Source organism: Bufo bufo, chromosome 4 (genome assembly GCF_905171765.1).
Source record: "Bufo bufo chromosome 4, aBufBuf1.1, whole genome shotgun sequence".
Taxonomy (NCBI): Eukaryota; Metazoa; Chordata; class Amphibia; order Anura; family Bufonidae; genus Bufo; species Bufo bufo.
The window spans coordinates 342399365-342471453 of NC_053392.1; positions in this window are offsets into that span (position 1 = coordinate 342399365).

A 72089-nucleotide genomic window follows, 5' to 3' on the forward strand; every position below is an offset into this window, starting at 1 on the left:
GGGGAAGAAAGAGTTGCCGGCTCCCATTACAGAGATATTGTCACGGCAGGGAGCAGTAAGTCCTGATAACCACCCACACTACCGCCCCTGCCTACTTGCATGATTCGACCTAGATGGTGGCCCACAACTGGAAGGCAATCCAATTAACTTAGTACTAGGGCCTAAGAGGGAAAAAACAACAAAGAAGAAAATAATTAATTTGGTGACAGACAGGCACTAAGTAACCAAATTGACCAGGAAAACACCAGGACGGAGAAAAAAGACAAGCTGGTTCATACACTAAAGGTCACGTCCAGCAAAACCAGGTCAAGTTCAGGCCAAGGTAAAAGAAAAACACCAAAAGAGAGTAAACAGAAAAATACCAAGCTGAGGACAAAACCAGTAGGCCGAATCAGGATCCACAAACGAAGTCAAGCAACAGGCAAGATCAGGGTCAGAAATCCATAAGTAGAGGTAGATAGTGAGGGCCGCAAAAAACAATGACAGGCAACTGGTCAAGGCAGAAGCCTTTTCTAATATACTGCTACCTGTGCATGGGACTCCAGCGCAAAATGCAGTTGGTCTTGCATCCCACGTGACCCGGGGGAAATGTCAGTATGCCCATATCACCAGCATGGCTCTGATTGATCCACTGACCAGTGCCCAGCCATGCCATGGGAGTATGGACCAGTATGTGCAAAGTGTAAAAATGGTGATAGGACAGCAGCACATTTTGAATCCATACATAGTGCATTCCAAAGTGATAAAGCCTGCATCTGGGTTGCCTCATCCTCAGATCGGTCCAGTCACTAAACCGGATCAGCGAACCAGAGACTGAAGAGAGCAGCCAGCCAGTGTTAGAAGCAGCAAAGCTTCCAGAGACACTTGTCTGCAAAGGAGTTCAGCAAAAAGCAGGTGGCACCGGGTGTATCAGTGGAATAATTAAGAGTACAAGTCTAGTGTCTGCAACATTTCCCCCGACATGTCCCACCACATTACATCTTTACAGAAGGGCAACTCTGCACAGATTCACAGGAGGAAAGGAAAGATAAGACTGTCACCTATATGAGACTATTCTCTATGGGCCCCATAGTAGCCATAGGGGTTTCATCTATAACACATATGCATTCTGTAGTGCCAGAGCCTCAATGCCATTAAACCATATGACATCACACATGGTACTCAGTTTTCAGGTAACCTCTATTGTAAATAATAGGAAGTATGGACTTTCAACAAGTATTACGTTTGTAACAGAGTTTTTTTTAAAAGGCTAACGGCTGCATCCCCTTCATTGCTTACATGGCATAGCTCTGTACTTTTAGCAGCAGCCGTGCCTGTTATTGGACTTACAGGTAAATGGGGCCAAGCTATAATAAGGGTCCCTTCCCACATCCATGTGTGTTTTGCGGATCCGCAAAACACGGAAACCGGCAATGTGCGTTCCGCACTATAGAGACCGCAATTGAGGACAAGAATAGGGCATGTTCTATTTTTTTCGGGAACGGAAATGCTGACCCGGAAGTGTGGGTCCGCATTTCCGGATCCGGGCCGCACGTTGTGCGCAGAGTGCGGAATTAAATTGCAGACATGTGAATAGACCCTAATAATGTAGCACTAATACCAGACACAGTTGCTACTATAAGTACAGAGCTTTGCCTAATAGAAAAGTGGACAGGACCTTAATCCTGGAAGAAATTCCAGGACCTCCATCGATCAAAGAGCTGATCAGCAGAGGTGCCAGGAGTCAGATCCCGACCTTTTAAGCTGTTCTCTAGTACTTTTATTGTACAAATAATCAGCAGATGAGGTAGGAGTGTTCTACATACATGTACTATAATAGGACTATGAAATAACGGGCCTTTATTGTCTTTTTTGGAACTGTAACGCCTTAAAAACTGTTAAACTAGCAATAGATTTTGGGATATTAAAAATTTATACAGTATAAAAAAGTTTTCTGTTCTGGAATATAAATTTTATATCAGAGCACAGTGCGTACTCAGCAAAAAAAATAAATAGATGTCTCCTTATATTAAAAGTAGAGGAATTACTAAATTATACAGATCCTTGTCATTACATTGAAGCCACACAAATAAAACTAGTTGGCATTTTATGGCAGTCATTAGACACTGTTCACAAAGGCAAATGCCTGAAGACACTTACAACCTCTCTTTCTGCTTCTTGAGATTCCGCTGCTCTGGTCAGATAAGTACATGAGAAGTACTTTGGTGCTGAACCTCACAGATCATAGCATATTAAATATAGACGTTTTTACATTACTTTAGCCATGAGTTTACACATTGTCAACAAAATGTGCATGGATACGCCACCCTCGTAGGAGATATTGTATGTAGCTTGATAAAGACTGTTGTCGAAACGTTGCTGCTGAATACTTGGTGGATTAAAACACATTGAATCTGCTTCTGGAGTGCCGTGACCTTCTTCATTTTTTGCTACCCTCGTAGGAGAATCGCACAGGCCATGAAGTGGAAGATATCTCTTTATGAGTTTTATAAAAGTCTGCACAAGTACTATTGAAACTCTGCATGAAAATAGGTTAAATCTATGCCCATAGAAGTGAACTTCAGGATTCATTTTAAGTGTACAAACAATATATATGGTACCTAAGTACATTGATAAACACTGGAAATGTAACACCATGAACCATGCTTTTGTCCTGTGTCCGAGTCAAGGTCTTCTACAGAAGAAACTATTGCTGGGTGAAAGTCACTAGCGGCAGCCTTTACAGCCATAAGGGACATCATCCAGCTTTTCAAAGGTTTGAATGGTATAGAAATCTGCATGGCAATGGCCTATGTCAACTGCAGAATTATAGATCTACAATTTGGCACCTGTAGCGCACTATAGGACCATATTGTTCCTCTGTGTTCTTCCAATTTTATATATAACTCTGCAAAGATTTTTTTTTTATTAATTCATATCAATTTATTCTTTGCCATATTATGGAGTCATTCTCCTCTAGAAACATTGCTTCTATGGGAGAATATGGTCCTTTACAGAGATAACATTTGGGTACATTCAGTGGTCTGACAATCTAGAGTTTCGAAATGCCTGAAAAATGATCGAGATAATAGTTAAAGTGTAGTTAAAGTGTAGCCAAAATGTGAAGTATACACATAAGCCTATAAACTATGAAATCCACATACAGTATCTTCAGCTCTCATAATAATGACTATTCATTATTGTCCTTGTTGATGCCTTTCATCTGTACTGTTTACAGTAAAGATAATATTTGCCACTGGCTGGTAAGACTCATTTATACATGGTAAGTGATCAGGGAATTATCAGGAAGGGACCGTTCTTTCCCGATAGTTGCCTGCTCGTCAGTGGATGTAAAGAGCTGCATTTACATGAAGCAATCATTCGTCCTCATACAGAATCATTGTTTCTGGGCAGCAGATCACTGTTCACACAGCATGATCTGCTGTCCAGAAATTATTATTTAAAAGGGTTTTCTGAGATTTTACTATCTTCTGAACACTGTAGGTCATCAGTATCTGATTGGTGGGGGTACCCTGCCGATCAGCTGTTTGAGAAAGCACCAACACTCTTGTGAGCACCACGGCCTTCTCGCAGCTCACCAAGCACAGTGCTGTACATAATACAGTGGCTGTGCTTTGTATGGCACTCAGCTCCATTCACGTCTATGGGGCTGAGCTTCTCCTAGGCCATATGACCGATGAACGTATCGTCACTGGTCTAGGAAAAGCTCAGAGAAGGCCACGGCACTACTTTGAGTGTGCTGCCTTCTAAAACTGCTGATCAGCAGAGTCCCAGGTGTCAGACTCCTATTGATCAGATACTGATGAACTATCCAGAGTATATGTCATCACTATTAAAGTCTTGAAAAACCTCTTTAATGTGCTGCATTAAACGACATTAAACAGGAACAAGCGTTCATAGTAACATTCATTCTCAATAATTGGCCTGACAAGTGTGTAGTGTAAATTAAGATTAATCCTTGCCCTCTAGCCATACTTGCATTTGAAGCAATGTATAGCAAACCTTTACAAATATAGGTCTACTATTCTCACAATGCCATTTGAATGAGTTACTCAAATTTACCATAACTCCTGAGGTTTCCAGGATGGGCTTTTAAGGCTATGATAATGGCATGTAATACAAACAGTAGATAAACAAAAAGGGAATGAGAAGTTTATTTGCAAGGTTTCTGTTTTCATACTGGGAACTTTTCATCTGGTCTTCGCTTTCTAGTTCTTCATTCACAATATACTATTATTATCAATTGCACGTAATCCTTCTTCATAACCTTTTGAAAAAGCTACTGGATGTTCCCACTAGAAAAGATCAAATACATTGATATTATTCGTCTTTCTGAAACATCCCAGAGTTATGTTACTAAACTCTTTCTCCGCGCTACTATTTGTTGGTAACATGTGCCTTGTCATCTAATGTGATTTTATGTAATATTCCTTACAAATGTGCATATTCTAAGCCTGTTACATGTAATTTGCTGTAATTTCCATGTACACCAGCAGGTGGCAGCAATGTGTTACCAGGGCTTTAGTAACAGTTTAGCATAGCTAGACTGGAATAGCACATTCCAGTTTAGCTCCCCCCTCTTTGAGGAGGTGTGGAATGTTCCCACATCCTGCCTCATGGGGAGGAATGGAAGTTAGTGTTAGTGTGCCAGCCACCCCGGCTAGGGAAAGGCTGTGCAAGTAGGAGCTCCCAGAAATAGGGATCCCAAACCAGGATCTCGTCTCGGTTGAGACCAAAGATCATCCTTCCCAGTCTGAGCCCTTCAGCCTCAACTGGTGACCAGCAAGCAGCCATCTCTAGAACTTCAGGACGAACCATTCCCTGTGAGCATAACTGTGAGTAACATCCAGAGACCAGGAGAAGCCAAATTCCTCCTCAGCTAGTCAGTCCCATACACAGCAGAAGATAGACAAAGCAGAAGATATAGATTCCTGCCACATATTACAGAGCCATAAGCAGACGACTAATCCTGCAAGAGAGCTCCAGGCACATGATAGAAGCAGAAGAGATATTGATCCCTGCCATACATTGCCAATACCTGCTGGGACCCAAGGACTATTGCTGTATCTCGTGTGGATTAATGCTGCCTCCAGTAAAGACAAGTTGAATTATATTCCAAGTCTGGATCTCATTCATGGCTACCAAGTTCCTCAATTACTCCTACTAGCAACACTCATTTTATTGCAAGTGAGCCAGGATCCAGGAGTCCATCCGTACCAAGGTAGGAGACACCGTTGACACCATTACCACTACCATATAGAGACATTACACCACTCTGGCATTCCTAACCTGGTACGTGAGTTGCAACACCTTAAAGGGCCCTGAGACTGTACCCTGCGCACGCTGCAATTGGCGTCACGAACAAAAAACATAGACTATTATACCCATATCCGGACCCACTGCATATTTTAGCATCCGCCTAACCGTACCATGGTCCTGCTCATTCCATTTTTGGCGTCACTGGAACAGGATCGAGCTGTGTGCCAACAGGATCAAGCTGTGTGCCAACAGGATCCAATTGTGTGCTACAACAGAACCGGATCCAATTGTGTGCTACAACAGAACCGGATCCAATTGTGTGCTTGATCGAATTGCATGTTTCACAGTACTGCAAGTTCTGAGGATTGTGCAAAAAACCCTGAAAATTGTCTTTATTGCCTTGTTGCTGTGCCAGAAAGCGCTAAACGTGCGCTCCAGCAATCAAAGAGTTAATTCGCCATATTCGCAAAATGGCGCTTCTTCTTCATGCCCAGAAGCGGGAAAACTCAGGAACGCCCTCTTAAGAGTTTGAAGATGCCGAATACGCCACCCTAGAAGCGGGAAAACTAAAGACTGCCCACCAAGAACTTTGCATTGTGAGCCAAGGGAGTGCAGACTCCTCCCTCTGGGCCCCACCCTTACCTCATGCACTCTTCATGACAGAGGAAGCAAGGAAGATGGCGTTCCCTCTACCAAAATGGGACCAGATGGTGATACAGGGAGAACTCGTCTACGAGCCCACTGTGCCTGAGAGCCGGGTTTCCCAGCTTGTAAGGAGAGATGGCCCCTGCGCATTTAAAGTGTCTCCAGTGCCAGCACCTGCTGCAAGCAAAGACGAGACAGCCGCCACTAACTCACCTGAGAAGGCCGCTGTTACTGGCCCAGCTCCCACGGAAGAAGATGTGACTCTGGTCAAGTCCTCGGAGGCTGTGCATCCCTCCGCTTCTACTGCTGTCAGCGCTGAAGGCGAGACGTCACCCAAGATGGCCGCCGACGCTAAACCTGCTCCCGCAGAGTACGCCGCCGACACAGTCGCCCAGGCTAGGGACCAGCCTGCACCGCAGACGGCGATTGGACCCCGCGATGACCACCAGGAGGCACCGGAACCGGCCACCCGGCCGCGACATCAGGTAGGAGCAGCCGCGCTCCCTGAGGCCCAGGCCCGAACCGTACCTGCCCCTGCACCGCTTCCCGCGGGTCCCGAAACTACTAACAGGCCTAGGCCTGCTCCGCTAAGGACACCTACTGGTGCGGCGGAGGCGGCTGGTGTTTCCACTCCGCCGCCCAGTTCCACTACTTCAAAAACGGGATGCCTAAACCCCGAAGTCCCATGGGAAATCACTGCCTATGCCCAGACGGCTTGGGAATACAAGTCCGCCATAGAGGAATGGGTCAAACAGGTGGTAGATGACCCCCAGCCAAGAGACCCCAAACTCACCAGACGTACAGGGACAGTCCGTTGAGAGGGGAGTGGGATTCCTACAAGATAGCCACTCCGGGTAAGAGATCTTTGTGGGCCGCCGCTCAGTTAAGCGGCATTACCTGCCACAGGCCCGTCACAACCTGTAAGCAGGGGATCAGGTGGAGTACACCCCTATGCGTTCTGTTCAAGGACCCTTCGCTGCCGGTGTGACTCTGCTAGCTAAGCCTTTGACCCCTACAGTAGCCCCAGAGACCTGGCAGGAAGACCCAGGCTCTGCAGGGAAGGTCTGTTCTCTACAAGAGACCCCAGATGGCAGGTTGAGATTCAGAGAGCAACCCCAGCCAGAACCTGCACCACTTATTCCTGACCTGGCTGCACCACCAACACTACGGGTGGGCCAGATAAACAATACAGCATTGACCTTTAACCCTAGAGTGAAATCCTATGTACTGCCCTGGAAGCAGCCTCAGGCACCCTCTGTTTGCCTACCAGAACCCCTTCAGCCGGAGGTTTTTAACACCTCTGCACCGGCTAGGGATCCCGGCTTGCAGCATGTCGCAGCTGCATTCTCCAGGCTGTCTGCACAGCCAATACCAAAAGCCACCACTAGAGGTCAGTGGCACACTACCACGGCTGCGGCCATGAGCTGCCAGAGGCAAGAGCGCCCACTGATGCGCTACAGTAGCTCAAGCAGCGAGGAGGACATGGATGCCCTTCTCTAAATGCATCTTCCCTTAAAATAAAAACATTTGGGAGCCACGTCGTGGACTATTCCTGACGGGTGAGGACCCGTTGGCATTGTGTGTTTTAACGTTTTCTATTTTCAGGTTGCCTAGTTTGTCCTCACCCTGATGGTCATGAGCTGTAAGGACTCCCCCATCATCATTTAACCCCTCATTTCCAAGTTCATTGTTTTATCCCCTTTCTCAGGTTACTTGATAGCCTTGTGGACCTACGGTTCTAAATATGCTGCTTTTATAATATTTTACACTTCCTTGGATTACAATTAACTCTTTTATCCCTGTGGATTACAATTGACTTTTTACCTGTGTCCAGAGGATTCAACTTCAAGCACTTCAAGTCAAAGGACTCAAGTTATTTTTGAGCCTATCCTTGAATTAATAAAATTGCACTACTTTATTATAAAATGTTTACCGCAACATAAAAGCTTGCACCCAAAGAAAAGACTCAAACGATACCTAAGCTCTTTGTGATTTCCATTGCTATATTATTGCACTAATCTTTCCAGTTTACATTTTATGTAACGTTTAAGATAACATGCCCATTGTGTGTATTCTTTTCCAGGTGCCGCAATGTGACCTTTATGCACTATTTGTGACAGTTGCACTTACCATTGCACTTAACCAAAAATGTAGCAACTTACTCTTGTATGCCTTATTTGACAGCTCTTGTTCTCTCCTTCCTTTATACGGACTGCCTTTATGCGGACGCTTAAAACTAATGGCCTACTCTTAGTGCACAGGTAGGACCAAGTGGTAAGTCCTGGCAGGTCCAGTAACTACATGGGTAACCCTGCTGCTTCGAGAATGGCTAGGGTAACAAGGTACTCCTCCTTCTCGCTTGTTATATGTACCAGGTATGGTAATGGGGCTTCTAAACCCCCTTCCTGGTGTGTCTTCCAGGAGTTCCATAGGATCACTTGGTCCTCCTCCTGTGACATTGCCAGAAGTGCATGGAGGTGCTAAATGCCTCCCCTTCTGAGCCTTTGCCTAAGGTACGGGCCCTCAAACCTTAGAGCTATAATTTAGCTACCCCTTAGTCACCATAGTGATCGTGCTATAAGCCAAATTGGGGATAGCCGTTTCATGTTTGTCTAGGTATGTCATTATATGTAAATCACGCAGCACTTTGTACTTGATTGGGTACCCCAGAGCTGATTCCTCTCCCTCCTAAGCATAAGCCGAGGGCGGCTTAACTCGAACTAAGGGGGAATGTAACATCCCAGAGTTATGTTACTAAACTCTTTCTCCCTGCTACTATTTGTTGGTAACATGTGCCTTGTCATCTAATGTGATTTTATGTAATATTCCTCACAAATGTATAGCAAACCTTTACAAATATAAGTCTACTATTCTCACAACGCCATTTGAATGAGTCACTCAAATTTACCATAACTCCTGAGGTTTCCAGGATGGGCTTTTAAGGCTATGATAATGGCATGTACTACAAACAGTAGATAAACAAAAAGGGAATGAGAAGTTTATTTGCAAGGTTTCTGTTTTCATAATGGGAACTTTTCATCTGGTCTTCGCTTTCTAGTTCTTCATTCACAATATACTATTATTATCAATTGCACGTAATCCTTCTTCATAACCTTTTGAAAAAGCTACTGGATGTTCCCACTAGAAAAGATCAAATACATTGATATTATTCGTCTTTCTGAAACATCCCAGAGTTATGTTACTAAACTCTTTCTCCCCGCTACTATTTGTTGGTAACATGTGCCTTGTCATCTAATGTGATTTTATGTAATATTCCTCACAAATGTGCATATTCTAAGCCTGTTACATGTAATTTTCTGTAATTTCCATGTACACCAGCAGGTGGCAGCAATGTGTTACCAGGGCTTTAGTAACTGTTTAGTATATCTAGACTGGAATAGTACATTCCAGTTTAGCTACCCCCTCTTTGAGGAGGTGTGGAATGTTCCCACATCCTGCCTCATGGGGAGGAAAGGAAGTTAGTGTTAGTGTGCCAGCCACCCCGGCTAGGGAAAGGCTGTGCAAGTAGGAGCTCCCAGAAATAGGGATCCCAAACCAGGATCTCGTCTCGGTTGAGACCAAAGATCATCCTTCCCAGTCTGAGCCCTTCAGCCTCAACTGGTGACCAGCAAGCAGCCATCTCCAGAACTTCAGGACGAACCATTCCCTGTGAGCATAACTGTGAGCAACATCCAGAGACCAGGAGAAGCTAAATTCCTCCTCAGCTAGTCAGTCCCATACACAGCAGAAGATAGACAGAGCAGAAGATATAGATTTCTGCCACATATTACAGAGCCATAAGCAGACGACTAATCCTGCAAGAGAGCTCCAGGCACATGATAGAAGCAGAAGAGATATTGATCCCTGCCATACATTGCCAATACCTGCTGGGACCCAAGGACTATCGCTGTATCTCGTGTGGATTAATGCTGCCTCCAGTAAAGACAAGTTGAATTATATTCCAAGTCTGGATCTCATTCATTGCTACCAAGTTCCTCAATTACTTCTACTAGCAACACTCATTTTATTGCAAGTGAGCCAGGATCCAGGAGTCCAGCCGTACCAAGGTTGGAGACACCGTTGACACCATTACCACTACCATACAGAGACATTACACCACTCTGGCATTTCTAACCTGGTACGTGAGTTGCAACACCTTAAAGGGCCCTGAGACTGTACCCTCCGCACGCTGCAATTGGCGTCACAAACAAAAAACATAGACTATTGTACCCATATCTGGACCCACTGCATATTTTGGCATCCGCCTAACCGTACCATGGTCCTGCTCATTGCATTTCTTACATCCTATTTCTTCTTGCGCTCCACCCTTACCTTTTCTTTTGTTAACCAAAATACAGTATCTTACTAGCCTCTCCATTCTGTTGCATAATCCTGAATACAAAGAATGTTTGTAGTGAAAAGGAAATTGATTGAATTCTTAAGGGAAGAATTTTACAAAAACTGGAGGAGTAATGCCAAAGACATCAGCGCTAACAGTGATAAATAGGAGTTACTCTTGCTAATCTAATAGTTGGTTTATCTTCCAGCATTTACATGTACCTCTGTTTATCCTTTCAAAACCATCATGGTGAACATTCACCCATAGGGCCCCAGGTTTCCTTTAGCCCTGTTGAAATGCACTCCTAATCTTCAAAAGCAAATCCTTAGTGTAAATATCAACTCATTTTTAATAGTTTATACTGAGTCAAAGAGGATAGAAATGACCTGTATGTAAGGAATGCTACAGTGGTGCGATGAATTCCATTCCAGTACGTAAATGGATGCTTAAAATTCATCTTTACTTCTCTGGTTCATGATGTGGCCTCCAAGTGTTCACATAAAACAGCATTAAGAGCCAGTGAAGATAGTATCTGAGGAATTCTGATTATTTCTGACATTTCCCTGCATAGTTGAGCTAAGATTGTGAAGTATTGGGAGTTGTAAACCATGGGCGATGCAATAACAGCTAGTAAATCTCTGGTTATCTCAAACTGACAAATTTATATTATAATTAGTAAACTACTTTGCTTAGAAACCAACTTGACAGTAGACGGAAGAGTAATTGCAGTATATATTATGGTATTATGCAAAATCATGATCAAGAGGTCAGCTTATGAAGACAACCCCTAATCCATATGCCCTATTAAGACATGTGCCATTAAAGGGTCACGTGCTCCAGACCTTCCTCTATTAGCCAGAAAAAAGTACTGCTAAAGAAGCTCTTTCTCTCTTTTTTACTGTACGTGGTCAGCAATTCATTCGAATATAACAGTACTCCTACATTGATTATCAGATCTCCAGATACTCAAAAGTTGTCAAGTCAAGTGCAAAAGGGTGGGCCCCATACCAAGTTTTTGTACATGTGATTTTACAGGTAGTTTACAGCTTACTATGAAATAAAAAAAAACGTCAATTACTATTGTTCCTTGATGTAATAATTTCAATACTGGGTGCTATAACCCACTGCCAAATCTTCATCATTCATCATTTATCTTAGTCGTGTGATTCCATTTGGTGCTTTGATTGCCTGGAAAACTCTCGCTATCGCATCAGATGCTTTGTCCTCAAGGGACATAAGTCAACAAATGCTGCAGATTATTAATGCTGGGGGCACACTTGGGGACATTATTACGGCTGGGGGACACTCTGGTTGACCTTATTAATGCTAGAGGCCACTCTGGGAAACATTATGTATACTACAGGAGTTGAGATTTAAATAAAAAAATGCCAATGATAATCATGTGTTTTTGATGGCCCTTTTTAATGGTTGTTAAAAATGGATGCAAAACAACTGCTAAAAATGGCCAGAAGGCCAGAAAATGGATGCAAAAATGGTTGAATGATGGCCATGAAAAGTCACAATATATCTTTTGTTGTCCTCTCCTGCATAACGAAATACCGGACGGATCCGTTATGCAGGCCATAGACTTCTATTATGATGGAATGAATAACGGAATGCCTCTAAAGGCATTCTGTCATGGAATTGCTTTATGGTCCGTGGTAACGGGATCCATAACGCAATTCAGTAAATACCACAACACGAACCCGCACACGAACTTCAAAACATGAAATTCGCTCATCCCTAATTATTATCTTAACACTTCTAAGATGGAAGTTAACCAGAATTTCTCAAAGAAAAGAGAACCTCTGAGAGAACAGCTCATAGGCTGGAAAGGTTTATTCTTCAGTTCCTCTCTCGCTTCTGGATTCATATTGCCTAAACTTTTATTTGCCCCACCAGATTGCCACGGGCTCCATCTCAACCAATTTCATGTCCAGCATGATTATTTACACCAGTAGGTTCTGTGCATGGTTATCATTGGATTATTTTCTTGATTTTGAGGCCATACATACTGAAATGTCCGCAGTACACCTTGTTAGTTTTTAACATGTATAGGCACCTTTAGCCCCTATAATACATATTGTTCAGAAAATGTAATACATCTTCACAATGGGCTGCTCTGGATGAGGAAAAAAAGCAAACATGACCGCAAAACCTGCAAGGACACACGTTCACTACAATATGTTTTGCAATCAAATTAGCACGCAAATTCTTCACTTTTAGCTCTCCTGACATATAAGTGCTTTGCATTCTTTGGAAAGCTTTTACTGTAAAACAAAATAGGCCCTCATTTGTGTGTACATGGCATTTGCATTGAATCCCTCAGCCTAGAGCGTCTCATCCAAGGTGCTTGTAAGCCAGGAACCGGAGAGTCAACTGTAAATTTAAGAAGAAAATAATGGCAGCAATTTGCAGGGGCTTTTCTTTTTAAACAGTGTCATTGTTACCAGAAGAAATCGAATTGCCACAATGTAGTCATAGCTTGGGAAGCGACAGTGGGAGTTGTCGCCCCAAGTCCCTGAACCATTAAATGACCTCAGATAAATTAGCCATCTGAGCCAGCAGTCTTAAGATATTACTATGGTAATATGCTTTCCAAATGATTGTTATACCATCACTTATTATAATATCTGTATATAAAGTTTTCAGAATATCAGTTCTAAAAATCTGAGCAGCGTCATTTATCTTTCATGTGCATTATTATGTAAGCTGCATTGTAAGACACATCTTATCGTTGCTCGTTATATAAAAGGATGATGTCATGCCTTTTATTCGCTCGGTACAGAGACTGACACGCTATGCAGATGGTGCTCATTTACTGGGCCTGCCCTGAGTAAGCTGAGGGCAAGCTGTGAGGTCATGCAAATCGGCTTGGTATTTTATAAAATATATGTATGCAGAGACACATGAAGAAAGAACAATAGGCCTCTCTGAATATATGGCAATAGTAATTACCCGACTGTACGCTGTCGTAACAAAAATAATTTTTTTTTCGAGCAGCTTGGCTGTAAAATAAAACTTGAAGTGCTTTTGAGGTATTTAGCCAACAACAAGGTGCACTATTTGATGATTGATTTTTTTTTTCCTCTGAAATTTTTTGCCTTTTTGTCTTTGTGCCATGTGAGAAAAAGGAAAATATTTAGTTCGCTAAATCCTGAAGCCCTTGTTTCAATTTATATTCACTGACAAGAAATAAAAAAAAAGAGATTATAGAAGCTGTATGGTTTTAGGAAGAAACCAGACAATCCTCGGGATCCACCTCAAATAAAGAACTAATAAGTACTTACCTGGCAGATCCAAGGGTGCACCTAGCCTTTCTGCTGCCTGAGGCGAATGTTGAAATGGCGCACACATCCCCATCCCTATGCCAAATTCTCAACCTAACCTCTTCCCTCCTAATATTATATACAGCACTGCAAAACATACAGTGTAATACAGTGCCCCATACCTCTTACATCCAGTGATGTCTCCTCTGATATAGACATTCTCTTTCCTCATCTCCTTCAGACCAGATCGCCATGAAGATTTCTCTCAGCCATGTCTCCTCTCTGCAGAAATTGATAAACAGACATCTTAGTTTCCTACTTTTCCATCATCCTTCCACCTTCTGAACATCCCATCCTGCGACCCCCAATACTGTGCCCACTGTACTCCTCAAAACTATACTGCAGAAACAGTCCCCCTGAAAATACTAGTACCACACAGATAGTGCACCCTTCAATAATTATTGGCAAGCAGTGCTCTAAAAAATAACCCCCCACTCACACAGTAATAGTGTTACCCAATGTCCCACCAATAGCAATAATTCTCTGCTAGAATGTATTTAGTAGTAATAGTGACCCTACAGTGCCCCCAACAGTACTAATGTCCCCACTGTGCACCAGAAATAATAATGCTCCCATAGTGCCCATACTATAGTAATCATGTTCCCCATAGTCCCCCAGAAGTACTAAAGCTCATGATAATGCCCCCCAGTAGTAATAATTCTCCTTATAATGTGTGACAGTAAAAAAAAGTCACCTAATGTGAGCCAGTACAAAAATGGCCCCTTATAATGTGCGCTAGTAAAAAACAAATGCCTCCATATAATGTGTGCCAGTATAAAAAATGCCCCCCATATAATGTGCGCCAGGACAAAAAATGGCTCTCATAATGTGTGCCAGTGCAAAAAAATTACCCCATAATGTGTGCGAGTAGACAAAATACCTCCATTGTGTGCCAGTACAAAAAATGCCCCATTAGGATGTGTGCCAGTACAAAAAATGCCCCTTATAATGTGTGCCAGTGCAAAAAATTACCCCATAATGTGTGTGAGTAGACAAAATACCCCCATTGTGTGCCAGTACAAAAAATGCCCATGTTGAGTGCCAGTACAAAAAATACCTCCTCTTAGTGCCCCCAGTAGAACCAATGTCCCCATAGTGCCCCCATAATGTGTCCAATGCTCCCTACTGTGTACCAGTACAAAAAATCCCCCATTTTAATGCCCCCAGTAGAGCCAATGTCCCCACAGTGCCCCCATAATTTCTGCCAATGCTCCCTTTGTGTGTGCTAGTACACAAAAAAGCCTCTTAGTCTCCTTGTAGTGCTAATACCCCCATAGTGCCCCTACAATGTGTTTGAGTATAAAATTCCCCTATATAGTGCCCCCAGTAGCTGCTCCCTTAGTGCTCCTCTGCCCCCTTCCACATAGTGCCCCCATAATCTGTGCCATAATAAAATTCTCCTATATAGTGCCTCCGGTAGATGCCCCCCATAGTGCTTCTCTGCCCCTTTTCCCATATTGGCCAAACGGCAGTGTTAAATAAAAAAATAAACACATATACTTACCTCCATGCGGCTGTGCGATTCAATGCAGATCTCTTCCAGCCTGTGTCCCGCCCTATAGGCTACCAGGCTCAGGCAGCACAATGATGATGATGTCATTGCATCTCCTGCTCTGGCTAAAGGCACTAGGTCTGAGGGAACGCGGGCAGCGGTGCAGCCCTGGGCAGATCTAGCCCTACAGCTTCAATTCTCTGTTACTTCAAATGTGACTGCTGCAGGCAATCATTTGCATCAGTGATGCACCAAAGAGACTAGCGATTGGCTGCAGGTGTCAAGTTGCCAACATGATATTCTGAATGGCAATAGATACCTCATTATAATGTCATCCAATGGATCATTGCATGAATCTAAGAGAAGAAGACCCCTAAATCAATCTGCACCCACTAAATATATTAGTGCTTTGTACAACTAGAAACCTATATTGAGCAGTAATACAGGCATGTGCAGAAGGCCTGGGGGCATTGATGCATATTTATTCTGTATACAGATCAGAGACGTCTGAATATATATATTAGAGATGTGCGGACGTCTTGAAATTCGTTTAGTGTTTTCCAAAAAATCAATTGGTGTCCGAATTGATTCTACATGAATCAAATATTCTCAAATTGGCCTAAAAATTGGTATAGGAAAATCGGACTCCTTGGAGACTCAGAGTCCTTTTCATTATCTATTTTTAAAATTTTTCCTTTTTTTTGCACATTTTTACTCTTTCTTCCTCCCCTTCCCCTCTCTTTAGCACAATGACATCAATAGCAAATAATGGCAATGTAATGCTTATACAGATATAGGTGAAACATGGTTGATGGTATTAACAAACAGCGTGTTTAAAAACACACTACACCATTGCACTTGTTATGCTTTTTCATACTAGAAACCTTCCAAAAATTATCCCTTATTAGGGGCAGATCACTGCACATGCGCCTGATGTCAGGATCCTGGCAGCTTAGGCTACTTTCACACTTGCGGCAGAGAGATCCGGCAAGCAGTTCCGTCGCCAGAACTGCCTGCCGGATCAGGCAAAATGTATGCTAACTGATGGCATTAGTAAGACTGATCAGGATCCTGATCAGTCTTAAAAATGCCTGATCAGTCGAAAAAATGCATTGAAATGCCGGATCCGTCTTTCCGGTGTCATCCGGCAAAAACGGATCCGGCATTTATTTTTTCACCTTTTTTTCAGTCTGCGCATGCGCATACCGGAAGAACGGATCCGTCATTCCGGTATTCTGAATGCCGGATCCGGCACTAATACATTTCTATGGGAAAAAATGCCGGGCGTTCAGGCAAGTCTTCAGTTTTTTTAGCCGGAGATAAAACTGTAGCATGCTACGGTTTTCTCTTTTGCCTGATCAGTCAAAACGACTGAACTGAAGACATCCTGATGCAAACTGAATGGATTACTCTCCATTCAGAATGCATGGGGACATACCTGATCAGTTCTTTTCAGGTATAGAGCCCCTTTGACGGAACTCTATGCCGGAAAAGAAAAACGCAAGTGTGAAAGTAGCCTTAAAGAGTGCTTCTGCATCTGAGTAAGATTTAGAATAGCGACGTGCTGACAGGGAGGATGCAAGCGGCAGGCTATAACAGTGAGGTGGGTGGGAGAGCAAGTGTGACTAAGGCCTCTTTCACACTTGCGTTGTTGGGATCCGGCATGCACTTCCGTTGCCGGATCCCAACGCAAGTGTACTGAAAGCATTTGAAGACGGAACCGTCTTCCAAATGCTTTCAGTGTTACTATGGCACCCAGGACGCTATTAAAGTCCTGGTTGCCATAGTAGGAGCCGGGAGCGGGGGAGCGGTATACTTACAGTCCGTGCGGCTCCCGGGGCGCTCCAGAATGACGTCAGAGCGCCCCATGCGCATGGATGACGTGATCCATGCGATCACGTGATCCATGCGCTTGGGGCGCCCTGACGTCACTCTGGAGCGCCCGGGGAGCCGCACGGACGGTAAGTACACTGCTCCCCCGCTCCCCGCTACACTTACCATGGCTGTCAGGACTTTAGCGTCCCGGCAGCCATGGTAACCACTCTGAAAAAGCTAAATGTCGGCTCCGGCAATGCGCCGAAACGACGTTTAGCTTAAGGCCGGATCCGGATCAATGCCTTTCAATGGGCATTAATTCCGGATCCGGCCTTGCGGCAAGTGTTCCGGATTTTTGGCCGGAGCAAAAAGCGCAGCATGCTGCGGTATTTTCTCCGGCCAACAAACGTTCCGTACCGGAACTGAAGACATCCTGATGCATCCTGAACGGATTCCTCTCCATTCAGAATGCATTAGGATAATCCTGATCAGGATTCTTCCGGCATAAAGCCCCGACGACGGAACTCTATGCCGGAAGACAATAACGCAGGTGTGAAAGAGCCCTAAGGCTACTTTCACATCTGCATTTTTGCTGGATCTGTCATGGGTTCAGCAAAAACACATCCGGCATATAATACAACCGTATGCATCTGTTCAGAACGGATCCGGTTGTATTATATCCAAAATGAACGATTGATTGTGTTTCATGATGGTTGCATCTCGATCAGTATCCCATGATGCACTCAAAAACGCTGCTTACAGCGCTTTTGTGTGCGTCATGGGAATGCGACGAAATGGAATGCATTCTGGTGCATTTTCATCCGCTTTTGAGATCCTTTGACGGATCTCAAAACCGGAAAGGAAAAAGCTGATGTGAAAGTACCCTAAGTGACTCACCTCCGGCAGGGACATGCCTCAGTGACTCCATGGCGTCAACAAAACCAGTTTCTGAAACTTGGCAGTTTGACCGGTACAAACATGTGAATAGTAGTGATGATCGATTTGAGCATGCTCAGCTGAACACCAGTTCGTCTCGAGCATCTCGATGCTCGGCACATGGCGGTATTCGGCCGAATACTGCATGTGCTCGAGCACAATGCTCGAGTCTCTGCCCCAATAAACGTGCAGCTTAATGCCCTCACTGAAATGCCGTAGCCATGTTGGCTGCTGGCATTACAGTGATTGGCTGGCCGAAACGCGTCATCAGGTGCTATATAGCACCCGATGACGCATGTTCGGCTCATTCTTAGTCAGTAAATGTGCAACACCAGAAGATCCTTGTTGAAAAATTGCTCCAAAAATGAATTGCTCCATATGACAACGCTGGCAGCAGAGTCCGTAGTTCCTTGGGCAACCTAGGAGGGAGACAAGGGGAACACAGAACAGTTCCAACAGAGGCAGGGCAACACTCTACAAAGCCTGGGACAGTTTCATGACACCCCACCAGCACCCTCACCCTGATGCGCGGCCTAGTGTCACAAGGAGGGAGAAATTTTGGAAGATTGGCGAAGGAGTACATAGCAGACCATATCAGCGTCCTCAATGATCCCTCAGTGCCTTACAACTACTGGATGTCCAAGCTGGACACGTGGCACGAACTGGCGCTCTACACCTTGGAGGTGCTGGCCTACCCTCCGCCAGCGTTTTGTCTGAGCGGGAATTTAGTGCTGTTGGTGGCATAATAGCAGATAAGCGTATCTGCCTGTCATCTGAAAATGCTGACAGGTTGACTCTTATAAAAATGAACAAGGCCTGGATTGACCATGACTTCTCAACTCCACCAGAGGAAAGCTGATGAACATAAAGGCACTTTAAATGTGTTGTTTATAATGAACTGAATACACTGTATTTCCATGCACCCCTTCCACCACAAACAAGGGTATATAGTTTATCATCCTCTTTCTCCTCTTCCATCATATCAACATGCTTATTCGTCGCATATAATGCCCTAACATATATGCCCTTCGCATATAATGTTTTACAGGGTCAGCTCACATGCAGGCCCTCATATATAATTTTTTAGAGGGTCCGCTCACCAGCAGGCCCTCGCATATAATTTTTTATAGGGTCAGCTCACCAGCAGGCCTTCACCTACAATCTTTTACAGGGTAAGCTCACCTGAAGGCCCTCGCATATAATTTTTTACAGGATCAGCTCACCAGCTGGCCTTCACCTACAATCTTTTAGAGGGTCTGCTCACCAACAGGCCCTCACCTACAATCTTTTACAGGGTCAGCTCACCAGCAGTCCCGCACCGTAAATGTTTTACAGGGTCATCTCACCAGCAGGCCCTCGCATATAATGTTTGACAGGGTCAGCTCACCAGCTGGCCTTCACCTACAATCTTTTACAGGGTTAGCTCACCTGAAGGCCCTTGCATATAATATTTTACAGGGTTAGCTCACCAGCAGGCTTTCACCTATAATCTTTTACAGGGTCAGCTCACCTGAAGGCCCTCGCATATAATTTTTCACAGGGTCAGCTAACCTGCAGGCCCTCACCTACAACATTTTAGAGGGTCCGCCTACCAGCAGGCCCACACATCAAATCTTTTACAGGGTCAGCTCACTAGCAGGCCCTCGCATATAATTGTTTACAGGGTCAGCTCACCAGCAGGCCCGCACTTAAAATCTTTTACAGGGTCAGCTCACCTGCAGGCCCGCACCTTAAATGTTTTACAGGGTCAGCTCACATGCAGGCCCACACCTAAAATCTTTTACAGGGTCAGATCACCTGCAGGCCCACACCTAATTATACCTAATAGGCAATTTGCGCGCATGCTTCCTTGCTTGGATGTGGTAGCCATAGCCGTTTCTCAGGCTCCCTCTCCGGAATCGAACCCTGATTCCCCGTTACCCGTGGTCACCATGGTTGGCGCTGAAAATAACATCGAAAGTTCATAGGGCAGACATCCGAATGGACCGTCGCCGTCACGGGGACGTGCGATCAGCGCCAGGTTATCTAGAGTCACTAAAGCGGCAGCAGGCCCTCGCCCATAATGTTTTACATGGTCAGATCAGCAGGCTCTTGCTCCAAATGTTTTTGAGGGTCACCAGCAGGCCATCAATCATAATTTTTCAAGGCTGTGTATGATGCCCTCCTTTATGTGTAACAAAGGGTGTATTGGAGTGCCGGTTCCTTGTCATTTTTTTGGGCAGCCCTTTCACTTAGTGCATAGGCTTTATGAGTGTAGGAGTCCCACTACCTGAACAATTGTACCACAATGTGAATGAGGCCCTCCTTTATGTGATATACAGGTTGTATCAGAGTGCCTCTTCCTTGTAATTTTTGACAGTACTTGCACTTTATATACAAGTAAATATACAGGAAAAAATGTTTTCTATCAATTTTTCCTCTAAAATCGATTTTATCTTTGGTTTTGTGCGTATTATTGTCAGTCTGTAAAAGTGACGTACTACTTGGACAACATCATTTCCAGCAGCGACCTGGGAGTCCAAGATGCATCCAGACATCCTCCCCATGCTGTTCCCGAACCATTTCTGTGGTGTTTCAATCAATTTCTGACCTTTTCCTATGAACCAGGCACCCTCCCCTCTTCAGAGAAGGGGGTGCTGGTTTAATGCTTCTCCCATTAACTACCATTATACTCTGGTGTTCGGTAAAGCACCCGAGCATCCCGATGTGTTTGGCCAATGCACCCGAGCACTTTGGTGCTCGATCAACACTAGTAAATAGCTCTATATGCAGGTTCCCATGACAGGTTCCCTTTAAGTAAGGTTTTAGTGCCAATTTTAACTACATTCTATCAGCTGTCTTTGGTTTGCGAAAAATGCAGCACCCATATGTTTGTTAGTAGTCAGTATGCATTTTTGGCTTTGGTGGTGTTTTTTTCCCAAAACACGGAGGCCCACTACAAAAATGTTTACTCCATGTAGATTGACACTCTTTCACAACTTGCACACATTTTCACATATTTTTGCACAGTTTCTCTTTACGTGTCAAATTTAAAAAGTCACAAGTGAAGTGTACATGGTTTCCTAGAATATATAGTTTAGGCCAAATATACACTGCTCAAAAAAATAAAGGGAACACTTAAACAACACAATGTAACTCAAAGTCAATCACACTTCTGTGAAATCAAACTGTCCACTTAGGAAGCAACACTGAGTGACAATCAATTTCACATGCTGTTGTGCAAATGGGATAGACAACAGGTGGAAATTATAGGCAATTAGCATGACACCCCCAATAAAGGAGTGGTTCTGCAGGTGGTCACTTTTGAATGCTGGCGGTGCTTTCACTCTAGTGGTAGCATGAAACGGAGTCTACAACCCACACAAGTGGCTCAGGTAGTGCAGCTTATCCAGGATGGCACATCAATGCGAGCTGTGGCAAGAAGGTTTGCTGTGTCTGTCAGCGTAGTGTCCAGAGCATGGAGGCGCTACCAGGAGACAGGCCAGTACATCAGGAGAGGTGGAGGAGGCCAACAACCCAGCAGCAGGACCGCTACCTCCGCCTTTGTGCAAGGAGGAACAGGAGGAGTACTGCCAGAGCCCTGCAAAATGACCTCCAGCAGGCCACAAATGTGCATGTGTCTGCTCAAACGGTCAGAAACAGACTCCATGAGGGTGATATGAGGGCCCGACGTCCACAGGTGGGGGTTGTGCTTACAGCCCAACACCGTGCAGGACGTTTGGCATTTGCCAGAGAACACCATGATTGTCAAATTCGCCACTGGCGCCCTGTGCTCTTCACAGATGAAAGCAGGTTCACACTGAGCACATGTGACAGACGTGACAGAGTCTTGAGACGCTGTGGAGAACGTTCTGCTGCCTGCAACATCCTCCAGCATGACCGGTTTGGCATTGGGTCAGTAATGGTGAGGGGTGGCATTTCTTTGGAGGGCCGCACAGCCCTCCATGTGCTCGCCAGAGGTAGCCTGACTTCCATTAGGTACTGAGATGAGATCCTCAGACCCCTTGTGAGACCATATACCGGTGCGGTTGGCCCTGGGTTCCTCCTAATGCAAGACAATGCTAGACCTCATGTGGCTGGAGTGTGTCAGCAGTTCCTGCATGACGAAGGCATTGATGCTATGGACTGGCCCGGCCGTTCCCCAGACCTGAATCCAATTGAACACATCTGGAACATCATGTCTCGCTCTATCCACCAACGTCACGTTGCACCACAGACTGTCCAGGAGTTGGCAGATGCTTTAGTCCAGGTCTGGGAGGAGATCCCTCAGGATACCGTCCGCCACCTCATCAGGAGCATGCACAGGCGTTGTAGGGAGGTCATACAGGCACGTGGAGGCCACACACACTACTAAGCCTCATTTTGACTTGTTTTATGGACATTACATCAAAGTTGGATCAGCCTGTAGTGTGTTTTTCCACTTTAATTTTGAACTATGTAAAGAACAAAGTATTTCAGAAGAATATTTAATTAATTCAGATCTAGAATGTGTTATTTTTGTGTTCCCTTTTTTTTTTTTGAGCAGTGTATTTAACAACTATCTTCTCCATTTTAGGTGGTGGTAACTACACAAGTCTTAGTAAACGAGGGCCAGCATGCTGTAGGCGTGCCATTTCTTTTCCTAAGCACACTGGAGCAGATTTACAAACCCTGTGTAAACTGTAGACGGTGTAAACTTAAACAGGTAATTTACAGATACACCAAATTTCACACATTGGCACAGACTTAATGATAAATTTGGTGCATGGCACATTAGTCTATCTTTATAACACCTTTATACCACTGAGGCCAGTCATTGGCTGCAGCAGTGCACAAGACCTTATCTGAAAGTTTGCAGGCCAGTAACAGGAAAATTGCAGCGGGAAAATTATGAGTACGATTTTTTTCCCTAGGTACAACATGCTCCTGGAGTTAGTTAAAAATGCTGATAAGGTTGGCAACCTTTTTAAGGACATGTCCTACTTTATTTTCTGCATTTCAAAAGCCATGCATTTTTTCATTTATGCATTTATTTTATAGCAATCTATAGAAAACCCAGTTCTTCTATGAATCAGTTTTTCATTACAGAGGAGCCAATCTCTGACATCATTGCTACCATGGTATGATTTGTAAAGCATTCCCTCAATGGTAATTCTAAAGATATTGTACACTTCTTACCCCCACACACCGACTTTTAAGTGGTTTTCTCCCTTTGTTATTGTGTGACATCCCATTTGTAAAGGTCTGCAAATGATGGAAAACAATTGATACTTGCTTTGTGCACATTTTAGTTTTTTTCCGTGGTTCGTTTCAAGAGACTAAGTTTGAAAAGGGATTATGTTTAATCTTGAATTATGGACTACTTTGTTACGTAAATTCATTTCATAGCATCACAGATCAAAGCCTCTGACAGTGGTTATAGTCAGTAATGCACAAGACCTAGGCCAGCTGTTGTGAAAATCTGTCCTTAGCTCTGCAAAAAAAGGTCTTTAAATCCCAGACTCACATGACATCACATTGTCCTGGATGCAATTCCACACGCGTAAGAAACACTCATCTCTAAAGCAATTATGGGACAAATATGTAAGGGAGTGCCCACGCATAAGCTGATTAGAACATTGACCACCAGCACCCCATTGTTGTGGTGTACTTGAATTGTTTGATGCAGCAGTAAAATTAAATTACTTCTGTCATCAGATACATTGCTATGCAACCCATCAGATAGGCTTCAGCTCATCTGATTCCAACTGGGAAATTCTTACAAAAATCCATGTCTCCTGTGCGATAAAATAATTTTTTTCTGAAATATAGAAATGATGCCTTTAGTGCAATGAGGACAGCACAGTTGCTCTCATTTCATATAAGCTTTACTCCATTCACAGCCCAGTACTTCCATCGTACTGTTCATTGATAGGATCAGGCAGTAGGTACGTAATACAGTCCTGATCAAAAGTTTAAGACCACTTGAAAAATGGCAAAAAATCATATTTTACATTGTTGGACCTTAACAAGGTTCCAAGTAGAGCTTCAACATGCAACAAGAAGAAATGAGAGTGAGACAAAAAAAAATTTGAGCATTCAATTAATTGAAAATCCAAATTTTAGGACCACATGCCTTTAAAAGGCCAAATCTGTGCAAAGATGTGGATTCATTGTCATTTTCTGTCAAGTAGTCACACGTTGTGATGGCAAAGGCAAAAAAACTCTCCCTTTTTGAACGTGGTCGGGTTGTTGAACTGCATAAGCAGGGTCTCTCACAGCGCGCCATCGCTGCTAAGGTGGGACGCAGTAGGACAGTCATTTGGAATTTCTTAAATGATCCTGAGGGTTATGGAACAAAAAAGTCAAGTGGAAGACCCAAAAAAAATTCATCAGCACTGAGCCGGAGGATCCAATTGGCTGTCCGTCAAGACACTTGACGATCCTCGACCCAAATTAAGGCCCTTACTGGTGCGGACTGCAGCCCCATAACCATCAGACGGCATCTAAGACTGAAGGGCTTCAAAAACAAAAAACTTCTTCAAAGACCTCGTCTCCTTGAACGCCACAGAACTGCTCGTTTGGACTTTGCAAGAGAGCACCAAACATGGGACATTCAAAGGTGGAAGAAAGTTTTATTCTCTGATGAGAATTTTTTTTACCTTAATGGTCCTAATGGTTTCCAACGTTACTGGCATGACAAGCAGATCCCACCTGAGATGTTTTCTACGCGCCACAGTGGAGGGGGCGCCATAATGGTCTGGGGTGCTTTTTCCTTCAGTGGAACAATACAGCTTCAGGAAGTGCAGGGGCGTCAAACGGCCGCTGGCTATGTCCAGATGTTGCAGAGAGCATTCCTCATGACTGAGGGCCCTCGTCTGTGTGGCAGCGACTGGGTTTTTCAACAGGACAACGGTACAGTACACAATGCCCGCAGGACAAGGGACTTCTTCAAGGAGAATAACATCACTCTTTTGGCCCATCCTGCGTGTTCCCCTGATCTAAATCCAATTGAGAACCTTTGGGGATGGATGGCAAGGGAAGTTTACAAAGATGGACAACAGTTCCAGACAGTAGATGGCCTTCGTGCGGCCGTCTTCACCACTTGGAGAAATGTTCCCACTCACCTCATGGAAACGCTTGCATCAAGAATGCCGAAACAAATTTTTGAAGTGATAAACAATAACGGCGGAGCTACTCATAGTCATTACTGAGTTCATGTTTGGAAGTTGGATTTCTGTTTTGGGGGGGTTTAGTTTTTTTTGGGAGGTGTGGTCCTAAACTTTTGATCAGCTGAAAAGCAGCCTGTTTCAATTTATTCGTTGTTTTCATTAAATGTAATGCTCAAAAAATGTTTAGTCTCACTCCCATTTCTTCTTGTTGCATGTTGAAGCTCTACTTGGAACCTTGTTAAGATCCAGCCATGCTAAATATGATTTTTTGCCATTTTTCAAGTGGTCTTAAACTTTTGATCAGGACTGTATCATCTTGTCATGGAACTGAAGAGGTCCAGAGGAGAACTGCAGACAGGTCCTGCCAGCGTTTGTTGCTTAAAAGTTAGTGATCATGGTTACACACTGCTTCCAGTGCTCTGGTTTTGAACAGGTTTGCTGTATTACTTGAGTCTTCCAGGGAGAATACTTCATGGTCAGAAAAGTCCCTGTGCCAAGCATGGGTTGAAGTCATGTCATCCTGCCTATAACTGTGACCAGAGATCAAGACAGTGCCAATCCCATGGTCCCCCTACATTTACTCGATATTATGATTTGCTCTGTGAGCTCAGTAGAGATTGTAACTGTTAAGCTGTGTACCCAATAGAGACTGAAACCAGCAAGCTGTGTGCCCGTTAGAGAACTTAACAGTGAAACTGTATGCTCATTTGATTGAAACCGATGTCTGCCCATTGGAGACTGTAACCTCCAAGCTAAGTGCCACTGTTTGTAACCAGCATGCTTGTTGCAACAACCAGAGTAAAGTTCTATTCCTTTGAATGGTGCTGTGTCTTTCATTACTGAGCCATCCAAGAGTAGGGTACTTTGTCAGGGTGAAGGGCCACACTCTAAAAATAGACAATTCAAATAATCAGATTCATTTAGAGTAAAGGTACTGCTACACAACAAAATTTGTAATGACAATCAATGGTGGCACACTGTGACAAGCAACATGCTGCGATTGTGGCTCGACTTGTCGTGTTGCAGTCGCAGCATGTAACCGTGCGACACCATTGACTATCATTACAAAACATGTTGCGCGGCATTGCTGCGACAAATGTTGTCGTGTAGCCCTAGCCTAATGGTCAGATTCTCAAAAAGTATGAGGACTAAGGCCACGTACGTACTGTATATCACTATCCAACAATATCAACTGGCCAGATATTACCCATTGTTGCTGCCATGTTAAAATACCATGCTTTCAATCTGATGCTGCTGGCTAAATCAGCTGGCCACATAAAAAAAAAAAATGCTAAGCTGGTAAGCCAATGGCAATTTTCAAACTTGGGTATTAGCCCACTGGAAAATTTACCTGTAGGGTCTATGGCCAGTCCGCCCGTTTGCCATGTATCCATTATTGAGTGGTCAGCAGGACAGCTGTAGCAAAGGGAATCTATGCAAATGTAATTTTTTTGTTTATACCTAGTGATGTTAATTTACAGTACACTATATTGTTATGATGATGCATTCAGAGATATACATAGTAATAGAGGGCATGGAGGTAGCACTCACACCTATCGTCCCTTGTCATATAAGACACCAGTATTATAAATAAAGACATGAGCAAATGGATTGCAAACTAATCGGATTCACTACAAACTTCACAAAAATACTACTTTCAAATGAATCAGAAGTTTTGGCGATTTGCTTCAGATAAATCTCACAAAATAGCTCCCACCAATTTACTGTGAAAATGTGAGGGTAATATGGGAAAGAGGATGAAGATGGGGGATCACATGAACCTAGGGAACGGTTGGAGCCTGTGAGCCAATGAGGGGGCAGGATACTGGCAGATCCTTCAGCTCTGTGCTATGTGTAGAGCAGACATCATTCTGAGCTCAGCCAGTGATGTGAGAAGGTGTGTGTGCCATTTCCCTGGCAGACACCAATTACAGAGACAAGCTAGCTATATAAGTGTGTTTCAGGGATAGTTTAAGGATATATTTAGCTAGGTAAATTGCATTCATAGATAGAAAAGTCAGGGAGGGAACACAATGTCAGACTGTGTTTTATACTGAGGGCAGCTGGAGCTGTTCATGTAATGCATTGCTGCAATCACTAAAAACCTCTAGTGCCGTCATTTTTCTGTGCATCACCAAACAGCTTTTTTTTAAAAAAAACTAAGGCTTCTAAAGTTTATAAGTGTTTTATATGCATATTCCCAGCACTTCCAATAGCATACATTTCCTCCTAGTGGGGAGTCGTTTTTTCCTAAGAAGCAGTAAGAACATTCCAGGTGCTATGGAAGATACTCTAGATAGTCTTCTTGTTGATGACTTGTGTGTGAAGTGTCAGCGTTTGGACTGGCATGAGGAGAAGGTTCATACGGAGCCAAGGGGGCCAGGAGCTCATGATGACATATCATCATAGTCTGATAAAAGTGGTGGGTAGGGTAAGGACTATGATGAGGAGGTAACATCAGAGGAGGAGAGTGGTGCCCATGGCAAAAATTAAGAACAGAGGCATTTTTTGGTCCACAAGGCTGGTACACAAAACCACTGCTGTGTGCAAGATCTACAGGATGGAAATAAGCCATGGGTGTTGAAACACAAACATAGGTACCACAATATGTAGTACATGCAAGTCCAGAACATAGTGTGCAGCAAGGCCCCCTCCCCTTACCCCCTAGTCAGTTCTTCAAGTGGTGGCACCCAGTTCTGCTCACATTGTAGGACAGGACATTTTAAGTCATTCCTGGAGAACCCCTTTAAAGGAATATAAAAATATGTTAAAAAGGTTTTCTGGGTTCTAAATATTGATGACCTATCCTTATGATAGATGATCATTATTAGAGCGCTGGGGTCTGAAATCCAGCGCCTTCACTGATTAGCTATTATCTGGAAACAAGAAGCACTTTATTGGGAGCTGAACTGCAGGAACCCAGCACAGGCACTACACAGTGATCAGAGCTTCCTGCTCCTGGCTTCATTCACTGTGTTTTTTTCTAGACCGGGGAGCTGCTGAGAGCAGTTGATTGTGGGGATATACTGGATGTCTATTTTTATTAGAAAGGAAAACAGGAGCAAATTTAAAGATAAGGCTACCCTGCACTGTACACTGCTGCTCCACACATGCAGTAGACCAATAATAGTATAGCATGACATCTATAGTAACAGATGTGATGACTCCCGATACACAAAAGCTTGCATACCTCAAGATACAATTTTACACACCAGTTAGTCTATATCTTCCTCATTTATTTAATTACGGTTTGCCTAAACTTGTACCTACAACTCTGCAACACATTTATCATGATAAATGGATGATCACTGCAGGCCCCGCTGCCGGTACCCCTACTAATTAATAAATGGCAGAATCAGAACCTAATGACTGTTGGCGGACCCAGTGGTAAGGCCCTAACAATTACATTTTTTCTAACTATTCTGTAGATAAGTGATATATGTAATTCACTGGAAGGAGTTCAAATTGCAAACTTTGTATGCATGCCACAATGTTGTTAACCTCCAAAGTACTCGATAAGATGCTTTATAGTACAGTACAAAATCCTGATGTCATGAAGACATCGGGACAGCAAAAACTCAAAGCTTCAACACTGCGTTCAATCTTTCAAGGGTTCATTGTTATGGTGCAATCTACCATCAAGGGACCATTCTAATACGTCTGTGTAGATGTGAGCCTTTGTGCCTTTGCTTCATGTAATGCTGAATAATATGTGGTATGTCAGAAAACAGTGTGGGCACTTTACATAGGAAATAGGCCACACATCAAAAAATATTGCATGCAGCAAATTAACTGAATGACTTACTCCTTTGTCATTGCTGAAAGGATCATCGTACACTTGGATGGAGGCATCTCATCAAGCCTTAAATATACATTATGATAATTTGTGGCACGGTTTTGGTAAACTGCTTTGAGGGATCTGCTTCTATCCAGTTTAGATACTTTTCTCACTTGCAGTATTGCTTTTCACCACTATCAGTAGTCATTTCTTTCCATAAAAGGGATGCAATAGCAGCCCCGGGTACTTCAAAGAAAGACAAAGATTTGTTTGAAACATCATAACTTCAGAGTAAAACCTTCAAAAATTGGTAGACCCATCAGTAGTATCAGCAGGTATAAGCTGTAACCTACCTTTTCTCCAGTAGGTATAACCGTTGCCGTGTTTTAGGAAAAAAAAAACTACAGATTTGACGAATTTTGCTTTACATTCTGCATTACAGATTACAATAATTGCTGCTATTAATTATATGATATATAATTTATTATATCTACATTATTTCTGAACATGTCTGTGAACATTTTCTGTGATTTTGTTATAGGGTTGTCTCATCCAAATTCCTTCTGTATTCTCTGCTATAGAACATCACAGGCAACCCAAACCATTAAGGTTTTTTTTTTACTTTTGTTGAGCAAAAACTAAAGAAAGAATAAAACATTTACCAGCCATAGAACATATAGGGTCTTACATACATTAAAAAGACATTAGTGTGATCTGCAGCATAAATATGAGCATAAACATTAGCAAAAATTAACATATAATAGCACCATGAATGACACAGCTCGCTGGTGGAGAAGTAGAAAAGCAAAGGAACCTGTGAGAGAGAGACCTGAATAGTCCTTGAATGGAAATAACATTCAAATTTCCAATATAGGTTAAAAAGGAGAATTAGAATGGAAGGTAGAGGATGGAAATCTGTCCAACATGCAGCAATATCCCCATGTACAACTAAATGAAGCTGGTTATTAACATATCTCAGCCGGTTCCTGCTCTGTTCTGTTAAAGCTCAGTGCAAAGACGATAAACAAAGGCCAAATAAAGGGACATTCAAAGAGGTCCATAGTCCACTGAAGCGAATAAGGATTTACTTGGTCTCCCGGGTATGATTTGCTATGCTTATCTTAAAAGACTGAGTAGACTTGAGCTATGGAGCTTGCAGATCCGTTAAGCTTCCTAAAAACCCAGCAATGGATGTGCTGCTGCCTTGTCTGTATGACTCTCTCCATCTGTGTTTGTTCGCTTTCACGTTTCCAGCTGCCTGCTGCCACTTTTGCAAAAGACTGATGTCATTTGAGAATTTGCATTAGGTGTGTACACACTGAGCACTCGGGAAATCAAAGAGCACCAGACGTTTGCCAGTGTAGTAAATTAGGCAAACCGGCGCGAATCTCATTGGATCTTCTTTTCATTTGTGTAATTCCCTTTCTGGAGAAATATTGATCCAGAGCGACTCAATTATATATTAAATGTCTCCTATGGGTGAACAAAGGGAAATATTTTCACCCTGAAAGGAAAAAGGACTCATTAGTATTCTGCTCAATCAATATTAGGAAGATATGCTCGTAGGGGAGGTGGTACTGAACCAATGTTGCCAAGCAGAATAGAACATATGAGGAGGAGGAATAGAGCAAAATTTCATATTAAGCTTTCATTTATTCAGCCGCTAGCTGTTAATTTATTTATTTTTTCTTGCCATTGAAATTTCCCATGATTCTGAGCACATCCTGATTTGATGGAATAAGGAAGCATTTTACATTGTCTTACCAAAAGAATTAGAATTCATTCATGTAGCTCTGTAATTTCCAATATTCATAGCAGTACATAATGATGCGGTTCGCCCGGCAGTCTGTTCGCAGCGAACTTTGCGCGTTTGCGATCCGCCGATCATGCGAACATATGGCGATGTCTGCATGCCATATTCTTTTGCATTGCGTCAAACTTTGAATTTCCTCATGCCAGCCCACACATATTCGCCACAACAGAGAACACAGAATGGTCCTTGCCTTATGTACATACAGTGGCATAAAAGGACTTTTATGTCAGGTGAATGCCTAATTTTTGGGGCCTATACTGGCCGACAGTTACATATTTATCCTGTGAACACCTACTGTACCTCCAGCCACAGAATCCAAAGTTTTTTGCTGTTAGGTAAATGCCTATTGCCAGATTTTTGGGGCCTGTACTGGCTGACCGTTACATATTTATCCTGTGACCGCCTAATGTACCTCCAGCCACAGAATCCAAAGTTCTTTGCTGTCAGGTAAATGCCTATTGCCAGATTTTTAGGCCTGTACTGGCTGACCGTTACATATTTATCCTGTGACCGCCTAATGTACCTCCAGCCACAGAATCCAAAGTTCTTTGCTGTCAGGTAAATGCCTATTGCCTAATTTTTGGGGCCTGTACTGGCTGACAGTTACATATTCATCCTGTGACCACCTAATATACCTCCAGCCTCAGAATCCAAAGTTCTGTTCTGTGAGGTGAATGCCTATTGGCTAAGTTTTGGGGCCTGTACTGGCCGACAGTTACATATTTATCCTGTGACCGCCTAATGTACCTCCAGCCACAGAATCCAACGTTCATAATCGCACCCTTGTCTCACTCCTCTGCCTCTCATTATGGTGGCGTATGAACCGCATTCACCATAAGGACCTTCTAATGTCACAGGGTCATGTGACTGTGCTCCCTGCCCTGTACTGTGCCCCTCACCCCGTAGTGTGCCCCCTTATACCCTGCATTGTGCCCTCTTACCACACTCTGTGCAGTGCCCCTAGTCATTCCCTGTACTGTGCCCTCTTATACCCTTTTATCCGGTCACTGTATGGCGGTGTTATCCGGTCACTGTGCAGAGGTGTTATCCGGTCAATGTATGGCGGAGGTATCCAATAACTGGATGGCCATAACTGTATCCCTTTCCCTGCCCACGCCATTCTTTTGTAGACCTGGCATGAGCGGGAAAAATATGCAGATTGCTGTGCTAAGGACCTTTTACGCCACAATCTGTGTCAGAAATACGCCTAACATAGACGTATTTATATGTAATAAATGACCACCTAACTGTATTATTATTCGGGGGTAGGGCTAATATCTTTATATTATATAGATTCTAGTGTATTATACTGTTTGTTTTTTCTTTTGCATTGGAGACCTTGATACAACTTCATGATGGTTTCAGGACGTCAGTCACCATGTAGTACTTCATCTATTTTATTTGTTGTGTTTTTTCATATGCATTTTTCTCATGCATTGCCTTTTCCATTTTTTCAATTTCATCTGATTGTGCATTCACCGTGACATATTCCAACACGTTTATTCAACATATTGTATTTTATTCCATTACAATGATATGAAAATTGCAGCTGTGGTTATCCATCTTATCCATTTTCGCATGTAGATTCTTCTACAGGCTTACATTTTATTAGAATTTTCAACATTTTGTACAGCCCTGTTCACATGGTGCGGTTTCTCACACCCTGCGCTTGCGCTTTGCAGACAGACCTTTCTGCCTGTGCTGCTCTAGCCCAAGCGCAGGGATGCGGGAAGCGTACCATGTGGGGCTATTTTAATCTATGTTCATTGAGAATGATGCTTCAGGTGTGAGTCTGCGAGCTGATTGATTTGTGACATCATGTTACCACCACCCACTAGATGGGGGAGGGTGCATGGGTCTTTAAATTTCTCTAAGCTCCCAGACCACATTGTTACGACTAAGGAGAAGGTCTCCGAAACGCGTAAACAGCTTGTTTGTGATACTGTTCCGCATGTGATGTGATTCAATAAAGAGGAAGATTTTATGGGAAGAAAAATAAGTGCTGGAATTGTCTTTTTCCATTTCACTGTATTATACTGTGCCCTGTATTTAGCAGTAGAAAATGATCCTTGGGAAACACAGTCCTCATCCCTGACCACCAGGACCAGGTAGCGCTCTGTAAGTACATGGCGGCCTCCCCTCTTCACCATGCTGCTCCGCTGTGTACTGGTTCTTATTTTGACACTAGGGCTGGGTTCACATCCCATTTTTGCCATCCATTTTATGCATACCAAAAATGTATGCGCTAACAGATGCCTCAGACTGATGCCGTAGAGTGGCGTCCGTTCACCATACAGTTCCATGGTAGAAAAAAAATGTACGTTAACGTAGGCATTTTTTTAATGGACTGCAGGATACAAAAACGTGGAGTGCTGCACATTTGTATACATCAAACCGATAGGAAATAAAAAATTTCTAGGCTCCAGCAAGGCACATTTTTGAGAGTTTCTCATAAAAATGGCCCCTGATTAAAATACATATTTTTTGTGGGAATTTTTGCCATTGATCCCCCTCTGGTATGTCACTGTCCCTGTTGTGGGACTATTTGTGCACTTCTAGTAAGTGTTTGCTGGCTGCAAATATGACCTGAAAGTTTTTCAGGTTTGCCTGCAATTAAAGTGAATGGGGCCCACCGCGAATGCGCTGTTCGCGAATCATCCCAGTCGATGTTCATCCATCACTAGCAGTACACACTTTTGTATTACCAGTCTGAACTAAGATATACAATGAATAAGGGGATGTTTTACTGTTTTTGAGTTGCTTGTTGAGTACAATGGATATCATATGGACATTATAAAGTTATAAGGGCAAGATCCTGTAATAAAATAGCATGCATGGCAGTGTGTCCTTTGTATAACGGGATGCAGCATCAACAGTATGTTAAAGGAAATGTGTCATCAGAAAATGTTTAAATAAAATTCTTATGTTTCACATTTTATTTTTAATTTTCCATGTCCCTATCGTTATTTAAAAATAAATCCTAAAATCGTGCCTTTTTTAGGTCACTAGGCTTCAAATATGTCAAGACTTCTATTCTTTGAGAGAAGCCTAATGGGACAGACATACAATTCACAGGAGGGGACCTTACTGACTTCTATGGGCTCATTCACACAAATGTGTGCTACCCGTTGCCGTATTGCGGACCGCATTTGCGGATCCTCAATACACGGGCACCATTCCGTGTGCATTCTGCATCATGGATGCGGACCCATTCACTTCAATAGAGTGCTACGGGGTGCTTCCTGGGGTTCCGTTCCTTGCCTCCGCACCGCAAAAAGATAATACTTACTCAATTTTTTTGCGGAACGAACGGATCACGGACCCATTCAAGTGAATGGGTCCGCGATCCCCATGGGACTCGGCCACGGTCGGTGCCCGTACATTGCGGACCGCAATTTGCGGTCCACAGCACGAGCACAGGCTTCACACGGTTGTTTGAACAAGCCCTATAGGAGAGTTTTCTAGGCATGCTCTGTGACCTGTGCAGAAATCAGGAGGGAGAAGGTAAGTTGTGACATCACCTATTGTGAATGGTGGATCTCTCATTGTAAATTTGCCTGTGATCATAATGTGATCTCTACAGAAGAACCTTTGTAACAGCGGCTGCTGTGCGTTGCTGTTCCCCTGCTTATCGCCGCGGTTCCGGGTGCCGTGATCTGCGGCCGGTGCTTCCCATTTCACCGCTTCAGTCCTGGGCTCTGTCTGTATGGGTGCTGTTGTTCTGGATCCACTCCACAGTTTCCTCTCAGCCATGGCCACAGCATGCTTGCTGTTTGTTCCTGCAGCACTTCCTTAAGGGCTGGCGCGCGTCACTTCCTGGGCTTTGTGGCTTAGGTCATGCGACCTCGCTGACCTATCCTAGCCCTCCTGTGCATATATAAGTGGCTCAGCCCCCTTCCCAGATGCCTCAGTGTCAAGGTCCTTGTGCTCTGCTAAGGCTCCTGATAACCACCTGTGTTCCTGACTCGTATTTGTCTTATTGGATTCTGCTACCTGTCTGATCCCTGCCTGCTAGTCTTGACTCTCCTGTTGTCGACCCAGATTGCCTGACCTGTACCTATGTCGGCTGCCCTGACTTTTCGCCTGTCTGACTATGCCTCTGCCTAATCCTTCGGTCCTGCACTATTGCTCCTGGTAACGACTCCGCCTGCCTGACTACGCCTGTACTTCTGGTACCTTTCCCTGGTACGTCCTGGTCCGCCTGGACCAGCTGCCACCTGTGCCTATCCTCCTCAACAGGTAGTGACCTGGTGTTCCCCTCCGGAAAGTCTATCCCCACCATCAGGGGTACTGTGAAGAATCGAGGGGTTCGCTTAGACAACGCCCTTAGAGGAGGTAGGACACATGGCACAGTGGGTTCACTCCCGCTGGTTCATGGCGGCCTTATTGCGAAAACTGCACAATAGGTATTATTTAAAGTATAATGACAGGGAAAATTTAAACAAATCACTAAAAATTAAAAAATATATATATTTTTAACAGCATAACCATTATTTAAAGGGAATTAAAAATGACCTATTGTTAAATTACATACAAATTTTTGGGTGATTTATATATATTTTTTTTCTATATCACTAACTATTTAAAGAAATCCTAAAATCATACAGTTTTCACACTGGCCACTAGGCCTAAAATATGTTAAGACTACCTGTCTTTTGAAAGCAGATACATGGCCTATAGACACAATTGACAGGAGGGGCCTGCATGACTTCTATGGCAGAGTTTTTTAGACAAGCTCTGTGATCTGTACAGAGGTAAAAGGAGGGAGTAGATAAAGCTACTTTTTCATATATGGTACAGCCTGCCGGAGTTCTCTGGATCCGGTATAGCCAGACAAGTGCTGCTTGCCTGCCTGAACCCATTAACTATAATGGGAACCAACGGCTCCCTGGAATAAATGGCAGAATTTGACTGGACCAAAAAATGTTGTGTGCGGCAATTTTTGACCAAATCAAATCCCGCCATTTATCCCGGGGGCCAGCTGGATCCCCGTCAGTTCCCATTATAGTTAATTACGGTAGGTGCTGCGGGCACCTGGCACTATCTGGTTATGCTGGAACAGCCTGTCAGATTGCTGTGCTCCATATGTGAAAATAGCCTAAACTGTGATATCACCTATTGTACAGTGTATAAATATAACATTGAAAATTAAAAGAAAAACCCACAGAAAATTCTAAATAAAAAATATGTAATATAAAAATGCTATTCAAACAATAGGTCATTTTCTGATGATACATTCCCTTTAGAACAAGTTGGAAAGATATGACCATTTTCAGTGAACAAGTTCTGTAGATGAGAGGGAAATGATGTACGGACAATGAAATTACTGTGCTCATTCATGCAAAAGGGGATCAATAATCTTTATTGATTTTCTATATATTACCATGAGCAATACAGATGCTGGATTGCACATCAAGCCTGCTCATGTCAGAATATTTGTATAGCAGAACAAAGGCTGGACCTATAAAGCCTCTGTCAGCACATTCAACCTTATTAAACCAGGCCTACTACCTGGTTGGGTTGATCATGCTGATTTAAACTATACCTTTCTTTTGTCTGTATGTTAAACAGCTGCATTTGTATTTTAATTCATAGGCAAATGAAGAAGTTAGGACACCAGAGGGCAGGACTAAGTCCTTGGAGCACTGCTTTTGTAATGCCCCTGTGCTCTGCACACTCCCCTTGATTGACAGGGCTAGATATCAAGCATGGTAAGGTAGAAATAACCTAAAACAAAACACTGAGGCTAATTAGCTATAAAAGAATACAATTTTATTGAAACATATTAAAAAAAAACATCCAAAATGTAAAGTGCAAAGTGCAAAATGTGCAAAACAAGCCCTATTATACAACAAAGGCAGTATCTCTACCCTACCAATGAATGCTAAATAGTATATAATATATCTAAGTAACCACATACCCTTACAAGAGTAATATCTCTTCAGGAAGACCACACACCCCGACGCGCGTTTCGGTGGAAACCTTCCTCCGGGGGCACGGTTCTTCCTATAGGAGGGCTCTATTTAAATGAACACCCTACCAATCAGACATTACCTCATCAGATGGATTAAAAACATAAGTTTCAAAAATGGCTGACCGTCAAATCACAGCCTCTCATAAAAGTGGGGCCATAGAGCGATTGGCTACCGCGTGGCCGCTCGAGCACTCCCTGAGTAACCAGGCAAGGACCTGGAATGACGCGGTGATACCGCAAGACAAGTGATGGCCATTCACGTGACCGTCGACATCAGAGGGCCCGAAAGTGACGGATCACGTGACCGCAAGTAGTGGTCACATGATCGGCATACACAGAGTAATCTGGAAGGTCTAATAACATTGCGAGGATGAAGGTGAGGAAGCAAATGCTAGTGAGAAGGAGACATAAATGAAAAATAAATATACAATGTGCGGCAATGCGCACTAATGAATAACAAAAAATAAGAATCAGGAGAAAAAAGGAAAAATACAAGGGTATGAAAAAGTGAAATGTGAAAAACCTATACAAAAAAACTAAATGAGGGACAAACGTGACGGTGGTAGTGAAAAGCTCTGAAGCGTGATAAAAAATATCGATTCACATGAATATTATTGATATTAATACAAACAATAGTGTGTGTGTGTACAAAAGTGACGTTAAATCCTGCAATGTTCATGTGTTCATAAGGCGTTAAACAATTATAAAGATGTAAAAACGGGATCCATGCAGACACTCTCGCAGTCATTATAAACAGATGAATGCAGCTAATATATCCTAGGTACATAAAGAAACATAATGAATAATATGTATTGGAAGAACACATTAAACAGCAAAAAAAAAAAAAGGTAATGAAAAATTTAAAAAAAACGCACTAATGCATATTACAGAAATGGGGCAAAAGACAGAGCATCAATGAGGCCTTTAGGCTGCATAGTGTCTAAGGTCCAGATCTACTTAGTCTCAAGGTCCAAACATTTCATCACATTGCCCCCCCGCATCCCCAAGTCTATGTGATCAATCCCACAAACTTTCAAAAGCGAGGGATCGCTGTCTGAAACATTTTTAAATGTTTGCGGATGGGTTTGAGACTAATCAAGTCAGTAGAGTCCTAGGATTTAACAATGTCCCTAACGTGTTCACGGACACATACTCTTAACTCTCTGGTCGTCAAACCAACATAGATTTTTGGGCACGGACAGGTGGCATGATAAATTACCCCCTTGGTGACACATGAAATGCAATGGGTTATTTTGTACATTTTTGTTTGCATGGAATTGGTGAATTCCGTAGTCCTCAGAATATTGCCACAAGCGACACATTTGCCACATCGGGAGTAGAAGCAGCAGATGCAATCATGTTCCTTGAAAAAGGATCCCTTTTTTTCTGCTCCTAGACTGTTGTCTTTGTTTCCTATATAACCCACTCATTCTGTGGATTATATACACCCCCTCCAGTCCTTCATACACCTCAGGAGTAACATACAACTCTCGGAGATACTTATATATAAAAATACTTTACTGATAACACAGAGGGGACAAAACAATGAACATTACAAGAAGATACAGATACAACACATTACATAGAGGACACCACCACACACAGCTGCCTCAGTTCCTGCCCCCCCCCCTGGATGCTAAGCTAATAATATGCATATACATACAATGGTATATATCCAGATCCCAACGATACACCATTTACTGGATCTACACTTCTAACAAACTCACATCCAGTAATTGACTATTAGTGCATGTACATATAGAGACTTATGCATTAATAGCATATATAATCTACACATCCATAAATGCGTGAAGGCCACAGAATCCACAGAACCACATGTAAATGGCATACAACTACAGGTTAAAAATATCTATATTTTGGGGATTCGCTCTGGTAGACAGGACAAGCGGGTGCAGTATAGAGGCAAATATACATTTGTAACTCAAAAACTGCAGTGTTTATTCACACTAGTTGCAGGTTCACAGTATAACAGTCCATTTTCAGTATTGGTGTTAGTTCACATCCAAAACAGTTCATACAGAAAAAAACATTCATCTTTGATCCTGGGTGTTTAATCCACACCCAGCTGAATGCTCAGCCTCAGAAAGTCCACCTGCAGGCTTTAGGTGGCCTGCTCGCCCGACACACTGTCTTCAGCTTTCAGCCCACAAACAGGCCTCAGTTCTCAGCAGAGTTTCACACAGCTCCAGTGTCAGAGAGGAGTAATCCACCCACCTGACACTGCTGGCTGTTTTTTATAGGCCTGGAATGTGGGGAGTAGTCACCCACCCAGCACTTTGACTACTCCCAGTAAGAGCCGTCCTGGATCAGCTATTTACAGCCATACTAAATAGCAAGGTGTCAAACAGCAACTGCTGCTGACACAGAAAACTGGCTCTTACTCCACCAAGGCCAGGAACCTCGGTGACACATACCTATCATCTACAATGATTCCTTGCACCTTCTTACATACCTCCCCCTTTGTTCAACCCTGAGAGGGTGAACACATGCCAGACTCGGGACAGGGCATCTGCGTTTCCCTGCAAGCGGCCTGCCCTGTGTTCTACCGAGAACTTAAAGTTCTGTTAGGACAGAAACCACCCGGTGACCCGGGCATTTCTCTCTTTGGCCTGGCTCATCCACTTGAGAGGGAAGTGGTCATTCACCAGGCAGAACTTTCTCCCCAACAAATAGTAGCGGAGAAACTCGAGTGCCCATTTGATAGCCAGGCACTCTCTCTCCACCATACTGTACCTGGTTTTGGCTAGGGTAAGCTTGCGGCTTAGGAAGACAATGGGATGCTCCTCCCCGTTAACTTCCTGAGACAGTACAGCACCGAGGCCTACATCGGAAGCGTCCGTTTTTACTATGAATTCCCGCTTAAAGTAGGGCGTCACCAAAACCGGGGATCCACACACGTCCCGGATCAGCTATTTACAGCCATACGAGATAGCAAGGTGTCAAACAGCAACTGCTGCTGACACAGAAAACTGGCTCTTACTCCACCAAGGCCAGGAACCTCGGTGACACATGCCTATCATCTACGATGATTCCTTGTACCTTCTTACAATATGTACACATATAAAGTCTACTGGGAATTAAATATATTTTATATTACAAACCGGATTCCAAAAAAGTTGGGACACTATACAAATCGTGAATAAAAACTGAATGCAATGATGTGGAGGTGCCAACTTCTAATATTTTATTCAGAATAGAACATAAATCACAGAACAAAAGTTTAAACTGAGAAAATGTACCATTTTAAGGAAAAATATGTTGAATCAGAATTTCATGGTGTCAACAAATCCCCAAAAAGTTGGGACAAGGCCATTTTCTCCACTGTGTGGCATCTCCCCTTCTTCTTACAACACTCAACAGACGTCTGGGGACCGAGGAGACCAGTTTCTCAAGTTTAGAAATAGGAATGCTCTCCCATTCTTGTCTAATACAGGCCTCTAACTGTTCAATCGTCTTGGGCCTTCTTTGTTGCACCTTCCTCTTTATGATGCGCCAAATGTTCTCTATAGGTGAAAGATCTGGACTGCAGACTGGCCATCTCAGTACCCGGATCCTTCTCCTACGCAGCCATGATGTTGTGATTGATGCAGAATGTGGTCTGGCATTATCTTGTTGAAAAATGCAGGGTCTTTCCTGAAAGAGAAAATACAAATGTGATCGCACACTACATCCAGCACTCTGCCCTCCATGCTGGATGAGACATTGGTTTATATTTTGGCCAAAGCATAGTAAGCCACTCACCGCGTCAAGGTTGTCTCATGAGTGGTCCCTAACTCTTGTTCCTACCTGTTCATGGGCCATGACAGCCACATAAAATCCAGGGAATGCAGGTCAGCATGCAAGCCAAGTACACTTTGCTTGTAACCCCGTCCGGTGCCATTACAGCTTTCATCGGATCCAGGGATGCAAGTACCAACATGCATGCTGAACCCACCATATACTTCTCCTGGAGCCAGATGGCTAATGGTAGGTTCTATACAAGCAGACTCAGTTTTATACTGACTTTAAAACCAGCCTCAAGGACAGATTAACTGGTCAGGTGTGCAATGACTCCAAGGAGATCGCCACGCCTCCAATATATACTACAAAGAAAAAAATAAGGGGTTGGGTCAGCACAACCTGCCTGTAGGTGCAGATCACTATAGCGAAATACATATACAAACGGAAAATACAAATGTGATCGCACACTACATCCAGCACTCTGCCCTCCATGCTGGATGAGACATTGGTTTATATTTTGGCCAAAGCATAGTAAGCCACTCACCGCGTCAAGGTTGTCTCATGAGTGGTCCCTAACTCTTGTTCCTACCTGTTCATGGGCCATGACAGCCACATAAAATCCAGGGAATGCAGGTCAGCATGCAAGCCAAGTACACTTTGCTTGTAACCCCGTCCGGTGCCATTACAGCTTTCATCGGATCCAGGGATGCAAGTACCAACATGCATGCTGAACCCACCATATACTTCTCCTGGAGCCAGATGGCTAATGGTAGGTTCTATACAAGCAGACTCAGTTTTATACTGACTTTAAAACCAGCCTCAAGGACAGATTAACTGGTCAGGTGTGCAATGACTCCAAGGAGATCGCCACGCCTCCAATATATACTACAAAGAAAAAAATAAGGGGTTGGGTCAGCACAACCTGCCTGTAGGTGCAGATCACTATGGCGAAATACATATACAAACGGAAAATACAAATGTGATCGCACACTACATCCAGCACTCTGCCCTCCATGCTGGATGAGACATTGGTTTATATTTTGGCCAAAGCATAGTAAGCCACTCACCGCGTCAAGGTTGTCTCATGAGTGGTCCCTAACTCTTGTTCCTACCTGTTCATGGGCCATGACAGCCACATAAAATCCAGGGAATGCAGGTCAGCATGCAAGCCAAGTACACTTTGCTTGTAACCCCGTCCGGTGCCATTACAGCTTTCATCGGATCCAGGGATGCAAGTACCAACATGCATGCTGAACCCACCATATACTTCTCCTGGAGCCAGATGGCTAATGGTAGGTTCTATACAAGCAGACTCAGTTTTATACTGACTTTAAAACCAGCCTCAAGGACAGATTAACTGGTCGGGTGTGCAATGACTCCAAGGAGATCGCCACGCCTCCAATATATACTACAAAGAAAAAAATAAGGGGTTGGGTCAGCACAACCTGCCTGTAGGTGCAGATCACTATGGCGAAATACATATACAAACGGAAAATACAAATGTGATCGCACACTACATCCAGCACTCTGCCCTCCATGCTGGATGAGACATTGGTTTATATTTTGGCCAAAGCATAGTAAGCCACTCACCGCGTCAAGGTTGTCTCATGAGTGGTCCCTAACTCTTGTTCCTACCTGTTCATGGGCCATGACAGCCACTTTCCTGAAAGAGATGACGTCTGAATGGGAGCATATGTTGTTCTAGAACCTGAATATATTTTTCTACATTGATGGTGCCTTTCCAGACATGCAAGCTGCCCATGCCACACGCACTCATGCAACCCCATACCATCAGAGATGCAGGCTTCTGAACTGAGCGTTGATAACAACTTGGGTTGTCCTTGTCCTCTTTGGTCCGGATGACATGGCGTCCCAGATTTCCAAAAAGAACTTCGAATCGTGACTCGTCTTCCATTTTGCCACACTCCATTTTAAATAATCCCTGGCCCAGTGAAAACGCCTGAGCTTGTGGATCTTGCTTAGAAATGGCTTCTTCTTTGCACTGTAGAGTTTCAGCTGGCAACGGCGGATGGCACGGTGATTTGTGTTCACTGACAATGGTTTCTGGAAGTATTCCTGAGCCCATTCAGTAGCATTCCTGTTTGTGGTGCAGTGTCATTTAAGGGCCCGGAGATCACGGGCATCCAGTATGGTTTTACGGCCTTGACCCTTACGCACAGAGATTGTTCCAGATTCTCTGAATCTTCGGATGATGTTATGCACAGTTGATGATGATAGATGCAAAGTCTTTGCAATTTTTCGCTGGGTAACACCTTTCTGATATTGCTCCACTATCTTTCTGCTCAACATTGTGGGAATTGGTGATCCTCTACCCATCTTGACTTCTGAGAGACACTGCCACTCTGAGAAGCTATTTTTATACCCAATCATGTTGCCAATTGACCTAATTAGTGTTAATTGGTCTTCCAGCTCTTCGTTATGCTCAAATTTACTTTTTCCAGCCTCTTATTGCTACTTGTCCCAACTTTTTGGGGATTTGTTGACACCGTGAAAATTGGAATCAACGTATTTTTCCTTTAAAATGATACATTTACTCGGATTAAACGTTTGATCTGTCATCTACGTTCTATTACAAATAAAATATTGACATTTGCCATCTCCACATCATTGCATTCAGTTGTTATTCACAATTTGTTTAGTGTCCCAACTTTTTTGGAATCTGGTTTGTATATTAATATACATACATAAAAAGCACACATATAATATAACTTAGCTTGCTCTTGATGTACAGTAAGTGCTGTTCGTCCAGGGTTGGCAAAGAAAGAGCAAGAGCCCCCAAGTTTCACATAGCCTATATCTTCCTGTGGCTCAGCCCCAGTATAAACTCCATCCTATGACCATCCAAATGCCTTCCAATCTGTTGACCAAGAGAATGTTGTCCAACTGCTTTTACAATGTGTTCTTCCTGTCTTTATATGCTAACAAGGGACACAATGACCAAAATGGCTTCTGAGCATATTGATAGCTCAATGGGTGAATATCACTGAACAATATCAGTAGAGATGAGTAGGGATGAGCGAACCCGAACTGTATAGTTTGGGTTCGTACCGAATTTTGGAGTGTCCGTGACACGGACCCGAACCCGAACATTTTCGTAAAAGTCCGGGTTCGGGTTCGGTGTTCGGTGCTTTCTTGGCGCTTTTTGAAAGGCTGCAAAGCAGCCAATCAACAAGCATCATACTACTTGCCCCAAGAGGCCATCACAGCCTTGCCTACTATTGGCATGGCTGTGATTGGCCAGTGCAGCATGTGACCCAGCCTCTATATAAGCTTGGGTCACGTAGCGCTGCACATCACTCTGCTGATTCAAGCATAGGGAGAGGTTGCTGCTGCGACGTTAGGGCGAGATTAGGCAGATTAACTCCTCCAAAAGACTTAATTCAGTGATCGATCTCCAGCTGTGGATCATTGAAGTGCTAATATCGACTTGCTCACTTTTTTTTAGGCTGCCCAGAGCGTTTTTAGATCACTTTTTTCTGGGGTGATCGGCGGCCATTTTGTGGCTTGTGGTGCGCCAGCACAAGCTACCACCAAGTGCTTTTAACCATCAATAGTGTGGTTATTTTTTGCTATATCCTACATCAGCTGCAGGCTGAGCCTGTGTCACCGAAGTGCATTTAACCATCAACAGTCTGGTTATTTTTTGGCCATATACTACATCAGGTGCAGGCAGAGCCTGTGTCACCCAAGTGCATTTAACCATCAACAGTGTGGTTATTTTTTTCGCCATATACTACATCAGGTGCAGGCTGAGCCTGTGTCACCCAAGTGCATTTAACCATCAACAGTGTGGTTAATTTTTGGCCATATACTACATCAGGTGCAGGCTGAGCCTGTGTCACCCAAGTGCATTTAACCATCAACAGTGTGGTTCATTTTTGGCCATATACTACATTAGGTGCAGGCTGAGCCTGTGTCACCCAAGTGCATTTAACCATCAATAGTGTGGTTATTTTTTGGCCATATACTACATCAGGGGCAAGTTGAGCCTGTCACCCAGCGCCTACAAAATAGACCTGACATTTCTATTCAACCAAATCTGTACAAGTTATTTGTAGTGACCGTAAAAGCACAGTTTTTGTTCTGGGTTGAAAAACTATTCCCAAATTTGCCATTCTCAAAATAACTAAGTAGTTTATGTTATATGAGGCCTACTTGAAATCTATCCCAAAAAGGATATCTTAGATTCAAGGTGCTGATAGTGTCATTCAGAAAAACTTAACACACACGCTACCGTGCAGATACAAGTCTAATTCTGTGATTAAACGTATACCTGTCACACAGCGCAAAAAAAAATAGGCCTCACATTTCTATTCAACCAAATCTGTACTGTTTGAGCTGGTCAAGTTATTTGTAGTGACCGTAAAAGCACAGTTTTTGTTCTGGGGTGAAAAACTATTCCCAAATTTGACATTCTCAAAATAAGTAGTTTATGCTATATGAGGCCTACTTGAAATCTATCCCAAAAAGGATATCTTAGATTCAAGGTGCTGATAGTGTCATTCAGAAAAACTTAACACACACGCTACCGTGCAGATACAAGTCTAATTCTGTGATTAAACGTATACCTGTCACACAGCGCAAAAAAAAATAGGCCTCACATTTCTATTCAACCAAATCTGTACTGTTTGAGCTGGTCAAGTTATTTGTAGTCACCGTAAAAGCACAGTTTTTGTTCTGGGGTGAAAAACTATTCCCAAATTTGACATTCTCAAAATAAGTAGTTTATGCTATATGAGGCCTACTTGAAATCTATCCCAAAAAGGATATCTTAGATTCAAGGTGCTGATAGTGTCATTCAGAAAAACTTAACACACACGCTACCGTGCAGATACAAGTCTAATTCTGTGATTAAACGTATACCTGTCACACAGCGCAAAAAAAAAATAGGCCTCACATTTCTATTCAACCAAATCTGTACTGTTTGAGCTGGTCAAGTTATTTGTAGTGACCGTAAAAGCACAGTTTTTGTTCTGGGGTGAAAAACTATTCCCAAATTTGCCATTCTCAAAATTGTGGTGAACGGGAACAATGAGGAAAACATCTAATAAGGGACGCGTACGCGGACGTGGACATGGTCGTGGTGGTGTTTGTGGACCCTGTAGTGCTAGGAGAGGACGTGGCCGTTCTGCCACAGCCACACGTCCTAGTGAACCAACTACCTCAGGTCCCAGTAGCCAGCAGAATTTACAGCGATATTTGGTGGGGCCCAATGCCGTTCTAAGGATGGTAAGGCCTGAGCAGGTACAGGCATTAGTCAATTGGGTGGCCGACAGTGGATCCAGCACGTTCACATTATCTCCCACCCAGTTTTCTGCAGAAAGCGCACAGATGGCGCATGAAAACCAAGCCCATCGGTCTGTCACATCACCCCCATGCATATCAGGGAAACTGTCTGAGCCTCAAGTTATGCAGCAGTCTCTTATGCTGTTTGAAGACTCTGCTGCCAGGGTTTCCCAAGGGCATCCACCTAGCCCTTCCCCAGGGGTGGAAGAGATAGAATGCACTAACGCACAACCACTTATTTTTCATGATGATGAGGACATGGGAATACCACCTCAGCACGTCTCTGATGATGAAGAAACACAGGTGCCAACTGCTGCGTTTTTCTGCAGTGTGCAGACTGAACAGGAGGTCAGGGATCAAGACTGGGTGGAAGACGATGCAGGGGACGATGAGGTCCTAGACCCCACATGGAATGAAGGTCGTGTCACTGACTTTCACAGTTCGGAGGAAGAGGCAGTGGTGAGACCGAGCCAACAGCGTAGCAAAAGAGGGAGCAGTGGGCAAAATAAGAACACCCGCCGCCAAGAGACTCCGCCTGCTACTATCCGCCGCCATCTGGGACCGAGCACCCCAAAGGCAGCTTCAAGGAGTTCCCTGGCATGGCACTTCTTCAAACAATGTGCTGACGACAAGACCCGAGTGGTTTGCACGCTGTGCCATCAGAGCCTGAAGCGAGGCATTAACGTTCTGAACCTTAGCACAACCTGCATGACCAGGCACCTGCATGCAAAGCATGAACTGCAGTGGAGTAAACACCTTAAAAACAAGGAAGTCACTCAGGCTCCCCCTGCTACCTCTTCTGCTGCTGCCGCCTCGGCCTCTTCTGCTGCTGCCGCCGCCTCGGCCTCTTCCTCCGCCTCTGGAGGAACGTTGGCACCTGCCGCCCAGCAAACATGGGATGTACCACCAACACCACCACCTGCGTCACCAAGCATCCCAACCATGTCACACGGCAGCGTTCAGCTCTCCATCTGACAAACATTTGAGAGAAAGCGTAAATTCCCACCAAGCCACCCCCGATCCCTGGCCCTGAATGCTAGCATTTCTAAACAACTGGCCTATGAAATGCTGTCATTTAGGCTGGTGGACACACACAGCTTCAAACAGGTCATGTCGCTTGCTGTCCCACAGTATGTTGTTCCCAGCCGCCACTACTTCTCCAAGAGAGCCGTGCCTTCCCTGCACAACCAAGTGTCCGATAAAATCAAGTGTGCACTGCGCAACGCCATCTGTGGCAAGGTCCACCTAACCACAGATACGTGGACCAGTAAGCATGGCCAGGGACACTATATCTCCCTAACTGCACACTGGGTAAATGTAGTGGCGGCTGGGCCCCAGGCGGAGAGCTGTTTGGCGCACGTCCTTCCGCCGCCAAGGATCGCAGGGCAACATTCTTTGCCTCCTGTCTCCTCCTCCTCCTACTCAGCTTCCTCCTCCTCTTCTTCCACCTGCTCATCCAGTCAGCCACACACCTTCACCACCAACTTCAGCACAGCCCGGGGTAAACGTCAGAAGGCCGTTCTGAAACTCATATGTTTGGGGGACAGGCCCCACACCGCACAGGAGTTGTGGCGGGGTATAGAACAACAGACCGACGAGTGGTTGCTGCCGGTGAGTCTCAAGCCCGGCCTGGTGGTGTGCGATAATGGGCGAAATCTCGTTGCAGCTCTGGGACTTGCCGGTTTGACACACATCCCTTGCCTGGCGCATGTGCTGAATTTGGTGGTGCAGAAGTTCATTCGCAACTACCCCGACATGTCAGAGCTGCTGCATAAAGTGCGGGCCGTCTGTTCGCGCTTCCGGCGTTCACACCCTGCCGCTGCTCGCCTGTCTGCGCTACAGCGTAACTTCGGCCTTCCCGCTCACCGCCTCATATGCGACGTGCCCACCAGGTGGAACTCCACCTTGCATATGCTGGACAGACTGTGCGAGCAGCAGCAGGCCATAGTGGAGTTTCAGCTGCAGCACGCACGGGTCAGTCGCACTGCGGATCAGCCCCACTTCACCACCAATGACTGGGCCTCCATGCGAGACCTGTGTGCCCTGTTGCGCTGTTTCAAGTACTCCACCAACATGGCCAGTGGCGATGACGCCGTTATCAGCGTTACAATTCCACTTCTATGTCTCCTTGAGAAAACACTTAGGGCGATGATGGAAGAGGAGGTGGACCAGGAGGAAGAGGAGGAAGAGGGGTCATTTTTAGCACTTTCAGGCCAGTCTCTTTGAAGTGACTCAGAGGGAGGTTTTTTGCAACACCAGAGGCCAGGTACAAATGTGGCCAGACAGGGCCCACTACTGGAGGACGAGGAGGACGAGGATGAGGAGGAGGTGGAGGAGGATGAGGATGAAGCATGTTCACAGCGGGGTGGCACCCAAAGCAGCTCGGGCCCATCACTGGTGCGTGGCTGGGGGGAAACACAGGACGATGACGATACGCCTCCCACAGAGGACAGCTTGTCCTTACCTCTGGGCAGCCTGGCACACATGAGTGACTACATGCTGCAGTGCCTGCGCAACGACAGCAGAGTTGCCCACATTTTAACGTGTGCGGACTACTGGGTTGCCACCCTGCTGGATCCCCGGTACAAAGACAATGTGCCCACCTTACTTCCTACACTGGAGCGTGATAGGAAGATGCGCGAGTACAAGCGCACGTTGGTAGACGCGCTACTGAGAGCATTCCCAAATGTCACAGGGGAACCAGTGGAAGCCCAAGGCGAAGGCAGAGGAGGAGCAAGAGGTCGCCAATGCAGCTGTGTCACGGCCAGCTCCTCTGAGGGCAGGGTTAGCATGGCAGAGATGTGGAAAAGTTTTGTCACCACGCCACAGCTAACTGCACCACCACCTGATACGGAACGTGTTAGCAGGAGGCAACATTTCACTAACATGGTGGAACAGTACCTGTGCACACCCCTCCACGTACTGACTGATGGTTCGGCCCCATTCAACTTCTGGGTCTCCAAATTGTCCACGTGGCCAGAGCTAGCCTTTTATGCCTTGGAGGTGCTGGCCTGCCCGGCGGCCAGCGTTTTGTCTGAACGTGTATTCAGCACGGCAGGGGGCGTCATTACAGACAAACGAAGCCGCCTGTCTACAGCCAATGTGGACAAGCTGACGTTCATAAAAATGAACCAGGCATGGATCCCACAGGACCTGTCCATCCCTTGTGCAGATTAGATATTAACTACCTCCCCTTAACAATATATTATTCTACTCCAGGGCACTTCCTCATTCAATACTATTTTTATTTTCATTTTACCATTATATTGCGGGGCAACCCAAAGTTGAATGAACCTCTCCTCTGTATGGGTGCCGGGGCCTAAATGTGTGACAGTGGCCTGTTCCAGTGGTGGGTGACGTGAAGCCTGATTCTCTGCTATGACATGAAGACAGATTCTGTGCTGACATAAGGCCAGATTCTCTGTTACGGGACCTCTCTCCTCTGCCTGGGCCTAAATATGTGACAGTGGCCTGTTCCAGTGGTGGGTGACGTGAAGCCTGATTCTCTGCTATGACATGAAGACTGATTCTGCGCTGACATAAGGCCAGATTCTCTGTTACGGGACCTGTCTCCTCTGCTTGGGTGCCGGGGCCTAAATGTGTGACAGTGGCCTGTTCCAGTGGTGGGTGACGTGAAGCCTGATTCTCTGCTATGACATGAAGACTGATTCTGTGCTGACATAAGGCCAGATTCTCTGTTACGGGACCTCTCTTCTCTGCCTGGGCCTAAATGTGTGACAGTGGCCTGTTCCAGTGGTGGGTGACGTGAAGCCTGATTCTCTGCTATGACATGAAGACAGATTCTGTGCTGACATAAGGCCAGATTCTCTGTTACGGGACCTCTCTCCTCTGCCTGGGTGCCTGGGCCTAAATATGTGACAGTGGCCTGTTCCAGTGGTGGGTGACGTGAAGCCTGATTCTCTGCTATGACATGAAGACTGATTCTGCGCTGACATAAGGCCAGATTCTCTGTTACGGGACCTCTCTCCTCTGCCTGGGTGCCGGGGCCTAAATGTGTGACAGTGGCCTGTTCCAGTGGTGGGTGACGTGAAGCCTGATTCTCTGCTATGACATGAAGACTGATTCTGTGCTGACATAAGGCCAGATTCTCTGTTACGGGACCTCTCTCCTCTGCCTGGGTGCCTGGGCCTAAATATGTGACAGTGGCCTGTTCCAGTGGTGGGTGACGTGAAGCCTGATTCTCTGCTATGACATGAAGACTGATTCTGCGCTCACATAAGGCCAGAATCTCTGTTACGGGACCTCTCTCCTCTGCTTGGGTGCCGTGGCCTAAATGTGTGACAGTGGCCTGTTCCAGTGGTGGGTGACGTGAAGCCTGATTCTCTGCTATGACATGAAGACAGATTCTGCGCTGACATAAGGCCATATTCTCTGTTACGTGACCTCTCTCTTCTGCCTCGGTGCCGGGGCCTAAATGTGTGACAGTGGCCTGTTCCAGTGGTGGGTGACGTGAAGCCTGATTCTCTGCTATGACATGAAGACTGATTCTGCGCTGACATAAGGCCAGATTCTCTGTTACAGGACCTCTCTCCTCTGCCTGGGTGCCTGGGCCTAAATGTGTGACAGTGGCCTGTTCCAGTGGTGGGTGACGTGAAGCCTGATTCTCTGCTATGACATGAAGACAGATTCTGTGCTGACATAAGGCCAGATTCTTTGTTACGGGACCTCTCTCCTCTGCCTGGGTGCCTGGGCCTAAATGTGTGACAGTGGCCTGTTCCAGTGGTGGGTGACGTGAAGCCTGATTCTCTGCTATGACATGAAGACTGATTCTGCGCTGACATAAGGCCAGATTCTCTGTTATGGGACCTCTCTCCTTTGCCTGGGTGCCTGGGCCTAAATATGTGACAGTGGCCTGTTCCAGTGGTGGGTGACGTGAAGCCTGATTCTCTGTTATGACATGAAGACTGATTCTGCGCTGACATAAGGCCAGATTCTCTGTTACGGGACCTCTCTCCTCTGCCTGGGTGCCGGGGCCTAAATGTGTGACAGTGGCCTGTTCCAGTGGTGGGTGACGTGAAGCCTGATTCTCTGCTATGACATGAAGACAGATTCTGTGCTGACATAAGGCCAGATTCTCTGTTACGGGACCTCTCTCCTCTGCCTGGGTGTCGGGGCCTACGTGTGTGACAGTGGCCTGTTCCAGTGGTGGGTGACGTGAAGCCTGATTCTCTGCTATGACATGAAGACTGATTCTGTGCTGACATAAGGCCAGATTCTCTGTTACGGGACCTCTCTCCTCTGCCTGGGTGCCTGGGCCTAAATATGTGACAGTGGCCTGTTCCAGTGGTGGGTGACGTGAAGCCTGATTCTCTGCTATGACATGAAGACTGATTCTGCGCTCACATAAGGCCAGATTCTCTGTTACGGGACCTCTCTCCTCTGCTTGGGTGCCGTGGCCTAAATGTGTGACAGTGGCCTGTTCCAGTGGTGGGTGACGTGAAGCCTGATTCTCTGCTATGACATGAAGACAGATTCTGTGCTGACATAAGGCCAGATTCTCTGTTACGTGACCTCTCTCTTCTGCCTCGGTGTCGGGGCCTAAATGTGTGACAGTGGCCTGTTCCAGTGGTGGGTGACGTGAAGCCTGATTCTCTGCTATGACATGAAGACAGATTCTGTGCTGACATAAGGCCAGATTCTCTGTTACGGGACCTCTCTCCTCTGCTTGGGTGCCGGGGCCTAAGTGTGTGACAGTGGCCTGTTCCAGTGGTGGGTGACAAGAAGCCTGATTGTCTGCTATGACATGAAGACAGATTCTGTGCAGACATAAGGCCAGATTCTCTGTTACGGGACCTCTCTCCTCTGTCTGGGTGCCGGGGCCTAAATATGTGACAGTGGCCTGTTCCAGTGGTGGGTGACGTGAAGCCTGATTCTCTGCTATGACATGAAGACTGATTCTCTGCTGACGTGAAGCCAGATTCTCTGCTATGGGTCCTCTGTCCAATTGATATTGGTTAATTTTTATTTTTTTAATTTTTATTTTAATTCATTTCCCTATCCACATTTGTTTGCAGGGGATTTACCTACATGTTGCTGCCTTTTGCAGCCCTCTAGCTCTTTCCTGGGCTGTTTTACAGCCTTTTTAGTGCCCAAAAGTTCGGGTCCCCATTGACTTCAATGGGGTTCGGGTTCGGGACGAAGTTCGGGTCGGGTTTGGATCCCGAACCCGAACATTTCCGGGAAGTTCGGCCGAACTTCTCGAACCCGAACATCCGGGTGTTCGCTCAACTCTAGAGATGAGCGAATCGAAGCTGACGAATTCAAATTCGTTCCGAATTTCTGGAAAAATTTGATTTAGAATGAATGCAAATTTCCTTGCGCTTCATGGTAATGAATCGCAATTTTTCCTAACATGGCGGCTAGCCAGCTACAATGGCAGCTAAAATGGCGGCTACACTTGTGAGGACATGGGGCCAGGAACTCTGGGAAGGTGGGATGACCCATAATGCCATGTACGCAGCCAATCAACAGCCAGCCAGCCCAGTGATGTCACAGCCCTAAAAATACGACGGCCATCTTAGAGTCTGCCATTCACTATCTTACTTTGTTCAGGGACAGACGTGTATGCAGGTGTTAGGGAGAGTGAAAGAAAAACTAATTGTAAAAAAAAAAAAAAGGAAAGAAGCGATTTACTAGTGCAGGGAAAGGATAGTGAGAGGAATCATTTCACAGGCAGGGAGAGACGTGTGCAGATGCTAGGGAGAGTGATAGGAAAATCCTCATTGTGAAAAAAAGCGATTTACAAGTGCAGGGAAACATTACTTGGGGATCCTTGGGGATTTACCCTGAAATCGTTTCGTTGCCAATTTCAAATTATCGGCGAACAGGCCGAATTGAATTTTGAGAAATTCGCTCATCTCTAAATATCAGTATATACTATATCCAATTATGAGGCATATTTATGTGGTCATCAGACGGAGCTACCATCTGCTCCAGTTTTCAGAGGACATCATTCACAGTACTGGTCTTGTGAGTATATTTTCACTGAATACGGCAGCCCGGTATGTAAATTGCCTTTAGTTCTCTTGTATTAATGCCCATGCATCGTGATGGGATACTAGTACAACTTCGTTTTACCCTGTATTGGTGATATAAATTGTATTACGTTTTGAGACCTGGATTATCTTTGATTCTGGCTTTTATATGCACATGCTTTGTTGTATTTGGTTCCGCTTGCAATTGTTATGTACGGATGCATACTGTCGCATGCACGCTAATAGCTACTGTTTATAGTATATTGGTCCCCTGAGGAACCCCCGTAATTATCCTCCAAAAAAAGGGGGGGGGGAACGCGTCGGGATATACCTTAGCTAGTTTTTTCTAAGTTAGGTTAAGGACAGTTTAAAGGAGTTATCCGACTTAAATAAATCTATTCTAATTGCATTTATTGTAGACCAGTGAAAGATTCTTAAAATGTCTTTCATCACCTATCTATCACTATTTGGCCAGTTCAGTTCTGGGTCATGTGACCCCTGACGTCAGTAAGCCGGCTCTGCTGATGACGTTTCGTTTACAAGCTTCTCCCTGCTTGAGGGAGTGTCCAGGCTCTGTAAACGAAACGTCAGAGCCTCTGGTGCCCTCCCCCCTCCAGCTCTCCTCACACTGCCTCGGCTCTGCTCTGCTGATGATGTTTCGTTTACAGCCGTCTCCCTGCTTGAGGGAGTGGCCAGGCTCTGTAAACGAGACGTCAGAGCCTCTGGTGCCCTCCCCCCTCCAGCTCTCCTCACTGCCTCGGCTCTGGTATGCGATCGTTCATGTGCAGTACATACCAGAGCCGAGGTGATCTCTTCTCCGGCAGCAGGGTATGTTTGTCCCTCCTGCATTCACTGGGGCTAGAGGTGGCAGTTTGTAAACGTTCCCCTCTGCATCTGGGGATCGTTATTACAGCCCTGCCCCCCCCACACACACACACACACACACACCAGTACACATTGAACACCCCCTGGGAAATATAAATAAATTATTGGCCATCATTATTATCATCATCAACATCATTATTCAGCTATATAAAATCCTTATCTGCCACCAATATATGTATTTATCTAAGCAATATCCATATTGAATATATATTTGAATAATATAGATATTGCTTAGATACAGATAATGCTAATGATATTTTCACACTAGCGGCAGGACGTATCCGACAGGCTGTTCACCCTGTCGGATCCGCCCTGCCGCTATTTGCCCGTGCCGCTGGACGGATCCGTTATTGCAATTCATTTCTAGACGTATCCGCACTTGGATCCGTCTGCAAATGCTGTCCGTTGTCACACTTGCGGATCCGGCGTTACAAAACAACATGAAAACTGTGAAAAAGACTGCAAGAGGGATCCGTCCATCCAAATGGCAAGCGGATAGGTGGATCCGTTATTGCAATGCATTTCTAGACGGATCCGCACCTGGATCCGTCTACAAATGCTGTCAGTTGTCACACTGATCGGCGGATCCAGCAGGCACTCAGCTCCGACGACGGAGCTGCCTTGTGGATCCGTCCTTCCGGTCTGCACATGCACAAACCGGGAATACTGTGAAAAAGACTGACAGAGGGATCCGTCCATCCGCATGACAAGTGTGTATTTATTTATTTTTTTGCAAAGTGCAGAGCAGGGTGAGGGAAAGGTCAGGTTGTTCACGCCCAGAAATATTCATGAGGCAGAGCTCAGGCATTGTTGTTATACGCCTCCTCAGCATGTAAACAAAGCAATGACAGAACCATGAAAAGGTGTAAGTATGGGTTTTAACTTGATGAAATCTAGCTTAACCAAATTATATGTATATCCTGATGGATTTTAAGTGTTTTTTTTTATTTTTTATTAACTCGGATAACCCCTTTAAGGACAGAATAGTCCTAGGTACGAGAACAGGGAACACCTACCATCAGGGTGTGTCCCTGGGTTGAGAAGTGTAAGGGCTCAGTAAAGAGATAGTTTTCATTTTCCCGCATCCCGACTGTTTGCTGCCTTTGGCACCTCACTTTTTCAGCCTTTATGTAGTTGATAGCTAGTTGTATTTGTCAAAAGGATCCATGGGTGTTATTATTTTTACAAATACATAAATAAAACTGTGAAAACCGGGACATAAAATAGAACAGTGAAAACCGGGACTCATCCATGAACAGAACACCTCTCCAACACCCCAGACGCCATTGAATGTGAGCATTTGTCCACTCAAGTCGGTTGCGATGATGAACTGCAGTCAGGTCCGGACCACAATCGGACGACGAGCATGCAGGACGACGAGCATGCAGATGAGCTTCACTGAGACGGTTTCTGACAGTTTGTGCAGAAATTCTTTGGTTATGCAAACCGATTGTTGCTGCAGCTGGCCGGGTGGCTTGTCTCAGACAATCATGGAGGTGAACCTGCTGGATGAGGAGGTCCTGGGCTGGTGTGGTTACACGTGGTTTGCGGTTGTGAGGCCAATTGGATGTACTGCCAAATTCTCTGAAACGCCTTCTGAGACGGCTTATGGTATAGAAATGAACATTCATTGCACGTGAGAATGCCAAGAGTATGCAAAGCAGTAATCAAAGCAAAAGATGGCTACTTTGAAGAACCTAGAATATGACACAGAACTGGATCGCTCATCCACAATGCTATGCTTAGATCTAAATAACCTCGCTTCTCAGTGCAATATTAAGTGTACAACCCCCTATACTACATGCTGTACAAGAGGCATTAGTGTACATTTTGATCAAAAGGCATAAGCCCACTCACCGCCTCAAGGTTGCCTCTTAGAGTGGGACCTACAAATAGGCGCAGCATAGTGCGGTGACAACGCGGCACTGCCCTAGTAGGCGGCAGGACCCAGGAGTCAAACAGCAACGCTGCTATTAGACAATGCCACCCACGGCACTGGGTTCCACCGACCCACCAGCACAGCGCCACAAAAACAAATGCCACCACGCAGTACTGCATCATCTGAACAGTTGTCTAACGCAACATGTCCTTTGCTATCAGAGACTGCAGGTCAATTACCACCTTATATGCAGACTCCTGCTAAATTAAAACCACCTGTGCCGAATGGGAGGAGTGCTGGTACCAGTAATAAAGAAGAAAGGTTAAACAGGTGGTTTTAATTTAGAAGAAGTCTGCATATAAGGTGGTAATTGACATGCAGTCTTTGTTTTTCTCCCCTTGATATATATAGTATTAGACTGGGTGATTGTCGGCCAGTTCATCGATAACGAGCATTTGCAGGTGATGCACATGATCTGGCAGTGTAATACTGCCACCAATTACCTGATGAACAAGCAAATGCTCGTTCATTGAGCAATCCAGACTTTTAAGCGGTGGAAGATCGAACTCTGTAATCACGATCTTGCTGGCAAACAACTAGACAGCATGGGGACAAGCGATGGCATAACGATCACTCCTCCCCATTCTGTGGAGGAGATCTCTGCATGTAATTACAGCGGTTTCCTCCACTAGTGAGCAGGTGATTTCTGGGAAAGAACTTTTCCCTCCCGACAATCGCCTGATAATTCATGTAATCTAACATAGCCTTTAGACAGGCTGTCCGGACCTACAACAGATTCATCACAGCAGCTCAGCCTGGATGATAAATCTGCTGCAGGAATAGAGAATTTTCTGTAACTCTATATCATTTATTGGTTGGTTCAGTTTGAGACAGAATTTTAAACCAGAATTGTGGGGCAATTTTGGCTCTAAATGTTGCCTGTCAGGCCCCAACCCTTCCTGATAAGCTCACCTCTTCTTAGGCAAATCAGAAAACATTGTAGAAACCCTAGTTGCACCGCTTTGCATCACATTTTAGAGAAACATTTTATAGTTAAAACACATTGCTACAGGTCAAAACATTAAGTGCAAATACCATGTAAGAACACAAGTAACAGGGGTGTGACTGTGACCAAGAGGGGTATACAGCCACCCTTCCCCACCCCCAAGTTTGTCTCTATGTCAGTGATCAGCCAGTGCTCAATTCCCTTGCAGCGCCTCCACATGGGAAATTAAGCATTACAAAGTGTCAATTGAAATCAATAATGGACTCCCATCTATTAACTTATAATGTCTTAATAAGTGCAATACCTATAGTTCACAGTGAGGACTCCCTAGCTAAGCATTACCATAAGTACATTTCCTCTAGTTTTCTCTTATATATTTATCTTTTCAAGGCTTGTAATTAGAGTTGAGCGAACACCTGGATGTTCGGGTTCGAGAAGTTCGGCCGAACTTCCCGGAAATGTTCGGGTTCAGGATCCGAACCCGAACCGAACTTCGTCCCGAACCCGAACCCCATTGAAGTCAATGGGGACCCGAACTTTTGGGCACTAAAAAGGCTGTAAAACAGACCAGGAAAGAGCTAGAGGGCTGCAAAAGGCAGCAACATGTAGGTAAATCCCCTGCAAACAAATGTGGATAGGGAAATGAATTTAAAAAAAAAAAAAAAAATTACCCAATATCAATTGGACAGAGAATCTGGCTTCACGTCAGCAGAGAATCAGTCTCTTCATGCCATAGCAAAGAATCTGGCTTCATGTCAGCAGAGAATCAGTCTCTTCATGCCATAGCAGAGAATCTGGCTTCATGTCACCCACCACTGGAAGAGGCCACTGTCACATATTTAGGCCCCGGCACCCAGACAGAGGAGAGCGGTCCCGTAACAGAGAATCTGGCCTTATGTCAGCGCAGAATCAGTCTTCATGTCATAGCAGAGAATCAGGCTTCACGTCACCCACCACTGGAACAGGCCACTGTCACATATTTAGGCCCCGTCACCCAGACAGAGGAGAGCGGTCCAGTAACAGAGAATCTGGCCTTATGTCAGCGCAGAATCTGTCTTCATGTCATAGCAGAGAATCAGGCTTCACGTCACCCACCACTGGAACAGGCCACTGTCACACATTTAGGCCCAGGCACCCAGGTAGAGGAGAGAGGTCCCGTAACAGAGAATCTGGCCTTATGTCAGCACAGAATCTGTCTTCATGTCATAGCAGAGAATCAGGCTTCACGTCACCCACCACTGGAACAGGCCACTGTCACATATTTAGGCCCAGGCACCCAGGCAGAGGAGAGAGGTCCCGTAACAGAGAATCTGGCCTTATGTCAGCGCAGAATCTGTCTTCATGTCATAGCAGAGAATCAGGCTTCACGTCACCCACCACTGGAACAGGCCACTGTCACATATTTAGGCCCAGGCACCCAGGCAGAGGAGAGAGGTCCCGTAACAGAGAATCTGGCCTTATGTCAGCGCAGAATCTGTCTTCATGTCATAGCAGAGAATCAGGCTTCACGTCACCCACCACTGGAACAGGCCACTGTCACATATTTAGGCCCAGGCACCCACGCAGAGGAGAGAGGTCGCGTAACAGAGAATCTGGCTTCATGTCAGCACAGAATAAGTCTTCATGTCATAGCAGAGAATCAGGCTTCACGTCACCCACCACTGGAACAGGCCACTGTCACACATTTAGGCCCCGGCACCCAGACAGAGGAGAGGTTCATTCAACTTTGGGTTGCCCCGCAATATAATGGTAAAATGAAATTAAAAATAGGATTGAATGAGGAAGTGCCCTGGAGTACAATAATATATTGTTAAGGGGAGGTAGTTAATGTCTAATCTGCACAAGGGATGGACAGGTCCTGTGGGATCCATGCCTGGTTCATTTTTATGAACGTCAGCTTGTCCACATTGGCTGTAGACAGGCGGCTGCGTTTGTCTGTAATGACGCCCCCTGCCGTGCTGAATACACGTTCAGACAAAACGCTGGCCGCCGGGCAGGCCAGCACCTCCAAGGCATAAAAGGCTAGCTCTGGCCACGTGGACAATTTGGAGACCCAGAAGTTGAATGGGGCCGAACCATCAGTCAGTACGTGGAGGGGTGTGCACAGGTACTGTTCCACCATGTTAGTGAAATGGTGCCTCCTGCTAACACGTTCCGTATCAGGTGGTGGTGCAGTTAGTTGTGGCGTGGTGACAAAACTTTTCCACATCTCTGCCATGCTAACCCTGCCCTCAGAGGAGCTGGCCGTGACACAGCTGCGTTGGCGACCTCTTGCTCCTCCTCTGCCTTCGCCTTAAGCTTCCACTGGTTCCCCTGTGACATTTGGGAATGCTCTTAGTAGCGCGTCTACCAACGTGCGCTTGTACTCGCGCATCTTCCTATCACGCTCCAGTGTAGGAAGTAAGGTGGGCACATTGTCTTTGTACCGGGGATCCAGCAGGGTGGCAACCCAGTAGTCTGCACACGTTAAAATGTGGGCAACTCTGCTGTCGTTGCGCAGGCACTGCAGCATGTAGTCGCTCATGTGTGCCAGGCTGCCCAGAGGTAAGGACAAGCTGTCCTCTGTGGGAGGCGTATCGTTATCGTCCTGTGTTTCCCCCCAGCCACGCACCAGTGATGGGCCCGAGCTGCTTTGGGTGCCACCCCGCTGTGAACATGCTTCATCCTCATCCTCCTCCACCTCCTCCTCATCCTCGTCCTCCTCGTCCTCCAGTAGTGGGCCCTGTCTGGCCACATTTGTACCTGGCCTCTGGTGTTGCAAAAAACCTCCCTCTGAGTCACTTCGAAGAGACTGGCCTGAAAGTGCTAAAAATGACCCCTCTTCCTCCTCTTCCTCCTGGGCCACCTCCTCTTCCATCATCGCCCTAAGTGTTTTCTCAAGGAGACATAGAAGTGGTATTGTAACGCTGATAACGGCGTCATCGCCACTGGCCATGTTGGTGGAGTACTCGAAACAGCGCAACAGGGCACACAGGTCTCGCATGGAGGCCCAGTCATTGGTGGTGAAGTGTGTCTGATCCGCAGTGCGACTGACCCGTGCGTGCTGCAGCTGAAACTCCACTATGGCCTGCTGCTGCTCGCACAGTCTGTCCAGCATATGCAAGGTGGAGTTCCACCTGGTGGGTACGTCGCATATGAGGCGGTGAGCGGGAAGGCCGAAGTTACGCTGTAGCGCAGACAGGCGAGCAGCGGCAGGGTGTGAACGCCGGAAGCGCGAACAGATGGCCCGAACTTTATGCAGCAGCTCTGACATGTCGGGGTAGTTGCGAATGAACTTCTGCACCACCAAATTCAGCACATGCGCCAGGCAAGGGATGTGTGTCAAACCGGCTAGTCCCAGAGCTGCAACGAGATTTTGCCCATTATCGCACACCACCAGGCCGGGCTTGAGGCTCACCGGCAGCAACCACTCGTCGGTCTGTTGTTCTATACCCCGCCACAACTCCTGTGCGGTGTGGGGCCTGTCCCCCAAACATATGAGTTTCAGAATGGCCTGCTGACGTTTACCCCGGGCTGTGCTGAAGTTGGTGGTGAAGGTGTGTGGCTGACTGGATCAGCAGGTGGAAGAAGAGGAGGAGGAAGCTGAGTAGGAGGAGGAGGAGACAGGAGGCAAAGAATGTTGCCCTGCGATCCTTGGCGGCGGAAGGACGTGCGCCAAACGGCTCTCCGCCTAGGGCCCAGCCGCCACTACATTTACCCAGTGTGCAGTTAGGGAGATATAGCGTCCCTGGCCGTGCTTACTGGTCCACGTATCTGTGGTTAGGTGGACCTTGCCACAGATGGCGTTGCGCAGTGCACACTTGATTTTATCGGACACTTGTTTGTGCAGGGAAGGCACGGCTCTCTTGGAGAAGTAGTGGCGGCTGGGAACAACATACTGTGGGACAGCAAGTGACATGAGCTGTTTGAAGCTGTGTGTGTCCACCAGCCTAAATGACAGCATTTCATAGACCAGTAGTTTAGAAATGCTGGCATTCAGGGCCAGGGATCGAGGGTGGCTAGGTGGGAATTTACGCTTTCTCTCAAATGTTTGCGAGATGGAGAGCTGAACGCTGCCGTGTGACATGGTTGAGATGCTTGGTGACGCAGGTGGTGGTGTTGGTGGTACATCCCATGTTTGCTGGGCGGCAGGTGCCAACGTTCCTCCAGAGGCAGAGGAAGAGGCCGAGGCGGCGGCAGCAGCAGCAGAAGAGGCCGAGGCGGCGGCAGCAGCAGAAGAGGCCGAGGCGGCAGCAGCAGAAGAGGTAGCAGGGGGAGCCTGAGTGACTTCCTTGTTTTTAAGGTGTTTACTCCACTGCAGTTCATGCTTTGCATGCAGGTGCCTGGTCATGCAGGTTGTGCTAAGGTTCAGAACGTTAATGCCTCGCTTCAGGCTCTGATGGCACAGCGTGCAAACCACTCGGGTCTTGTCGTCAGCACATTGTTTGAAGAAGTGCCATGCCAGGGAACTCCTTGAAGCTGCCTTTGGGGTGCTCGGTCCCAGATGGCGGCGGTCAGTAGCAGGCGGAGTCTCTTGGCGGCGGGTGTTCTGATTTTGCCCACTGCTCCCTCTTTTGCTACGCTGTTGGCTCGGTCTCACCACTGCCTCTTCCTCCGAACTCTGAAAGTCAGTGGCACGACCTTCATTCCATGTGGGGTCTAGGACCTCATCGTCCCCTGCATCGTCTTCCACCCAGTCTTGATCCCTGACCTCCTGTTCAGTCTGCACACTGCAGAAAGACGCAGCAGTTGGCACCTGTGTTTCGTCATCATCAGAGACATGCTGAGGTGGTATTCCCATGTCCTCATCATCAGGAAAAATAAGTGGCTGTGCGTTAGTGCATTCTATCTCTTCCACCCCTGGGGAAGGGCTAGGTGGATGCCCTTGGGAAACCCTGGCAGCAGAGTCTTCAAACAGCATAAGAGACTGCTGCATAACTTGAGGCTCAGACAGTTTCCCTGATATGCATGGGGGTGATGTGACAGACCGATGGGCTTGGTTTTCATGCGCCATCTGTGCGCTTTCTGCAGAAGACTGGGTGGGAGATAATGTGAACGTGCTGGATCCACTGTCGGCCACCTGAGGTAGTTGGTTCACTAGGACGTGTGGCTGTGGCAGAACGGCCGCGTCCTCTCCCAGCACCAGAGGGTCCACTAACACCACCACAACCATGTCCACGTCCGCGTCCCTTATTAGATGTTTTCCTCATTGTTCCCGTTCACCACAATTTTGAGAATGGCAAATTTGGGAATGCTTTTTCAACCCAGAAAAAAAAGTGTGCTTTTACGGTCACTACAAATAACTTGACCAGCTAAAACAGTGCAGATTTGGTTGAATAGAGATGTGAGACCTGTTTTTTTTTGCGCTGTGTGACAGGTATAGGTTTAATCACAGAATCACACTTCTATCAGCACGCTAGCGTGTGTCTTAGGTTTTTCTGAATGACACTATCAATACCTTCAATGTAAGATTTTCTTTTTGGGATAGATTTCAAGTAGGCCTCAAATACCAGAAACTAGTTATTTTGAGAATGGCAAATTTGGGAATGCTTTTTCAACCCAGAACAAAAAGTGTGCTTTTACGGTCACTACAAATAACTTGACCAGCTAAAACAGTGCAGATTTGGTTGAATAGAGATGTGAGACCTGTTTTTTTTTGCGCTGTGTGACAGGTATAGGTTTAATCACAGAATCACACTTTTATCAGCACGCTAGCGTGTGTTTTAGGTTTTTCTGAATGACACTATCAATACCTTCAATGTAAGATTTTCTTTTTGGGATAGATTTCAAGTAGGCCTCAAATACCAGAAACTAGTTATTTTGAGAATGGCAAATTTGGGAATGCTTTTTCAACCCAGAACAAAAAGTGTGCTTTTACGGTCACTACAAATAACTTGACCAGCTAAAACAGTGCAGATTTGGTTGAATAGAGATGTGAGACCTGTTTTTTTTTGCGCTGTGTGACAGGTATAGGTTTAATCACAGAATCACACTTCTATCAGCACGCTAGCGTGTGTCTTAGGTTTTTCTGAATGACACTATCAATACCTTCAATGTAAGATTTTCTTTTTGGGATAGATTTCAAGTAGGCCTCAAATACCAGAAACTAGTTATTTTGCGAATGGCAAATTTGGGAATGCTTTTTCAACCCAGAACAAAAAGTGTGCTTTTACGGTCACTACAAATAACTTGACCAGCTAAAACAGTGCAGATTTGGTTGAATAGAGATGTTAGACCTGTTTTTTTTTGCGCTGTGTGACAGGTATAGGTTTAATCACAGAATCACACTTCTATCAGCACGCTAGCGTGTGTCTTAGGTTTTTCTGAATGACACTATCAATACCTTCAATGTAAGATTTTCTTTTTGGGATAGATTTCAAGTAGGCCTCAAATACCAGAAACTAGTTATTTTGAGAATGGCAAATTTGGGAATGCTTTTTCAACCCAGAACAAAAAGTCTGCTTTTACGGTCACTACAAATAACTTGACCAGCTAAAACAGTGCAGATTTGGTTGAATAGAGATGTGAGACCGTTTTTTTTTTTGCGCTGTGTGACAGGTATAGGTTTAATCACAGAATCACACTTCTATCAGCACGCTAGCGTGTGTCCTAGGTTTTTCTGAATGACACTATCAATACCTTCAATGTAAGATTTTCTTTTTGGGATAGATTTCAAGTAGGCCTCAAATACCAGAAACTAGTTATTTTGAGAATGGCAAATTTGGGAATGCTTTTTCAACCCAGAACAAAAAGTCTGCTTTTACGGTCACTACAAATAACTTGACCAGCTAAAACAGTGCAGATTTGGTTGAATAGAGATGTGAGACCTGTTTTTTTTTGCGCTGTGTGACAGGTATAGGTTTAATCACAGAATCACACTTCTATCAGCACGCTAGTGTGTGTCTTAGGTTTTTCTGAATGACACTATCAATACCTTCAATGTAAGATTTTCTTTTTGGGATAGATTTCAAGTAGGCCTCAAATACCAGAAACTAGTTATTTTGAGAATGGCAAATTTGGGAATGCTTTTTCAACCCAGAACAAAAAGTGTGCTTTTATGGTCACTACAAATAACTTGACCAGCTAAAACAGTGCAGATTTGGTTGAATAGAGATGTGAGACCTGTTTTTTTTTGCGCTGTGTGACAGGTATAGGTTTAATCACAGAATCACACTTCTATCAGCACGCTAGCGTGTGTCTTAGGTTTTTCTGAATGACACTATCAATACCTTCAATGTAAGATTTTCTTTTTGGGATAGATTTCAAGTAGGCCTCAAATACCAGAAACTAGTTATTTTGAGAATGGCAAATTTGGGAATGCTTTTTCAACCCAGAAAAAAAAGTGTGCTTTTACGGTCAATACAAATAACTTGACCAGCTAAAACAGTACAGATTTGGTTGAATAGAAATGTCAGGTCTATTTTTTAGGCGCTGGGTGACAGGCTCAACTTGCCCCTGATGTAATATATGGCCAAAAAATAACCACACTGTTGATGGTTAAATGCACTTGGGTGACACAGGCTCAGCCTGCACCAGATGTAGTATATGGCCAAAAAATAATCAGACTGTTGATGGTTAAATGCACTTGGGTGACACAGGCTCAGCCTGCACCAGATGTAGTATATGGCCAAAAAATAATCAGACTGTTGATGGTTAAATGCACTTGGGTGACACAGGCTCAGCCTGCAGCTGATGTAGGATATAGCACAAAATAACCACACTATAGATGGTTAAATACACTTGGGTGACACAGGCTCAGCCTGCAGCTGATGTAGTATATGGCCAAAAAATAATCAGACTGTTGATGGTTAAATGCACTTGGGTGACACAGGCTCAGCCTGCACCTGATGTAGTATATGGCCAAAAAATAACCAGACTGTTGATGGTTAAATGCACTTCGGTGACACAGGCTCAGCCTGCAGCTGATGTAGGATATAGCACAAAATAACCACACTATCGATGGTTAAATACACTTGGTGATAGCTCGTGCTGGCGCACCACAAGTCACAAAATGGCCGCCGATCACCCCAGAAAAAAAGTGATCTAAAAACGCTCTGGGCAGCCTCAAAAAAGTGAGCAAGTCAATAATAGCACTTCAATGATCCACAGCTGCAGATCGATCACAGAATGACGTCTTTTGGAGGAATTAATCTGCCTAATCTCGCCCTAACGTCGCAGCTGCAACCTCTCCCTATACTGATCATAGCAGAGTGACATGCGGCGCTACGTGACTCCAGCTTAAATAGAGGCTGGGTCACATGGTGCACTGGCCAATCACAGCCATGCCAATAGTAGGCATGGCTGTGATGGCCTCTTGGGCCAAGTAGTATGACGCTTGTTGATTGGCTGCTTTGCAGCCTTTCAAAAAGCGCCAAGAAAGCGCCGAACACCGAACCCGAACCCGGACTTTTACGAAAATGTTCGGGTTCGGGTCCGTGTCACGGACACCCCAAAATTCGGTACGAGCCCGAACTATACAGTTCGGGTTCGCTCATCCCTACTTGTAATCTTTTCAAGCCGGTCCATTCATGGAGCAGGTGTTACTGTAAAATTATAACGGTAACAAATAGTGTTGAGCGAACCTGAACTGTAAAGTTCGGGTCCGTACCGAACTTTAAGATTTTTGGTACCCGGACCCGAACTTTGCCGGAAAAGTTCCGGTTCGAGTTCGGTGTTCGGGCATTTAATAAAGCTTGTTGAAAGGCTTTTAAGCTGTGTGCCCATAGAAGCCATCACAGCCATGCCTACTAATGGCATTGCTGTGATTGGCTGGTGCATCATGTGACCCAGCCTCAATATAAGTTGGATCACGTGTAGCACCGCCCATCAGCTCTCAGTAGTGAAGGGACAGAAAGCAGGCAGCTGAAGTGAGGGACAGTGTTAGTGCGTTTTTTTGTGGGTGCAATGCACCATCTTTGCACCCCTGACACAGAAAGCTAATCATAAGGCCCCTTTCACACGGGCGAGTTTTCCGCGCGGGTGCAATGCGTTCACCTCACGCATTGCACCCGCACTAAATCTGGACCCATTCATTTCTATTGGGGCTGTGTACATGAGCGATTTTTTTTCATGCATCACTTGTGAGTTGCGTGAAAATCGCAGCAAGCTATATATTGTGCATTTTTCACGCAACGCAGGCCCCATAGAAGTGAATGGGGCTGCGTGAAAATCGCAAGCATCCGCAAGCATGTGCGGATGCGGTGCGATTTTCACGCATGGTTGCTAGGTGATGATCATAATGGGGGCCATGTGATGGACAATGTGATGAGCGCAGTGACGTCACCAAAGGTCCTTTTCTACCAGGTCCTCAAAGAAGAAGAAAGAAGACAAGCCGGGCTGCGCGAACAAGTGGATGAGGTGAGTTTAATTTAATTTTTTTTAAGCCCTCCAGCCCTAATTTACTTAGCATTCTGTATTAAGAATGCTACTATTTTTCCTTATAACCATGTTATAAGGGAAAATATTAAAATCTACAAAATACCTAACCCAAATCCGAACTTCAGTGAAGAAGTCCGGGTTTGGGTCTGGGTACCATATTCAGTTGAAATAAAGCAAAAACTGAAGATCGCAACGCAATCGCATACAATACTCACCCCTCTCGTATGCAAAATCGCACGATTTTCCCGCGATGCACCCGCATCCTATCCGGCCCTCAAACGCGATGCCCGTGTGAAAGAGGCCAAAATTTGGCTTTTAATTCGGTGTGTGACCTACAGCAATTTGTTTTGTGGGTGCAATGCAACATTGTACTTTGTACCCCTGACACACAAATAAGATAGTTAATCCGTCTGTTAGTTAGGTGCACATCATATACCCATTAAATGTGTGAAGTACACCTGCACTGCATAAGTGACAGGGAAATTGATATAGTTAATCCATCTGTTAGTTAGACGCACGTCATATACCCATCTATTGCATGAAGTACACCTGCACTGCATACTTGACAGGGAAATTGATATAGTAAATCCATCTGTTAGTTAGACGCACGTCATATACCCAATTATTGCGTGAAGTACACCTGCACTGCATACGTGACAGGGAAATTGATACAGTTAATCTGTCTGTTAGTTAGGTGCACGTCATATACCCATTTATTGTGTGAAGTACACCTGCACTGCATACGTGACAGGGAAATTGATATAGTTAATCCGTCTGTTAGTTAGGTGCACGTCATATACCCATTTATTGCATGAAGTACACCTGCACTGCATACGTGACAGGGAAATTGATACAGTTAATCTGTCTGTTAGTTAGGTGCACGTCATATACCCATTTATTGTGTGAAGTCCACCTGCACTGCATACGTGACAGGGAAATTGATATAGTTAATCCGTCTGTTAGTTAGGTGCACGTCATATACCCATTTATTGCGTGAAGTACACCTGCACTGCATACGTGACAGGGAAAATAATATAGTTAATCTGTTTGTTAGTTCTGTGGGTGACCTAAAAGAATGAGGAGAGCATCATATAAGGGACGTGGCCTTGGTCATGGTGCTTCTGGTGCTGGTGGAGCTCGTGTTGCAGGGAGAGGACGTGATCGATTTGTGCCAGCTACACGCCCACCTTCATCAGGTGCACATAGGCGACAGAACGTTCAGCGTTATTTTGTAGACCCGAATACAGTCTCTTATGCTTATTGATGACTCTACTGGAAGGATTTCCGAGAGCCGTCCACATAGCCCTGCTCCAGAAGTGGAAGAGATTGAGTGCACTGATGCCCAATCACTTATGTTTCAGGATGTGGACATGGGAGTACCACCGCAGCACATCTCTGATGATGATGACGAATCACAGGTGCCAACTGGGGCGCCTTTCTGCAGTGTTCAGACCAGCAAGGAGGGCAGGGGTGAAGAGTGGGTGGAAGATGATGTTGAGGATGATGGAATCAAGGTCATGCGAGCGACGTGTGCAGTTCGGAGGAAGAGGTGGTGGTCACACAGCACCAGCCGCACAGCAAAAGAGGGAGCAGTGTGCAAAAGCAGAGTGGCCGTCCCGTAGCCAGTACACCTGCTACTGCCCAACGCACCTAGGGACTGAGCACACCAAAGCCAGCTCCAAGGAGTTCCCTGGCGTGGCAGTTCTTCAGACAATGTGCTGACGACAAAACGTGAGTGGTTTGCACGCTGTGCAATTAGAGCCTGAAGCGAGGCATAAACGTTCTCAACCTGAGCACCACCTGCATGACCAGGCATCTAAATGCAAAGCATGAGTTGCAGTGGAGTAAACACCTCAAAAACACGAAAGATCTCAGGCTCCTCCTGGTGCCTCTTCTGCTGCAGTCTCGGCCTCTTCCTCCCACTCTAGAGTAACAGTGGCACCTGCCACCCCGCAAACAGATGATGTGGCAACAACGCCACCACGTCCATCACCAAGCATCTCCACAATGTCCCATGGAAGTGTTCAGCTGTCCATTTCCTAAACAGTGGAGAGAAAGAGAAAGTACCCCCCTACCCACCTGCGACTGGGTCTGAGTCGGATAGCAGATTGGCGCATGTCCTTCTGCCACCGAGGATTGCAGGACGTTTCTCTTTGCCACCTGTTGCCTCCTCCTCCTACACCGCTTCCTCCTTTATCGTCTCCTCATCTGGTCAGTGTAACACCTTCACCACCAACTTCAGCACAGCCAGGGGGAAACGACAGCAGGCAGTTTTGAAACTCATCTGTTTGGATGAAAAAACCCACACTGTGCAGAAGCTGTAGAGGGGCATCGAACAACAGACTGATGAGTGGTTGGTGCCACTGAGCCTCAAGCCTGGTCTGGTGGTGTGCGATAATGGGCGAAATCTCGTAGCAGCTCTGGGCCTAGTCGGTTTGACTCACATCCCTTGCCTGGCGCATGTGCTAAATTTGGTGGTGCAGAGGTTCCTGAAAAATTACCCCAATATGTCAGAGCTGCTGCAGAAAGTGCGGACCATCTGTGCGTGCTTTCGGCGTTCTCAATCTCCTGCTGCTTGCCTGTCAGCGCTGCAGCGTAACTTCGGCCTTCCCGCTCACCGCCTCATATACTACGTGCCCACAAGGTGGAACTCCACCTTGCACATGCTGGCCAGACTGTGCGGGCAGCAGCAGGCGATAGTGGAGTTTCAGCTGCAGCACGCACAGGTGAGTCGCTCTGCAGAACAGCACCACTTCACCACCAATGACTGGGCCTCCATGCAAGACCTGTGTGCCTTGTTGCGCTGTTTCGAGTACTCCACCAACATGGCCAGTGCCTATGACGCCGTTCTCAGCGTTACTATCCCACTTCTATGCCTCCTTGAAAAAACGCTTTGGGCGATGATGGAAGTAGATGTGGCACAGGAGGAGGAGGAAGTGGGAGCATTTACAAGGGTTTTAGGCCAGTCATTCACAAGTGGCTCTGAGGGTGGGTTCCTGCACCAACATACGCCAGGTACACAATTGTCCAGCCAGGGCACAGTTCTGGAGGATGAGGAGGTGGCGGATGAGGAGGAGGAGATGGGGAGGAGGAACCGTGTTCACAGCAGGGTGGCACCCAAACCAGCTCATTGCCATCACTGGTGCGTGGCTGGGGGGATACAGAGGACACAGACGATACACCTCCCACGCTGGTAGACACGCTGCTGTTGGCATTCCCACCTGACAAACGGGGCTCAGTGGAAGCACAAGGCGAAGGCAGAGGAGGAGGAAGAAGTCGCCAACGCAGCTGGGGCACCGCCAGCACCTCAGAAGGGAGGGTTAGCATGGACGAAATGTGGAAAATCTTTGTCAGCACGCCACAACAACCAGCACCACCAGCTAATATGGAACGTCTTAGCAGGAGGCAGAATTTCAGCAACATAGTGGAACAGTACGTGTGCACACGCCTACACGTACTGACTGACTGGTCTGCCCCATTCAATTTCTGGGTCTCCAAATTGGGCACATGGCCTGAGCTTGCACTTTACGCCTTGGAGGTGCTGGCCTGCCCTGTGGCCAGTGTATTGTCCGAACATGTGTTCAGCACGGCAGGAGGGGTGATTACAGACAAGCGCAGCAGCCTGTCCACAGCCAATGTGGACAAGCTCACGTTCATTAAAAGGAACCAGGCATGGATCCCACAGGACTTGTCCGTACCTTGTGCAGAATAGACAAGTATACCGGCCGTACCCAGTCATTGCTATATTCCAGCGCACTTTCTCTTTGTTTTCTTTTTTATATTTCCCAATGTTTTGGGGTCTTCTCAAACTTAATAAAAATAAAAAAAACGACAAAAATAGTGTTGGCTACCTCCTCCTCCCCAACCACCACTGCCACCTACACCGCCACGTTCACAGCCTTTTCAACCTCCGCCTCCTAGTTCAAAATCATTATTTTTTAATTCTGTTATTTTATTTCATTTCCCTATCCACATTTGTTTGCAGGGCAATTGTCCTGCTCTTACCCCTATTTTGCTTCCTTTTGCAGCCCTCTGGCCATTTCTATGACTTTTTTAGAGCCATTTTTCGTGCTCCAAAGTTCGGGTCCCCATTGACTTCAATGGGGTTCGGGGTCAAGTTCGGGTCCCGAACCCGAACTTTGCAGGGAATTTCAGCCGAACCCAGCAAACCCGAACTTCCAGGTGTTCGCTCAACCCTAGTAACAAAATGTCAGCTGTTAAATTATACTTTGTGATATAGAACATTAGTTACCAAGTCTAAAATACATTTTATAAGCTGTTTTCAGAGTTGTGTAAGATTTATCATGCAAATCAACAAGGTAAAGAGAAATTGCTTCCTTACAGTTAAACTAGGACAAAGAATACCAGCAGGTGTTAAAGTACTCATGATAAAATACTTTAATGAATTGTAAAGGGGACAGCACTTACCAAGTTGGATTGGCCCTTGACTTCTGTTTAGAATTTGAGGTACCACATGAGGATGTCACAGTGAATCATACAGATGTGGCAGGGTCAACAGTAACAGGTGTTTATGTGGTATTGAGGCAATTATCATGGAAGTTACAGACTTAGTAACATCACAACAGTTCTTAAAGTCATTATGATTAGCTGTTACAATTCTTGGCAGAGACAATATGGATGGTTCCAATTTTTGGCAGATGCACTATGTTTGGCAGTTACAGTGGCAGACACATAGGGCCAGATTTATCATTACACTTACATCTTAGGCTACTTTCACACTAGCGTTCGGAGCGGATCCGTCTGATGTTTCATCAGACGGATCCGCTCCGATAATGCAGACGTTCGCATTCGTTCAGAACGGATGCGTCTGCATTAAAACTTAGAAAATTTTCTAAGTGTGAAAGTAGCCTGAACGGCTCCGTTCAGACTTTACATTGAAAGTCAATGGGGAACGGATCCGCTTGAAGATTGAGCCATATTGTGTCATCTTCAAGCGGATCCGTCCCCATTGACTTCCATTATAAGTCTGGACGGATCCGCTCGCCTCCGCACGGCCAGGCGGACACCCGAACACTGCAAGCAGCGTTCAGGTGTCCGCTCACTGAGCGGAGCGGAGGCTGAACGCTGGCAGGCGGATGCATTCTCAGTGGATCCGCCTCCACTGAGAATGCATTGGGGCCAGACGGATGCGTTCGGGGTCGCTCGTGAGCCCCTTCAAACGGTGCGCACGAGCGGACACCCGAACGCTAGTGTGAAAGTAGCCTTACTCCACTTTTAAATATGCCCAAAGTCACTTTTGGCTAAGTCAGATTTTTTAATGGTCCTTTAATACTGTGATAAATGTGGTTTGACGATAGCAGTTTATCCTTCAGTAAGAGGCTTTACAAAAGTCGCACGTCTTTCCGAAAAAGTCACATGTTCTATTAAAAAGTCGCATAAGATAAGCATGGTCCTCACTGGAGTGAACTTGCACATGCAAATTTCTTGTGACTTTTTTAATTGTCGCAATAGTAAATCTGTCTAGAGATTAATTTACATAAGAAAACACGCCCAATTTCAGAAAACTGTCGAGCATAGCGCAGAGCCAAAAAAAGTCGCAAATTATTGAGCAGTTTTAGCGATTGAGCAAAAATTTGCGACTTTTTCACTCCATTATTTTGACTTGAGCTAATGATAAATCTGGCTCACAGTCTTTTACAACCGTCCTTTGTAGGTATATCAGCCGGCTCTCCTCTTAGCAGGACTCACTGTACTGCTAGTCCTCAATGTGATTTGTTGCACATTGATGGGCCACAGGTCTGTACACAATATCACCCACATTTACCTGTTCTAGGTGAGCAGACTGGCCACACTTTGCTCATGTCAGAAGTACCATGTGTCATGGTTTATCACCCAGTAGATGACACAGCTGAGCATTGGTCTGTTCTTTCACTCAGGCATGGTTTACAAGCACTCACTTCTGGCTGGACTTTGATCTATAACCAGTCGCAGTCTCGGTTTTTAGATCCTCTGCCGGATCTCAAAACCTGAATTGAAAATGCAGATGTGAAAGTAGCCTAATTCAGTTCACCAGGCCCAAAGTTATCATGCAGTTCAGAGTCAGGTGCAATGTACAGTGAAGAATGCCTTGCTTTAGCTCTTTACCAAGCTTCCTATCTACCGTAGCTTTAGGGCAGGAGCACATTTAGGCCCCTTTCACACGGGCAAGTTTTCCGTGCGGGTGCAATGTGGGAGTTGAACGTATTGCACCCGCACTGAATCCGGACCTATTCATTTCTATGGGGCTGTGCACATGAGCGGTGATTTTCATGCATCACTTGTGCGTTGCATGAAAATCACAGCATGCTCCTCTTTGTGCGTTTTCCACGCAACGCAGGCCCCATAGAAGTGAATAGGGCTGCGTGAAGTGCGGATGCGGTGTGATTTTCACGCACGGTTGCTAGGAGAC